The following is a 72,089-nucleotide window of genomic DNA, read 5'->3' on the forward strand; positions in this document are numbered from 1 at the left end:
AATTATTTCGTTCTCCTTTAAACGTGCGCACTGGAAATGACACTAAACACTGTTGAATCTTGAATTTTGACTGTGTGCATTCGGTTTTGCAAAGCCCCTGGCGATCTTGTACAGTTGCACACCCGCTTCTATAAGGTGGCTCCCTCAGTCATGATGCAATGTTTCAATTCGAAATGTCACGATTCCTCTCCGCACCCTCTCCCCCCCCCCCCCACCTCCTATAGACGCTGTTCGACCCGCAGATTTCCTCCCGCAGTGTTTGTTGTTTAAGGTCATTCCTCAGTCTCCTACGCTCCACGGCAAACCTGCCCAGCCTCTCCCTGTAACCGTGGAAACTTGTCCCTTCCGAATTAAATATCAACTTCTGCATCCTTCTTGTGTGGGAGGGCTTCGTCCATCCGCGACTCCGGAGAGGGCATTCGCTTTAATATTCAACCCAGCTTCCGGTTGAAGCTGTTAATATTCAACCCAGCTCGCTGTTCTTCCTTATTATTGGTCAAGGACTGTGAAAGGTGCGTGACCACGAACTTAAAGCCGAATAGCTAACTCAGTGCTGAACACAGAACAGCGGCGTGAGAGGAGAACACACCTCCCTCGATTCCCCGACTGTTGTCCGGCCTCCCGATGCCAGCCTTGGGCGGACTGCTGCTTCTTTCTGCCCTCCTGTCCACGGAGAGGGTCTACACAGCGGTGCCAGGTCATTCCGTTACTGGGAAGACGCGCAGGGTTCGATGTGTTAGCAGACCCCAAAGTGTGGCGAGTGGGAGAATCTGGAGGGGAGAGCGTAGTGGGGGGATGGTGTGGGGAAAATGTTATGGGGTTGGTGTAAATGGGTCAGCACTGATTTGGTGTGTCCTCCCACGTCCCACAGAGGAGCGGGAATTGACCCAGTGTACGGGTGAGGGGTAGAATTAACGGGATCGCAGGGAAATGGGGGCTATGGAATGGGACTGGCGGCAACGTTCTGAAACGTGACAGGAACCGGATGGGATGAGTGGCCTCTTTCCACGCTTTTGTGAAGAAGGCGGGGATTGGAGGCTGGACGTTCTGGGAGATGCACTGAAGTGTAGTTGGTAAGGCAGTGTCGGTGGGAATTAGCTCGCTCGCCAGCACTCCTTCCGGAGTTACTCCATGGGTGAGACTCTGTGTGAATCCCCCCCGTTACCTGTTCATATTCCCGGGCGTCGTCTCCTCGGTTATAACAAGTGTAGCTCCCTCAGAGTCGCCCTTCCCGCAATGTCGCTCCTTCAGTACCGTTGACAACATTATCCTATAATAACACTCCCTCAGCGCTGTCTCTCCCGCGGCACGGCGCTCCCTCATCGCCGTCGCTTACTCCTCATTCTTCCGCGTTTATGGGGATTCGGGGTAAGGATAGACTTTAGCAGGGGGAAAAGACGGTCACTAAGGAGGTGGAACGAGAGGATCCTCGGGGAGCCTCAGGGTACCGGACTGTGCGGAGCCGTGGAGGCTTGGGTAGTCTGGGGAGCTCCGCGCTGAGGTCGCCTGCGTTCAGAAGGCGCCGCATCTCCCAGCTGCGCACCAGGCCTTTGTCAGCTCCGTGCGCACCAGCGGCGTGAAATGCCTCGTTGCCGGTACAGTTGGCACAGCCGCGGGAACGATTGCAGCGTGAAACCGTCAGCATCTCTCGTTACGGATTCAGATAACTGATTCCAGCCGTTTTCTTGCAGAGAGACGATGGCTAAAGGATAACAACGTGGGCATCAGTTACGTCTGCCCGTACCGGGGTTCGATCTCCATGGTTGTCAGGTGATAATTTGTCTATCCGTTTATGGGAACTGGTAAAGTCCAACGCAGGACGGTGTTGCTGTCGGGATGAACTTGTCCATTACTCAGTCAGAAGGCGCTGCACGCCTGGTTACAGCGGTACAATGCACGAGTGAAACCATACTGGGGGTGTTGTGCGCAGTTCCGCTTGTCCACCTATAAAAATGATACAATGAAGCTGGAGAGGGAACAGAAAGATTCAGCATGTTGTGGGGTCTGGAGGAATTGAGTTATAAGGAGAGACTGGGCAGGCTGAGGGATGACCTTACATGGATTTCTACAATCGTAAAGGGGAGTAGATAAGGTGGATTGTCACAAACGTTTTCTCAGGGTTGGAGAGTCTAAAACTAGACTGCACCGATATGAGGTGAGATGGGAAGGATCTCCAGGTGAGGCAAAGCTTCAGGAGGAAGGTGAAGGGCAGGGATACAGACAGGGGGTTTGGACAGGAACAATTCCAGCAGCTAGAGGCTGAATCCTGAAGCTATTTATGAAGCCAGCCCAAACGAGAATCAGCTGTCTCAACAGAAACTGGGGAAAACCAGAAAACCTGGAATAAGGAACATGGACCGGACCACGAACTGGAATGCGGATTTCACGGACCGGACCATGACAGAGTTAAAGGGAAAGTTTGAATAGGTTAGGACTTCATTACCTAGAACGTAGAAAATTGAGGTGATAGTGAGACTAGAACCAGAGTTCATGGGTTAAGGGTGAAAAGTGAGAGCTTGATTGGGAACGTAAGGGGGAAATTCTTCACTCAGAGGGTGGCATGAGTGTGGAACGAGCTGCCAGCGCTTTGGATTCGGGGTTGTTTTCAACAATTAAGTGGAATTTGGATAGGTGCATGGATGGGTGAGTTATGGAGGGCCATGGTCCGTGTACAGGTCTATAAGACTAGGCTGATTAATGGTCCGGCATGGACTATATGGGCCGAACGGTCTTTTTTTTCTGTACTGTGGTGTTCTATGAGTCTATGACCTCGTTATGACCTTGCACTTTATCGTTTACTTGCATTGCGCTTTTTCTGCAGCTAATACACTTTATTCTGCATTATTATTTCTTTACCTTGCTGTAGTCCAATACACTGTGTAATGATTTTATCCGTATGAAGATAATGAGTGACAAGCGTTTCACTGTAACCCGTTACATGTGACAATGATAAACCAATTCCAATTCCGATTTGGACAGGTTCATGGATAGAAAAAGTTGAGAAGGATATGGACAGACCATTGGAAAAAGCTCAGGTTGGTACCTTGGTCAAACTACAGACACTGAAGATGCTGGAAATCTGGAGTAATACATCTTAGATGCTGGAGGAACTCAGCAGGTCAGGCAGTATCTATGGCGATGACATTTGTCTGCATGGTCCAGTTGTGCCGAAGTGGCAGTCTCCATAACGTTGACTCTAATAACAGGGTCAGTACTGTATTTCAAGTCCAGAATGAAAACAGAGACGGTTGAAAACACGAGGAAATCTGCAGATGATGGAAATTCAAACAACACACATAAAATGCTGGTGGAACACAGCAGGCCAGGCAGCATCTATTAGGAGAAGCACTGTCGAAGTTTTGGGCCGAGACGAAGGGTCTTGGCCCGAAACATCGACAGTGCTTCTCCTTATAGATGCTGTCTGCCCTGCTGTGTTCCACTAGCATTTTGTGACTGTTGAAAACTCTCAGCTGCTCAGACAGAGTGTAAAGGGAGCAATGGAATTAGGATTTCAGGTCAGTAACCCTTCCTCGAAAATGGAGATACTGCGTCTGCGCCCTCTTCCCTCAGGTTTAGAAACATAGATTTTCTTCCAGGAAAGGTGGAACCTGTACAGAAGGGACAGTTTGCACCTGACATGTCCTAGTAATGTCCTAGGAGGAAAGTTCGCTAGGTGTTGCGCGGGGGATAGGGTAGGGTTTAAATGAGAGTCATGGCGGATGAGAACCAGAGCGCCAGAACAGATAGAGGAGTGCTGGTGTAGAAAGATGTTATGCCTACGTACAAAGTCAGAAATCAAAAGGTCAGCCATGTTCTGAGCTGCGTATATATCAGAATCAGGATCAGGTTTAATATCACCAACATATGTTGTGAAATGTGTTAACATAGCGGCAGCAGTACAATACAAAACATGATAATACAAGAACAAAATAAATAAATAAGTAAATCAATTATGGTAAGTATATAAACTTACAGTAATTGATTTTGTTATTTTTATTTACACTATTTTCATTTAACTATTGAATTCGCCAATTCAACAGTTAAATGAAGATAGTGAAAAACAGAAATAATAAAAGTGAAGTAGTGTTTATGGGTTCAATGTCTATCTAGGAACTGGATGGTAAAGGGGAAGAAGCTGTTTCTGAATCGCTGAGTGTGTGGCTTCAGGGTTCTGTACCTTGGTCCTGATGGTAATAATGAGAAGAGGCTTGGGTGATAGGTTTCTTAATGATGGACACCACCCTTCTGAGACTCCGCTCCTTGAAGATGTCTTGGATTCTACGGAGGCTAGTACCCAAGATATAGCTGTGTGCATACATCTACTGATGCTTCTGGACACATCATCAGTGATGTTCCTGGAATCATCGGGTGTTTCGGGTCTTTCAACATCATACACCCTTCTCCAGGTGACCCAGCCGGGGCTGATCAGACCCCAGCTTGTGTCCAGATGGCTAGCTACACATGACTCCAAGGCTCCCCTCTCTTGAGCCACAGCCACCTTGAGAGCCTCTCTGCTGCATCGGTGGTACTGCGCATGGCTCTCCTCTTCCTCTCTCCCTCGATGCCCAAATTGCTGTAGGCTCTGGCTAAGGAACGGGCTGCGAATCCCCTACAACCAACTTCCACTGGGAGACACCTCGCTCTCCATCCAGCCTACTGGCAGTTGCTGACCAGTCCTGCATACTTAGATAGCTTCCTTTCAAAGGCCTCTTCCAAGTGATCTTCCCATGGGACTGTCAGCTCCAGCATCGCCACCTGCTTCGTAGACTCAGACACAAGGACAATGTCTGGCCGTAGGGTGGTGGCTGCGATATGGTCGGGGAACCTCAGCTGCCTCTTAAGGTCCACCAACAGCTGCCAGTCTCTCGCAGAGGTCAGGATACCTGCGGATGTTCTTTTGTCGGGTATTGACTGCTCCCCAGCTCTTACAAAGGCAATGGTCTGCTTGGAAGGTCGGGACCGCTTCGCCCACTCCACTCCTGCGCTGATGACTTCAGCGATGGTCTTCAGGACCTGACCATGCCTCCATCGGTACCGTCCCTCACCAAGTGCCCTTGTGCAGCCGCTGAGGATGTGCTCCAGGGTTCCTCACTTGTGACACAGTGGGCACGCTAATGACTCTGCTTTGCCCCGTGTGTGCAGGTTTGATGGACTTGGAAGCACATCGTACACTGCCTGGATGAGAAATTGGATGCGGTATGGCTCAGCTTTCCAAAGCTCAGCCCAGGTCACTTTCCTCTCCACCGCATTCTCCCATCTTGTCCAAGCTTCCTGTTGCTTCATTCCCACCGCCTTGCCGGTTCTCCTCTCCTCCGCTGCTGCTCTCACCTCCTCCTGAACTAGATGACGCCTTTCCTTCCCTCTGATGGTGTCCATTTGGGGAGTTGGAAAGGATCCTAGCCCAGCTCTGCTTCGTGTGACCACTCCCACCAGCCCCCTGTGACGCAGTCTTTCACCTGCTTCCTGAATAGCTTCCCCTGCCCTCCACTTCCTGCCAGTCCTCACTTGGATCCCTGCTCTAGCCACCTTCGGATCACTTGACTCCCTGTACTGTATCACTTCTCTGCCTCTTTTAACTTTGAATTCCTCCTCTAGGGATTTGAAGGGCAGTTGCAGTATGTTGTGGTGTCCATAAAGTGCGATGCTGCTCAGGCTCCTTGGCAGCCCCAGCCATCTTCTGAGGTGCTTACTGACCCTCCTCTCTAAGGATTCGACTGTCGAGATTGGAACTGCATAGACGAGGAGGGGCCACGGGATTCTGGGAAGAATGTTATGTTGATACACCCAGGCTTTGAACTTCCCAGGTAGGCCAGACTTGTCCACAGATTTCAGCCAGCCATCCAACTCGGTGCAGGTCGCCTGAATGGATGCCGTGTCCCTCAGAGAGCTGTCAAAAACCTTACCTAAACTCTTGACTGGCTTTTCTGTGATGGTTGGGATGGCTGTGCCTGCGATGCTGAACCGGAACTTGTTTTCCACCTTGCCTTTCCTCAGCACCATTGATCTTGACTTGGCTGGTTTGAAACGCATCCGGGCCCACTCCACCAGCTTTTCAAGCCCCTGCAGAATCCACCGGCAGCCGGGGACTGATTCTGTGGTGACCGAGAGGTCATCCATGAATGCCCTGATGGGTGGTTGCCATTGAGCGGAATTCATTCTGGGCCCTCTGCACTCTGGTTCAGCTGACTTAGTGAGCACGTTCATGGCTAGGGAGAACAGTGTCACTGAGATAGTGCACCCTGTGATGATGCCAATCTCCACCTTGTGCCAGCTTGATGTAATCGCTCCTGAAGATACCCTCATCCTGATGTTGCTGTAATAGTCAGCGATAAGGGCTCTGATTCTGCTGGGGACATGATACTTGGTCAATGTGAGCTGCACCAGCTTGTGCGGAATGGAGCCATATGCATTTGCCAGGTCGAGCCACAACACTCACAGGTTGCCCTTGTTCTCTCTGGCCTCCCTGATGAGCTGTGTCACCACACCGGTGTGCTCCAGACAGCCCGGCTTCCCTGAAATGCCACCCTTCTGGACTGATGTATCGATATAGGTGTTCTTTGCTAGGTAGGTGTGCAGCCTATTGGAAACGGCGCTGAAGATCTTTGCCTCAACACACAGCAGGGAGATGATACGGAATTGGTCTATCTGGGCGGCGACGAATTTTACAACTTTCTGTAATTTCTTTCCATCCCATGCAGTAGCCCACTCCCACTCCCATACCAGGCAGCGACGAAGCCTACCAGAACGGTCTTTACGGTATATCTGCGGAAATATTCGAGTGTAAGGTGACAAACCAAACCTCCGCAAATTCCTAATGAAATATAGCCGCGGTGTTGTCTTCTTTATAACTGCATCAATATGTTCCGGCCAGGTTACAGTGGTGCAATAAAATCTACGAATACTGCAGATTTTTCTTTATTTCTACATAAGTATGACCTAAAATCTGACCAAATCTTCATGTAAGTCCTAAAACTAGATAAAGAGAGCCCAATTAAATAACACAAAACATTATACTCGTTCATTTATTTATTGAGAGAAATGATCGAATATTACCTGTATTTGCAGGATAAAGTATGTGATCCTTTGCTTTCGTAACTGGTGTGACCCCATTGTACAGCAATAAGTTCAAACAAACATTTCCCATAACTGTTGATCAGTCTTGCACATCTGCTTAGGGGAATTTTAAGCCATTCCTTCTCACAAAACTGCCTCAACTCTTGGATGTTGGTGGGCAAGGAAGCATGAACTGCTTGCTTTAGGGCCTTCCACAACATTTTTAGAGGATTAAATTCAGGATTTTGACTTGGCCATTCGAAAACATGAATTTTCATTTTTTTTGAAAAAAACATTCTGTTGTTGATTTACTCTTGTCTTTTGGATCATTATTTTGCATTATCCAACTTCTATTAAGCTTCAGGTGACGGAATGCTACCCCGATATTCTCCTGTAAAATGTCTTGAAACAACTTTGAATTCATTGTTCCATCTACGACAGCAAGCTGTCCAGGCTTTGAGGCAGCAAATCAGCCCCAAACCATTATGCTCCTTTCACCTTGCTTCACAGTTGGGATGAGGTTTTGGTGTTGGTGTGCAGTGCCCATTTCCCTCCAAACACAGCAACGTGCATTTCTGACAAAAATTTCAACTTTTCTCCCATCTATCCACAACATTGTCATAGAAGCGTTGCAGAACATCCAGGTGCTTTTGCAAATTTGAGACAAGTTGTTTTTTTTTGAGAGCAGTGGTTTTCTCCGTGGTGTCCTTCTACGAATGCCATTCTTGCTCAGTGTTTTTCTTTATAGCTGACACATGAACAGAAACATTCTAGAGACTTCTGTAGGACTTTTGACGTCATCCTTGTGTTCTTTTGCACCTCCTTCAACATTGCACGCTGTGCTCTTGATGTGATTTTTGCAGCACGCCCACTCCTAGGGAGAGTAGCAACAGTACTGAATTTCCTCCATTTGTAGACAATTTTTCTTACTGTGGACTGATGAACACCCAGGTCTTTAGAAATGCCTTTGCAGACTTCTCCAACACCATGCATCTCTGCAATTCTTCTACGGTTCTCTGAAAGTTGGTTTGATTGAGGCTTGGTGCACATCAACAGATCTTTCTTGAGAAGACCAGGTAACCTGGCTTTGTGTGTCTTTTTTTTTTACGGCAGGGCACCTCCACAATCAACATCTCCAATCTCATCTCGTTGATTGTAACACCTGACTCCAAGCAGCTTTTGTCGAAGGCATTACCCCAGAGGTTCACATACTTTTTCCAACAAATGCATGTAATATTGGATCATTTTCTCAATAAATAAATGAACAAGTCTAATGTTTTTTTTTGTGTTGTTATTTAATTGAGTTCTCTTTATCTAGTTTTAGGACTTAAGTGAAGATCTGATCCGTTTAGGTCAAATTTATGCAGAAATAGAGAAAATTCGACAAGGTTCACAAAATTCCTAGCACCACTGTAGATCATCAGAGACCTTGACATCCAGGAACTTGAAATTGCCCACTTTCTCCACTTCTTATCCCTCTATGAGGATCGGTCATGATCCCGATTCCTACCCTTTCTAAAACCCACAATCAGCTTTGATCCTACGTTGAGTGCAAAGTTGTTGCTGCGACACCACTCAACAAGCTAGTATATATCGCTCCTGTACGCCCTCTCGTCTCCATCTAAGTATCTGCCAGAAGTGGTTGCATCATCAGCAAATTTATAGCTGACATTTCAGATATGCCTAACCACACAGTCATGGGTATAGAGAGGGTAGAGCAGTGAGCTAAACACACATACCTGAGATGCGCCAGTGTTGAGGTCTTCCGGTTGTGGTCTTTCGGTTAGGAAGTCGAGGATCTATTTGCAGAGGGAGGGACAGACACCCAGGTTCTGTAGCTTATCGACCAAGACTGTAGGAATGATGGCGTTAACCGCTGAGCTATAGTCAACGAACAGCGACCTGACATGGGTGTCTGTATTGTCCAGGTGATCTAAGGCCGTGTGAAGAGCATTGAGATTGCGTCCGCCGTAGATCTATTGTAGCGATAGGAAAATTGCAGTTTATTCAGGTCTTTGCTGAGGCAGAGTTGATTCTGACCATGAGCAATCTCTAAAAGCATTTTTTCCCACCCTAGACAAGAGTGCTACTGGATGATAGACTTGGGCACTGGCATAATTCTTGCCCATTTGAAGTAGGCGGGAACTTCCAACCGTAGCAATGAGAGGTTGAAAATGTCCTTGAATACTCCCTCCAGTTGGTTGGCACAGTTGGACTGGGACAGATTATTTTATGGTAAAGGTGTACCGGATAAGTGGCAGGCCTTCAAGAATGACATTTTTGAAAGTAGAATGTTTATATGTTCCTGTCTGAATAAAAGGCAAGGATACCAAAGATACCTTGGTATTCTGGAGATATTGAAGTCTTGTTTAATGAAAAGGAGGAGGTGCATAGCAGGTATGAACAAATGTGGTACTTAAGGAGTATACAGAATGCAGAGAACACCTAAGAAGGAAACCAGGAGGGCTAAAAGAAGACATGAGGTTGCTCTAGTAGACAAGGTGAAAGAACATCGTCAGGGTTTCTCCAGACATATTGAAAGCAAAAGGATATCATGGGCCAAAATTTGTCCTCTGGAAGATCAGTGATAGTCTATGCGTGGAGCCAAAAGAGATGGGGTAGATCTTAAAACGATGTTTTGTTTTGCATCTGTATTTACTCGGGAGACTGACACGGGAGAAAGGTGCGAGGCAAAGAAGCAGTGAGATAATGGACTCTATACAAATTACAGAGGAGGAGCTGCTTGTTGTCTTGTGGCAAATTAGGGTGGATAAATTCCCAGGTCCTGACTATGTGTTCCCTCGGACCCTGTGGAAGGTTAATGCAGAAAGTTTAGGGGACCTAGCCGAGATATTTTAAACACCCTTAGCCACGGGTGAAGTGCCCGAGGATTGGAGGATAGTTAATGTTGTTCCGTGGTTTAAGAATAAGCCTGGATATTAAAGGCCGGTGAGCCTGACGGAATAGTACCAGAGCTAATGACGTGGTTGCTTTAAAGCTGAAGGGACGTCCAACTGCTGATGTGCCTGGAAGTGAAAAGAAGGTCCGATGTTGTAAAGATCGATAAGCCAGTGGAACCTGAAATGTAAGATCCATGTATCAAGATAAACTAGATGTGGTCAAAAATGAGATGGCAAGATGAAACATTGACATATTGGGAACTAGCGAACTAAAGTGGACTGAAATGGGCCATTTTACATTAGACAATTATCAGATCTTCTATTGTGGGCAGGAAATCTGCAAACAGAATGGAGTAGCTTTAATTGTCAAAAAAAAGTATCAAACTCAGTGATGGGATACAACTCCAAAAGTGATAAAATGATCGGAATACGACTTCAAGGCAAGCCTTTCAACATCACAGTGATCCAAGTTTATGCTTCAACCACAGATGCCAAATAGGATGAACTTACCTACTTTTATGAAGAACTACAGCTCGTCCTGGATATGACACGAAAGAAGAATGTTACATTTATCACTGGGGACTGGAATGCCAAAGTTGGAAATCACAGAACACTGGAGTAACGGACATCTTTGGCCTTGGAGTACGGAATGAAGCAGGACATCGGCTGGCAGAATTTTGCCAAGTTAACTCTTTGGTTATTGCAAATACGCCCTTTCAATAGCCTAAGAGGCGGCTCTGTACATGGACATCACCAGACAGTCAACACCGAAACCAGACTGACTATATACTTTGCAATCAGAGACAGAAGAGCTCTATCTTGTCAGCTAAAACAAGACCAGGAGCAGGTTGTGGCTCAGACCATGAGCTGCTTGTTGCAAATTCAGAACAAAACTGAAGAGCATCAGGAAAAGCAACGTACCAGCAAAGTTTGACGTTGATAGCATCCCTCAATAATATACTGTGGAGGCGAAGAACAGATTCAATGGATTAAACCTGGTAGAGAGAAAACCGGAAGATCTATGGATAGAAGTAAGGAGCATTATACAAGAAATATTGCAAAAAAAAAAAATTGCAAACCAAAAGAAGACCAGGAAAGCAAACTGGCTGAGTGTGGAGGCTCTACAAGTGGCTGTACAGCGAAGAGAAGGCCAATGGAGACTGCAACAAATACCTCCAAATGAACGCAAAGTTCAAGAAGGTAGCAAGGAAAGATAAGGAAACTTACTTAAAGGAGCGATAGAAAAAAGCTGAAGAAGCCACAGAACTGGAAAAACAAGAAATCTATTCAAGAAGATGAGAGAAATCAAAGGAACATTTCACGCAAAAATGAGTATAGTAAAATACAAAGAAGGGAGGATCTTACAGAGGCAGAAAGCATTAAAAAGAAATAGCAGAAATACATAAAAGAACTGTACAGGAAAGATCCCAACAGCGAAGATACCTGCAATGACTCCCATGTCAATCTAAAGTCGGACATTCTGGAAAGTGAAGTCAAATGGACAGTAGAAAACATTGCCAATAATAAGGTTGCAGGATGTGACGGGATTCCAGTTGCATTGTCTAAAACTATAAGAGGTGTTGCTGTAAAAGAGTTGTCTGGAATTAGCCAGCTGATCTGGAAAATACAACAATGGCCTTTAGACTGGAAAAGATCAGTTTATATCCTCAAGGAGAATCTTTAATTCTCAAGAAGGAAAATATAAAGGAATGTTCAAATTACCAAACAATTTCACTAACTTCGCATGCTAACAAGATAATGCTAAAGATCATGCAAGCAAGACTCCATCAATATATGGAACGAGATCTGCCAGATGTACAAGCTGGTTTTAGAAGAGGCAGAGGCACCAGAGACCAAATTGCTAACCTTTGCCGGATAATGGAGAAATCAAGGAAATTCCAGGAAAGTATTTATCTGTGTTTTATTGACTACTCTAAAGCCTTTGACAGCGTGGACCATAATAAACTATGGCAAATCCTTAAAGACATGTGGTCAACTAGACATCTGATCTGCCTTATGAGAAACTTGCATGAAGAGCAAGAAGCAACAGAACTGAACACGGAACAACAAACTGGTTCAAGATTGGGAAAGGAGTACAACAAAGTGCATACTGTCACCCTACTTATTTAATCTATATGCTGAGCACGTCATGAGGAATCCTGGTCTAGAGGACTCAAACGTTGGAATTAAAATTGCCAGATGAAATATTAACAACCTCAGACATACAGATGATATTACTCTAATGGCTGAAAGTGAGGAGGATCTGAGGAAACTTTTACTCAAAGTGAAAGAAGGAATTGCAAAGGCTGGTTTGTTGCTCAATATTAAGAAAACCAAGCTTATGTCTACCGGCCCTATTAACTCAGTGGTAATATTTGGAAAGGAAATGGAAGGAGTGACGGATTTTGTCTTCCTGGGTTCAAAGATTTCTACAGATGGTAACTGCAGCCACGAAATTAAACGGCGGTTACTTCTGGGGAGAGCAGCAATGGAAAATTTACATAAAATATTGAAGAGCAGAGACGTAACGTTGTCTATGGAGATCCATATAGTCCATTCTAGGCTATTTCCAATTGTGCTGTATGACTGTGAGAGCTGGACTATTAGAAAGGCTGAATACAAAATAATCGACGCCTTTGAACTTGGATGCTGGAGGAAAGAGTTAAGAGTTCGTTGGACGGCAAGAAGATCCAACAAGTCAATACTTGAAGAAATACGGCCAGACTGCTCACTAGGAGGCTTGATTATGAGACAAAATCTGAAATATTTTGGCCACATCATGAGAAGACAGGATTCCTTGGAGAAGACTCTCATGTTAGGTAAAGAAGGTAAAAGAAGGAGAGGATGACAGAGGCTACGATGGATAGATGATATTACTCAGACAATGCGCATGACCTTGGGGGATTTTAGAGAAGCTGTTCCCAACAAGAAGGCTTGGTGTGCAGGAGCCAATGGGGTCACCAAGTCGGACTGAACAATAACAACAAATCAATGTATTGAGCAGAGGAGTTGGGATGTTATGTGGGTGAGGCTTAATTTGGAGTATTCTGCCCAGTTTTGGTCAGCTATCTACAGGAGAGATGTAAATAAGATTGAAATGGTGCAGAGAAAACTTACAAGGATGTTGCTGGGACTTAACGTTCGGAGTTGTAGGGAAAGGTTGAATAGGTTAGGACTTTATTCCATACAACGTATGAGATTGATAGAGTTATACAAAATTATGAACAGCATAGATAGGGTAAATGGAAGCAGGCCTTTTCCACCAAGGTTGAGTGAGACTAGAACTGGAGGTCACGGATTAAGGGTGAAAGGTGAAATGTTTAAGAGGAACGTGAGGGGTAGCTTCTTCACGCAGAGTACGGCGAGTACGTGGAACGAGCTGCCAGCACAAGTGCTGGATGCGGGACGATTACAACATTTTAGAGAAATTGGAATAAGCACATGCTTGGGCGGGGATGGAGGGCTATGGTCTGGGTACAGGTCAATAGGGCTAGGCAGGTTAATAGTTCGGTACGGATTAGATGGGCCGAAGGGCCTATTTCTGTATTGTCATGTTCTAAGAACCCTATAACGACACGACTTTTTAAATCTTCCAGGCGAGGAAATTCCTCTTCCAGGGATGAAGTCTTCGGAGTTTTGTTTTTTTTTATAATCGAGGTGAGGTTGCCAGCCTCATGCCCAACCCTCCGTTCGCGGCTGGGCTTGGGACTGTGCATAGTGGAGTTAAGTCATCGACCTGAGAAACTGTTTCTCCGTCTGCAGATCCTACCTGACCTGTGACGGGGGCCTGGGTGAGTGTAGATCTGAGCAGATCAGGAAGAGAGACATAGGGGGCGGAATGAATGCCGGTTACCTGAAGCTCAAAGTCTATATCGAGTTTATAGTAATGTGTACAAGTGCACGTATGCACAGGTGTAATGAAAAACCTACTTGAAGCAGCATTCAGGGCACATTGCATCTGTTACACACATTCACACTAAACAGTTAAACATCTTTTACAGCTTTTCCAAAAGCACATTTACAGCAATGGACATTTTTTTTGCAAAATGATCAAAGTAGTCATCGTGTTGCTAAACTGTAGTGATTAGGGTCCTGCCAGTTGGTGTAAGAACGGCATGGATCAAAAGAAAATGCTGTTGCTAAACCTGGTAGCGTGGAACTTCAGGCTTCTGTACCTGATGGTCGCTGCGAGAAGGTGGCTTGGCACGGATGGTGTGTGTCTTTGATAAAGGGTGTTGCCCTACTATACGTACTAGAGATGGTAGGGAATCAATGTTTCTAAGGAAGCCAATTTAGCATATAGATACAGCACTGAGAGGGTCTCAAAGTGGAGACGAATCACTTGAACTGTGATCTTTTTATTTAATTTTCAGCCAGTACAATAACAAGACGGAGGAAAGAGTTTGGGATTTTGCCTGTAAATCAACTTTCCAGAGTCACGTTAGTTGTTCCTGGACAGACTACGTCAACAGATTCGACGAGGGAATACATTTCTCCTGCCCGTCCGAGGCTCTGATCTGCGGGGTGGAGAACCTCCGAGACGCCATCCAGAAGGATCGGAAGTACAGTAATCCCCTTTCCCCGAGTGTGGGGCCTTCCGCTGGTCGGGCTTCCTGGTTAGGGCTCTATGCCCCACTTACAGTGCACACTTCCGCCACTCACCTGCACTCGACCTGCGCAAATTCTGTCTCGGTCCCCGTCACTTCACACTAGCACGGGAAGAGGCCACTCAGCCCAACGCACCTCTGTCTCTTTTCAGAACATTGGCAATCCCATTCCATAGCCGCCTTTCCCTTCGTTACCATCAATTTTACCCCTCACCTACACACCTGGGAAAAGACCCGCACGTCTATGGGACGTAGGAGGGCACCTGAGCATCCGGGAGATAACAGGGCGAACTCACGAACTCCACACAGATAGCACCCTCATCCCTCCCTCCTAGCGACTGTCAGGTGTCAGGTACAGGTTTAATTCGCAGCAGCATCACAGGCACATACACACATAGCTATAGACTATATGACATTGTACATGAATTATGCATTAATTATACAAGGCAGCGTAGAAAAGAGATTGTACAGAACAGGCCAATTATATATAACAACACAGTAGTGCTGAGGTGCTCTGGAAACTTCCATTGCAGAAGTAGAGTTAGCATTCTGCAGGTCGGTTCAAGCACTGGGTGTTTGTAGGTACGTAGGGAAGTCTTATTTCTCCCCTCCCGATCCACAGCCTCCTCCTCTTTATTCTTAACATCTTCCTTCCTTGCGCAATTTCTTCCTCCTTCCTCCCCCTCCCTCTCTCTTTCTCTTCAGCCTTATTTCGCTTTCTCTTCGTTCCCTATCTCTGTCTGCCTCTCTTTTTATCCCCCTTTCCTCCCCTCCATGTCCCATATTTTTTCCTTTCCTTCTGCTCTCTCTTCCCCTTCTCCTATTTCTTGCACGCGCTCCTCTCTCTCCATCTCCCTCCCTCTCTCCCTCGCCTTCTCTCATTCTTTCCACCTCTCCGTTGTCTCTCCCTTTCTTCACCCGGCTCTCTCGTTCTCATTCTCTCTCCTTTTCTCTTTCCTTCCTCCCCTCTCTCCTCTTCCTGCCCCTACCTCTGTATCTCCTCGTTCTCTGCCCCCTCCTTCATCGTCTGTCTCTCTCATCTCTCTTCACTCCTTCTCTCCTTTTTCCTCTCCCTCTCCCTCGCTATCCCCCTGTTTCTCCACTTCTCTTAACCATATATATATATAACCAAATAACCATATAACAATTACAGCACGGAAACAGGCCATCTCAGCCCTTCTAGTCCGTGCCAAACGCTTACTCTCACCTAGTCCCACTGACCCACACTCAGCCCATAACCCTCCTTTTCTGTCCATATACCTATACAATTTTACTTTAAATGACAATATCGAACCTGCCTCTACCACTTCTACTGGATGCTCGTTCACACAGCTACCACTCTCTGAGTAAAGAAATTCCCCCGCGTGTTACCGCTAAACTTTTGCCCCCTAACGCTCAACTCATGTCCTCTTGTTTGAATCTCCCCTACTCTCAATGAAAATGCCTATCCACGTCAACTCTATCTATCCCCCTCATAGTTTTAAGTACCTCTATCAAGTCCCCTCTCAACCTTCTACGCTCCAAAGAATAAAGGCCTAACTCGTTCAACCTTTCCCTGTAACTTGGGTGCTGAAACCCAGGTAACATTCTCGAAAATCTTCTCTGTACTCTCTCCTAGACTTCTGCAAAAATGCTATCCCTTTCTCACAATTCCTCCACCTCCGCCACATCTGCTCTCAGGTTGAGGCCTTTCATTCTAGGACAAAGAAGATGTCTTCCTTTTTTAAAGAAAGGGGCTTCCCTTCGTCCACTATTAACTCTGCCCTCAATCGCATTTCCCATATTTCACGCATCTCTGCCCTCACCCCATCCCCCCGCCAGCCCACCAGGGATAGAGTCCCCCTGGTCCTCACCTGTCACCCTACCAGCCTACAGATCCAACGTATAATCCTCCGTAACTTCCGCCACCTCCTACGGGATCCCACCACCAGCCACATCTTCCCCTCCCCCCCACTCTCGGCTTTCCACAGGGATCGCTCCCTACTCGACTCCCTTGTCCATTCATATCCCCCTTCCCTCCCCACCGACCTCCCTCCAGGCACTCATCCCTGCAAACGGAAGAAGTGCTACATCTGCCCCCACACTTCTTCCCTCACCACCATCCTAGGCCCCAGAAAGTCCTTTCAGGTGAGGCACCACTTCACCTGTGAGGCAACTGGGGTGATATACTGTATCCAGTGCTCCCGATGTGGCCATTTATACATTGGGAAGACCCGCCACAGACTGGGAGACCGTTTCGCCGAACATCGGCGCTCAGTCCTCCAGCAGTGTCGGGATCTCCCTGTGGCCACACACTTCAATTCCACAGACCACTCCCACTCCGATATGTCTGTCCATGGCCTCCTCTACCATCAAGATGAAGCCACACGCAGGTTGATGGAGCAATACCTTATCTCCCGCCCAGGTAGCCTCCTACCTGCCGGCATGAACATTCAACTCACAGACCTCAGTTGATAACCCTGCCCCCCTTACCCCATCCCTATCTATAATTTTAGTCTGGTTCTCTTTCTCTCTCTTTCCCCCCCCTCACTATAGTCTCCCCCCAGCCCTACCTTTCTTTCTCTTTTAATCCCATAATTCTCCACCTTCCCCCTAGCCCATTTCCCTTCAGCCTATCACTTCCCAGCTCTCTCCTTCATCCCTCCCCCCACTTCTTATCCCCCCTCGACCATCCCATGTTACTTCACTCCTGATGAAGGGGTTCGGCCCGAAACGTCGTCACTACCTCCTCCCATAGATGCTGTCTGGTCTGCTGAGTTCTGCCAGTATTGTGTGTTTTTATTTTTTTCCGTACTCTCTCTATTTTGTTGACATCTTTCCTATAATTCGGTGACCAGAACTGTACACAATACTCCAAATTCGGCCTTACTAATGCCTTGTACAATTTTAACGTTACATCCCAACTCCCATACTCACTGTTCTGATTTATAAAGGCTAACATACCAAAAGCTTTCTTCACCACCCTATCCACATAAGATTCCACTTTCAGGGATCTATGTACCATTATTCCTAGATCACTCTGTTCTACTGCATTCTTCAATGCCCTACCATTTACCATGTGTGTCCTATTTGGATTATTCCTACCAAAATGTAGCACCTCACACTTATCAGCATTAAACTCTATCTGCCATCATTCAGCCCACTCTTCTAACTGGCCTAAATCTCTCTGCAAGCTTTGAAAACCGACTTCATTATCCACAACGCCACCTACCTTAGTATCATCTGCATACTTACTAATCCAATTTACCACCCCATCATCCAGATCATTAATGTATATGACAAACAACATTGGACCCAGTACAGATCCCTGAGGCACACCACTAGTCACCGGCCTCCAACCTGACAAACAGTTATCCACCACCACTCTCTGGTATCTCCCATCCAGCCACTGTTGAATGCATTTTACTACTTCGATATTAATACCTAACTATTGAACCTTCCTAACTAACCATCCGTGCGGAGCCTTGTCAAAGGCCTTACTGAAGTCCATATAGACAACATCCACTGCTTTACCCTCGTCAACTTTCCTCGTAACCTCTTCAAAAAATTCTATAAGACTTGTCAAACATGACATTTCACACACAAATCCATGCTGACTGTTCCTAATCAGACCCTGTCTATCCAGATAATTATATATACCATCTCTAAGAATACTTTCCATTAATTTACCCACCACTGACATCAAACTGACAGGCCTATAATTGCTAGGTTTACTCTTAGAACCCTTTTTAAACAATGGGTAATACACCAATCCTCCGGCACCATCCCCGTTTCTAATGACATTTGAAATATTTCTGTCACTGCCCCTGCTATTTCTACACTAACTTCCCCCAAGGTCCTAGGGAATATCCTGTCAGGACCCGGAGATATATCCACTTTTATATTCCTTAAAAGCGCCAGTAATTCCTCCTCTTTAATCGTCAGTTTCAATGAGTTCCCTACTTGTTTCCCTTACCTTACACAATTCAATATCCTTCTCCTTAGTGAATACCGAAGAAAAGAAATTGTTCAAAATCTCCCCCATCTCTTTCGGCTTCACACATAGCTGTCCACTCTGATTCTCTAAGGGACCAATTTTATCCCTCACTATGCTTTTGCTATTAATATAACTGCAGAAACCCTTCGGATTTATTTTCACCTTACTTGCCAAAGCAACCTCGTATCTTCCTTTAGCTTTTCTAATTTCTTTCTTAAGATTCTTCTTACATTCTTTATATTCCTCGAGCACCTCATTTACTCCATGCTGCCTATATTTATTGTAGATCTCTCTCTCTCTTTCCTAACCAAGTTTCCAAAAATGCTTGAAAACCATGGCTCTCTGAAACTTTAACCTTTCCTTTCAACCTAACAGGAACATAAAGATTCTGTACCCTCAAAATTTCACCTTTAAATGACTTCCATTTCTCTATTACTTCCTTCCCATAAAACAAATTGTCCCAATCCTCTCCTTCTAAATCCTTTCGCATCTCCTCAAAGTTAGCCTTTCTCCAATCAAAAATCTCAATCCTGGGTCCAGTTCTATCTTTCTCCATAATTATATTGAAACTAATGGCATTCGATACCATTGGACCCAAAGTGCTCCCCAACACATACCTCCGTCACCTGACATATTTCATTCCCTAACACTGCCCCTTCTCTAATCGGTACCTCTATGTATTGCTGCAAAAAACTATCCTGCACACATTTTACAAACTCGAAACCATCCATCCCTTCTACAGTATGGGCTTCCCAGTCTACGTGTGGAAAATTAAAATCTCCCACAATCACAACCCTGTGCTTACTACAAATATCTGCTATCTTCTTACAAATTTGCTTCTCCAATGCTCGCTCACCATTAGGTGGTCTATAATACACCCCTATAAGTGTTACTACACCTTTCCCAATCCTCAATTCCATCCAAATAGTCTCCCTAGACGAGCCCTCTAATCTGTCCTGCCAGAGCACCGCTGTAATATTTTCTCTGACAAGCAACGCAACACCTCCCCCTCTTGTCCCTCCGATTCTATCACACCTGAAGCAAAGAAATCCAGGAATATTTAGTTGCCAATCACACCCCTCCTGCAACCATGTTTCACTAATACCTACAACATCATATTTCCAGGTATCAATCCATGCTCTAAGCTCATCCACCTTTCTTACAATGCTCCTAGCATTAAAATAAATGCATTTAAGAAATTATCTACCTCTTCCTCTCTGTTTATCTCTAACAGTACAAAGAAATTTACTGTGTTCTTTCTCTTCCTTCTCCCATACACCTGTTCCTACACTCTGGTTTCCCTTCCCCCTCGTATCTAGTTTAAATTCACTGGAGCCTCTCTAGCAAACCTACCTGCAAGAATATTTGTCCCCCTCCAGTTCAGATGTAAACTGTCCCGCCGGAACAGGTCCCACCTTCCCAGGAAAACTGCCCAATGATCTATAAATATGAAGCCCTCCCTCCTGCTCCGTGTCTTCAGCCACGTGTTGATCTGCACTATTTTACTATTTCTAAACCCACCTGCACATGGCACTGGTAGCAATCCTGAGATTGCTATCCTGGAGGTCCTGTCCTTTAACTTGGCACCTAGCTCCCTAAACTCACCTTTCAGGACCACCTCACTCTTCCTACCCACGTCATTGGTCCCTACATGGACCACGACATCCGGCTGCTTGAGAATACTGAGAACTCGATCCAAGATATCTCGGACCCTGGCACCAGGGAGGCAACAGACCATCTGGGATTCTCGATCTCTTCTACAGAACCTCCTATCTGTCCCCCTAACTATCGAATCCCCTATCACTACTGCTCGCCTCTTTTCCCTCCTTCCCTTCTGAGCTGAGGGTCCAGTCTCGGTGTCAGAGATGCAAACACTGCAACTTGTCCCTGGTTTGTCGTCCCCACCAACAGTATCCAAAACGGTATACTTATTGTTGATGGGAACGGCCACAGGGGTGCTCTGCTCTTCCTGTCTATTCCCCTTCCCGCTCCTGACAGCCACCCAACTACCTGTCTCTTGACTCCTAGGGGTGACTATCTCTCTGAAACTCCTGTCTATTTCTGCCTCTGCCTCCCGAATGATCCGAAGTTCATCCAGCTCCAGCTCCAGTTCTCTAACACGGTTTGTCAGGAGCTGCAGCTGGATGCACCTTTTGCAGGTGTAGTCATCAGGGACAACAGTGCTCGCCCTGACTTCCCACATACTGCAAACGGAGCACTCAACTGCACTAACTGCTGCCCCCATTACCTACTCCTAAACTAATTAGATTAATTTAAAGGAGCTTACCCGGCCTTACCTCACCTGGAGTGAAGCTCGTACTCAGCCTCTGCTTGCTTTTTAAATTCCCCCGCTGATCACAGAGGCCGACTTTCACGTGCTTGCGCAGTCGTGCCCCGTTCAAACCTTGCCTCTGCCTGTTCTCGCCGAAGCCTGATTGAGCCAAAGCCGTCCCACTCTGCCTCAGTCCACTCCGACGATGGCCGCTGTATATGGCGGTCTTTCTTTTAAACCTTTGGCGCACTACGTCACGCGCCTGCGCAGTCTAGCCTCTTTGCCCCGCTCAGTTAAAAAAAAACAGCTTCTCTCCGAGCTTCTTTTACCTCTTCCCTCTCCGCCTCTTGCTTCGATTTAAATGACCGTTGAAAACTTCCTCTCCTTTTTAAACCTTTGGCGCGCTACGTCGCGCGCCTGCGCAGTCTAGCCTCTTTGCCCCGATCAGTTTAAAAAAACAGCTTCTCTCCGAGCTTCATTTACCTCTTTCCTCTCCGATTCTTGCATCTGTCTGTCTCACTCTGACCCCCCTCCCCTCTCTCTCCCTCTCTCTCTCTTTCTCCCTTCACACTCCTCTCTATTTCTCCCTCTTTCATACTGGACTTTTCCTCAGTTTCCAGGGACTTCAGCAGCATTCAAACAGGCCGCTTAGCCCAGCGGGTCCGTTCCATCGCTTGCACTCATCTACCCATATTTACCCGTGGTAGGTCTGTATCCCCACATGCCCCAACGATTTAATATCTGTCTCCGCAGCTTGGTCAGTGTGTCCAGCCTCCAGGCACACACAGATCTCCTCCAACCTTCCCCACCTCACTGTCCTTGTCTGAGGCTTCACATTTATCTACCTCAAATATCTACCTCATTTATTCCCCTCAGTTGTATATACCCTTCCTCCTCTGATCTAGGGAGAGGGTGTGGGTGGAGGAGTGAGGGAGAGGGTGGGGTGGGTGAGTGAGGGAGAGTGCATAGTGGTGGAAAGAGTGTGAGGGTTTTTGTGGGAGAAGGGGTGGGTGAGGGTGTAAGAGACAGGGAGGGGAAAGAGTGGGTAGGGCAGTGAGGGAAAGGGTGTGGAAGTGATAGGGATTGGGTGAGTATGGGGGAGTGCGGGAGAGGGTGTCGGAGGGCAGTGAGGGAGAGGGTGACGGAGTGAGGTTGAGGTTGTGGGTGGTGGAGTGAGGGAGAAGGTGGAGGTGGTGGAAACGTTGAGGGTTTGTGTGGGGAATTGAGAGAGGGAGGTGGGTGGGGGAGTGAGGGAGAGGTCGGTTTGGGGTGAGGGAGAGGGTATGGGTAGGCCTGTGAGGAATATGGAGAGTGTGGGGGGATTGAGGTAGAGTGAGGGTGGGGGAATGAGGGAGAAGGTGTTGGTGAGTGTGGGGAACCGAGAGGGTGTGGCTGGGGGAGAAAGAGAGGAAGAGGGTGTAGGTAGGGCAGTGAGGGCGAGTGTGGTGGGCAGTGAAGGAGAGTGTGGGGGTGGGGCAGTAGGGTGGGGGAGTAAGGGTGGGAGTGTGGGTGGCTGGTGCTGTGTCCTGCGTGCTGTCGAACTTCCCGAGTGTTTTGAATTCAGGATTATCGTCATCTGCACAGGACACGTGTTCGCAAGTTAAATGCGAAAAGTGCAGCAGCATCGTAGCATGTAGCACGAGCAGCTTTAACAAGAGCATAAACAATACAAAGTTTTTACAATTAGAAAAACAATGTCCAAATTGGTACGAAGTGGTCATAATGTTGTAGGGTTTTGGGCTTCTTCACGAACTGAATGATTCAGGAAACTAACTGTTCTTGAACATTGAACATAGCACATAGAACAGTACAGACACATCGAGCCACAATGCTGTGCTGATCTTTTAACTTATTTTAAGATCAAACTAATCCTTCCCTGCAACATTGCCCTCCATTTTTCTATCATCTCCGTGCCTGTTTAAGAGTCCCTCAGATGCCCCTAATGTATCTACCTCTATCACCACCCCTGGTAAAGCGTTCCACCCACCAATCACTCTCTGTAAAACATACCTACTTCGGGACACCCTTATACTTTCCTCCAATCACTTTAAATTCAAGTGGGGAGTTTATATTGCATCATTTCGCATTAATTTTCCACCCGCCAGTCTGCACGCTACTGATTGCTGTCCAGCTGCAGCCAGCGATAAAGCCTTCACCAGTTTTAGGTATCATGCCCTCCCCGCTGGGCCGGAGATTGCTGGTCAGATGAGCCGGTGTGTGACGCCGGCTTCTTGTCTTGTTCCCAGGTGGAAGTTCTACTGCTGTGAAGCTGGCCACGTTCATTTCCGGGGCTGTGCCTGGTCCCCCTACATCAACCAGCGCAACGAGTACTTCAGCTGGGAGGTACCGGCCGATCACTACCTGGCCGGAATCGTGCGTCACCATGGGAACCAGAGCAGGTACGTAAGGTGACCCCCTCAAACCATGGAGGAGGTTTGAAACCAGAGGCGAAGGGTGTAAAAGGAACATCAGGGGCAGCTTCTTCACGCAGAGGGTGGTGTATACTTGAAGTGAACAATTGAGGCGGGCACATTCGCAATGTTTAAAAACGATTTAGAGAAGTAGGAGGTTTAGACGGCTGTCGGCTAAACGCAGATTAAGGGGGCTAGCTCGTTGGACAACACAGTCAGCAAGAATGGTTTGGGCCTAAAGGCCCGCTTCCACCCTGTATAACTCTATGGACCAATGGCAAAAGGCCGTCTGACTGTGACAGGGCCTGTACTGAGGGATAGTCACACAATGGGAGGGGTGGTGAGAAGCAAGTGTCACACTGCGTGAGGCTGTGAGGAGGGCGCGCCTCACAACCCTCCCTATTTGCTCCACAGTCCGAGTGCCACTCCTGCGACCGGGACCCGGGGCTGATTACCGTTCCCTGTTGGGGTTCAGCTCTGGTTTAATCAGGGGCTGGTCGACGGGGTGAAGACACAAGAGTCACTGATAATGCACGGGAAGTCTCTCTTTCTTCCTCTCTCTGTCCGTCTGTCTGTCTGTCTCTCTCATCCCCCACCTCTCTTTGTCTCTCTGTCGATACAATGGCCCCTGAACTCCCCAGTCAACTGCCCCGCCCACCGACTGTCTTCTTTTCTCTTGCAGAGAACGTCGCTGGCAATTCCGCTACTGTGCAATGTTCTCTACGGACATACTTGCACCATGACGAGAAGGCAGGAGACCTCAATAAATAATTACATCATTTGCACTCTGTGCCTTCATGGTTTTATGCACCTCTCTTTCTCTCCCCTCTTTCCCTTCATTTCCCTGTCCCCTTCTCTCTTTCCATCTCAGCCCTGCTTTCTTTCCCCTCCCTCCCCCTCCCCTGTCTCTGTGTCCCTCTTCCTCTCCTCCCTCTACCCCCTTCATTGTACTCCCTCTCTCTTCTTTCTCTCTCTTTTCACCTTTCTAACTCTCTTTTCCTTCTTCCTCTGTATCCTACTCTCCATTTCTCTTGTTCTCTCTCTCCCCGTCCTCTCCCCCCGTCTCGCTGTACAGAGGGGCCCGCTCCAAGGAAACAAAAAGACCTTGCCTGCCTGCACAGACTGTCCTTGTACGATTAAAATACAGTAAAACGCGTCGTTTGCGTCAGATCAAATCAGTGATATTGTGCTGGGTTGCCCACAAGTGTGTCCAGGCTCCTAGCACCACTATAACATGCCACCGTTTACACATGTGCCGAACGCCTCCTTTACCGCCCTGTATTCCTGTGAGGAAATGCCTTCTTCAGCGCCTTGTCTACCCGTGTGGAAACGTCTAATCTGCCACCCGTTTCCATGAGTGAAAACGCCTTATCTACCGTCGTGTCTTCTTCAGAAGAAGCGGCGGCTCCACCACCCAGTCTACCTGCGTGGAAACACATTCTGTGCAGAACTGGTTCTCCATCGCCCTGGCAACCTGTCCCAAAAGCTTTCTCTACCACCCCGTGCACCTGTGCAGAACCGATTCTCCACCGTCCTGTCCACCTGTGCGGAAGTGCTTTCTCCATTACTCAGTGCACCCGTGCAGGACTGCCTTCTCCACCGCCCTACAAACCGCGGAAACGCCTTCTCCACTGTCCTTTCTACCTGGCCAAACCTCTTCTGCACCGCCCTATCTGTAATGAAACACCTTCACCGCCCTGTCCACTTGTGTGGAAACGCCTTCTCCACCGCCCTGTCCACTTGTGTGGAAACACCTTCTTCAGCGGCCTGTCTACCCGTGCGAAAACTCCCTCCCTGCCGAAGTGTATATCTGAGCGGCTACTTTCAGGACACCATGACTGGCTGCATCCTCAATCACAACGAGTACATTTGTTAAGCATGAGCGGGCGTGCCTCTCTCCGGGTTTGTTAATAATCGCCAGCTTACTCTATCTCCAGAACAGATGGCAGCATTTTATTCACTACTGATCAGTCATTCCTTTGAGATCCCTGTATTCCCCCCTCCCCCCCCCCCCCCCGCATACTTTCAATGCAGATCTCCTCAAGAACTGCTCCTAAGTCTGGAATGGTTTGGATAGTATCCACCAAAGGTCACAGGTTATACCATTACCTTGCAGTACTTGGTAGTGGTATATTAAACCCATACATCATAAGATACAGGGGGAGAATTAGACCGTTTAGTGTATCGAGTCTCTTCGCCATTTTAGCAAGGTTAAATTATTTTCTGTCGCAACCCCATTCTCTCTCTTCCTCCTCATAACCTTTGACACCCCTAACTAATCAATAACATATCAAAACCCGCTTAAACGTACTCAATGACTTGGCCTCCGCAGCCGTTTGTGGCAAAGAATTCCACAGATTTAGTACCCACTGGCTAAAGGAATTCTTCCTTATTTCTGTTCTAACGGGACGACCTTCTATTCTGAGGCCGTGTCCTCTGATTCGAGACTCTCTACAGAAGGAAACATCCTCTCTAAGACCATTCTATCGAGGCTTTTCAATATTCGATAGGTTTAAATGAGACCCCCTCATTCTCCTGAACTCTTGCGAGTACAGGCTTAGAGCCTTCAAACGCTCCTCATGTGTTAATCTTTTCATTTTCAGGATCATCCCCATGAACCTCCTCATCTTTTTTTACATAAGAGGCTCGAAATTGCTCCCAATGCTCCGAGTACGGTCTCACCAATGCCTTATTGCTTTTATATTCAAGTCCTCTCGAAATGAATGCCAACATTGTATTTGCCTTCCATACCACTGAGAACAACCTGTACCTCAGAGTGGGTTTACGTTCTGGGGAGTGGTTTCTATTTTGTACTGTAGGGCACAATTTCTGCACAGACTTCCCCCCTCCCACAGCAAATAGTTACACAGACCCTTCTTCCCATCTTGTCCATGCTGGCGAAGGTGTCTACCTGTTCACCTGTGTTTGGTCTTTTAGAACAGAAATGAGGTGTAACTTCTTTTAAGGGTATTGAATCTGTGGAATTCCATAGACAGCTGTGGAGGCGAGGTCAATGCGTATACTTAAAGTAGAGGCTATTAGTTTCTTGATGAGTAAGACTGCCAAAGCTTACGGGAAGAAGGCAGGAGAATGGGGTTGAGGAGGAAAATAATTCAGCCATGATGGAATGGCAGAGCAGACTCGATGGGCAGAGCGATATGCTTTGTCCCGCTAAACCTTTCCCAACTGCATACCTGGCCAAATGTATTTTAAACGTTGTTGTACTCACCATCTTTCTCATTGGTGTGCTCAAGGAATTAAATGTGGGAGGCCATTTGACATTGGTGCTAGTAACAAAAGCTCCCCAATCTAATCCCAACATAGACTAAAGCAGGTCACTCCATGTCTCCATCCTGTGATGGGGTGAATGGGGAGGGGTTTGTGCTCCACCAGCATTTCTGGCTGTGAGTTGTACCGTGCACTCTAGTGTTTTCACTGATTGCTTTTCACTTCACTACAAAGGGAAATAGATCAGTCTCATTTATTCGAGATCTGTCATCATTTTATACCCTTCCAATAAAATCTCTCAGCTCCCTCTTTTCAACGTAAAACAAGAAAAAAATTGCAGATGCTGGAAATACGAGCAACAATTTTTTTTTTACTGGTACTGGAGGAACTCAGCAGGCCAGACAGCATCTATGGAAAAAAACACATTTGACTTTTCGGGTCGAAACCCTTCGGCAGGACTGGGGAACAGAGTGTGTTGCTCTGTTCAATGTAAACCAGGTCTCAGGTAAAATGTTCCAGACCAGGAAAATCTGTAAATCCCTACACCCTCTCCGTTGTTATCACACCATGCACTGTGATTTAACCAGCCAGATTGTTACAGAAAAGCGCAAGTCAGTTATTTATATTGTTTGAGCCAAGCCGCACAGAAACCCTAGACTTAATACTAGCCGTGGGATAATTTATAATAACCTACTAACCGGACGTCTTTGGACTGTGGGAAGAAACTGGATCACCTGGAGAAAATCCACATATTCCACGGGGCAGAAGTTCAGATTCCTTACAGATGACGCTGGAATTGAGCTTCGAACTCCGACGCCCCGAGCTGTAAAAGGGTCGCGCCAAATGCTACACTGCCGAATCTCCCTTCTGCCCCCTCCGTTCGATGTAAAGCAGGTCCATACAGATTGCTACAGAGAAGCGTAACCTCGCTTGGTTACAACAGGCATGAGGGTCACTGTATACCATCTCACTCCATCGCAGTACGTGGCGATGGAGTCACTTCTCCAGCAGTACGGGCCTCCATCAGTGTCGATCTTCTGAGGAGCTGGGGCTCCCCCGGCAGAGAGACGTGTGAGGAAGACACCGAAGCTCTGGAGTTTGATACCCACAAATAGGCTATGGGGGCCGCCTCGCATTTCAGTTTCTGTTGGGACGTTGCTCCCTTTTAAGCTTAAAGAAAATTACTGATGCTCTGTCCCTCCCTCAACAATTGCTGTCTTTGTTTGCCTGTCATAGTCATATACGGCTCTACCAGACCCCGCCGCTCCACTATGAAACAGCTCGAGTTTGACCAACCTCATGCTATCTAATCCAGGCTGTACCTGGTGAACATCTTCTGCACTTTCTCAAAAGCCTCTACATCCCTCCTGAAATGGAGTGACCATAATTGAATGTAATATTCTAGAGTTTTATAAAGCTGCGTCATAATTTCTCGACACTTGGGCTCAGTGCCCTGATTATCACAGACATACGCTTTCTATACAATCTTACCAACTTTCGCAGTCATCTTCAGAGAATTGTACTCGCTGGAATTTAGAAGAATGAGGGGGTGAACTCATTGAAACCTATCAAATATTGAAAAGTCCAAATAGAGTAGACGTACAGAGGAAATTTCCTACAATGGAGAGTAGGGCCAGAGAGCACAGCCTCGCAATGGAATTTGGGATTGCTTGAGGTGGGGCTCGGGGAAGAGTCTATTTCGTGCTGGAACTAAGTAAATAATATAAATACATAACTGACGCTTTTCTTTAACAATCTGTTTGATTAAATCACAGTGCATGACGTGATTGCAATGGGGAGGGTGCAGATCACAAATTTGCCAAAGATGGGACATTTTAACCGAGAGCTAGTTTACATTGAACAGAGCGAGTCGAGGGAGATTTTCTTGGAAGGGCATAAAATGACGACAGATCTCGAATAAATGCATTGAGATGAGGGATTTCTTTAGTCAGAGAGCAGTGAATCTACGGAATTCATAGCTACGGGCATGTGTGGAGGCAAGGTAATCGGGAATGTTTAAAAACGAGGTTAATATGTCCTCGATGAGTAAGGGTATCAAAAGTTACGGGCAAAAGGTAGGAGAATAGGGTTGAAGGGAGATGTAATTCAGCCATGATGGAATGGCAGAACGGACTCGATGGGCCGAATAGCGCAAATCGGCCGGTATGTCACGATCTCAATGGAATTGGAACCCATGATCGCCCTGCGTATCAGCACTTAATCTATATCAACAATATTACCTAATAATACTTTCATATGAAAACATTAAATTCTTTCAGTGCACGGAGCTGCCTTCCGCAGTCTGTGTTCTCGGTAACTTACTGTATAAACGGCACACTATTATTCAGAGCAGACGCTTCGGTCCGGACGGGACCCGCTTTAGATAATCAGCAGAAATTTCAGAAGCGAATTTCATGCTTCCTGAAAGATGAAATGATCAAAAGACAGATGGTTGGATGGAGGCTATTTGGTCTTTGAGATGTTGCGTGTGGATGGACTGAGAGAAACCCGAGTTGGAAAAAAAAGGGTTAAGTCCCCCTCACAGTGTAACACTCCCTTTGGGGAAGTCAAGGCTGAGCATGTGGATCTAATTCCTAAAGGGGTCGGTTGAGGCGAAGAGCTGGGTGGGGGTGTTGGGGGTGATTTAAATTGGTAACAGGATGAACGGGAACAGCCTAAGGGCGGAAGGAGAGAAAATACACAGGAGCAGAATTAAGCCATTCAGTCAATTGAGTCTGCTGCGCCATTCGATCATGCCTCTTCTGCATCTTTTCCAACGTTTCCACGGGACACTTCTCAGAAGTTAGCCCTTTCATGGAACATAGAACATTAAATTACAGTACAGTACCCGTCCTCCGATATAATCCTCCGTTTTTCTATCATCCATGTTCCTATTTAAGAATTTGTGAAATGTCCCTAATGCATCTGTCCCTACCACTACCATTGGGAGGGCGTTCCATGCTCCGAACAGTTTCCGTAAACGACTAACCTCTTATATCACCCAATCACCTTAAAATAACGTTCCTTGTATAAGCTATTTCTGCCCTGGGAAAATGACACTGGCCATCCACTCTATTTACGCCTCTTGTCATCTTGTACACATCAATGAAGTCACTTCTTAGTCTCTTTCGCTCCAAAGAGAAAAGTCCTAGCTCGCTCAACCTCTCTTCATAAGACACGTGTCCTGGTAAATCTCCTCTGCACCTTCTGTAAAGTTTCCACATCCTTCCTCCAGTGAAGCGACCAGAGCTGAACACATTATTCTAGGAGTGGCCTTATCAGGGTTTTACAGTACTATAACATTACCTCGCGGCTCTCGAATTCAACCACCGACTAATGAGGCCAGCACAACATACACCTTCTTAAAGAGTTTATCCACTTGCGGGGCAACAATGGAGCATTAATGGACGTCGACCCCACTCTGTTCATCCACACTGCTAAGAATTCTGCCATTATTCTTTAAATTAAATTATTATTTAAATTAGCCCAGCTCTACATCCTGTCAAAGTTCCGTGGAAACCTACAATGACCTCCAAATTGCCCACAACTCTACCAATCTTCGTGTCATGTGCAAACTTACTAACCACCCTTCCACATCCTCATCCAAATCATTTATACAAATCATAAAGAACAGGAGTCGCAGAGCAGATCCCTGCGGAACATTACAGGTCATCGAACTCCAGGTAGAATATTCCTCAACTACTACCACCTTCTGTCTTCCCTGGGCAACCCAATTCTATCTCCACACAACCATGTTTCCTTGGATACCAGGCCTATTTGACTTTCTGAATGAGCCTACTACGGGAAACCTTTTCAAACGCCTTACTAAATTTCATATTCACCACATACACTGTTCTACCTTCATCAATGTGCTTTTTCACATCCTCAAATAATTCAGTTTGGCTCTTATGGCATGATCTGACCCTCACAAAGCCATTTGGACTATCCCTATTCAGACTATGCTTCTCCAAATAATCGTACATCCTGCCCCAATGAAGTATCTCAAATAATTTGCCCATTACCGAAGAAAGATTCGCTGAGCTATAAACTCCTTTTCTGGAACAACGCCCTCCAATCATCTGATATTACTCCTGTCGCCAGTGAGGACGCAAAGATGATCGCAAAGGGCGCAGTATTCTTTCCCTTTCTTCCCAAAGTAAGCTGGGGTATATCCCGTCCAGCTCCGGGGATCTATCCATACAAGGCCGCACACATATAAATGCTGGAGGAGCTCAGCAGACCAGGCAGCATCTATGGAAAACAGTAAACAGTCGACGTCTTGGCCGCGATCCTTCATCAGGACTGGAAAGGAAGGGAAGAAGTCAGAATCTATCTATGTATGCTAATGTTTTTCAGAAGTTCTGGCACTTCTCTTTCTTAACGTCATGTTATAGACAATAGACAATAGACAAAAGGTGCAGGAGTAGGCCATTCGGCCCTTCTAGCCAGAACCGCCATTCACTGTGATCATGGCTGATCATACACAATCAGTACCCTGTTCCTGCCCTCACCCCATATCCCTTGACCCCGCTATCTATAAGAGCTCTATCTAACTCTCTCTTGAATGCATCCAGAGACTTGGCCTCCACTGCCTTCTGGGGCAGAGCATTCCACATATCCACCACTCTCTGGGTGAAAAAGTTTTTCCGCATCTCTGTTCTAAATGGCCTACCCCTTATTCTTAAACTGTGGCCTCTAGTTCTGGACTCACCCATCAGCGGGAACATGCTTCCTGCCTCCAGTGTGTCCAATCCCTTAATAATCATAAGTTTCAATCAGCATATTCTAGCATATCGGCCTGTTTTACGCTGTCATCACAAATGTCAAGCTCCCTATCACCCCCTACCTTTTCGGAATCCAGGCACATATTACCTTTAATATCTCTGATTGGTCCAGTTATCCTCCTATTCTTCACATGAAGGCAGAACGCCTTGGAGTTTTCTTAATCTTATTCACCAAACTTCAAAGTTTAAATTAAAAATTATTATCAAAGTACATAGAGTATATGTCACCAAATTATTAGTGGTCACCTCTTCACTGAGCAATATTAACGTTTTATACCCAGTATCATCTGTAATCTAGTTGCCCATAACTTCTAATTCCAACGATCAAAGCACATTCATGTTCAAAGTATGCGTACATTATACAACTTTGATATTTGTTCCCTTGTAAGCAGCCACAAAACAAAGAAACCGTAAAGAATTCATTAAAAAGTAATCCGTCAATCACCCAATGGGTAGATAACAAAAATTATGCTAACATTCGGAACTAAAGTTTTCGAAAGATAGTCCGTCAACAGACACGAAACCACAGCCTCATTTCAGCACAGAGCCAAGTAACGCCGTGGAGAAGCGACACCCTGACCTTTTCAACCTGGTCTGGCGCTTAACTCGATCAAACCTCGGGTCGTTCCTCGCTCTTGGAGACCGGCCCAGGCTTTGTCTCAACTCTGCCTTGTCTCCTATCGCCTCGACTCAATTTAGCAGAATCGGACCGCATCCAAGTCCGCTCTAGCAATGGACGTACACCGAGTCACTCCCCGCTCTCCGTGCATGCCACGAGAGTTTGGTTATTGCCATGCAGGGGCAGTGGTGATGTGGAAAATAAATTTAGCTCTGGACATCCACGAAAGGGGCCAGGATGGCGTGTTTTGATATATGGAGTGTTTAGCATTGTATTTTTACACTGAAAACCTGGAATGGCTTACAAGACATTGGATACAACATACATGGAAAGTGCTCACACGATGGTGCTCTCAGTCTCTTTTGGAATACATTGTGACTGATCAGAACAAGAACGTGCTTGCATTGAAACGAAATCTTATATATGTCATGGGATTTCTATCAGGCACTGCATTGCCTAGTTGTACAGACAGATATTACTCTGGTGTATGCTGGTGTAAGGATGTCCAATCCGGCAGAGTTCGCCATCAAAGCTCTCTATAACTGAAATGAAGTTAGGGATTTCTTTGTGTACGTAAGGAACTACCTGCCCAACTAGTCTATCACGGCAATCGTTTCATTCCAAGAACCAACAATGCAAAACATCGCAACTCTGCCTCCAATGCTAGTGTATCCTTCCATAAATACGGAGACCAAAGCCGTAAACTGTGTTCTCAGCAACTTCTTCCAAATTTGCAACAAATCTTCTTTACGTGTGGATTTCATACGCTCTTCAATAAAGGATAACATTCCATGAAAGTTTCCAATTACTGTACAAACAGAACCGGAATGCCAGTTATAAAGTTTAATATGCAGTTCCCTCCGGACGCCCCGGTTCCCTTGCACAATCCAAGGGCGTACCGATTAGAGTTGCTAACTTGCAGCTGTGCTACGTTGCTGCCGGAAGTGTTGCGACCTTTGCAGGTTGCTCAGCACAATCCTCGCTAATTTGATTTGATGCAAACGACTCATTGTATATTTCAACGTTGGATGTGATAAATAAAGTTAATCTCCAATCATTAAGGTATATGTTGATGCTCACTATTTTGATGTGTTTTTAATGATGTGAAACACGCTCCAGTATCTTCTAAGAAGTTTGATACTGTTGTAAATTATAATTTGTCCAACTAACCAGGCAAGGGCGTCACATATCCGATTGTTCATTTGATTCCTATGGATTTTTTTCCCTAATGCTACGCACGTTGCTGTATACACTGGAGAAACAGCGTGATTAATATGGTAATTACTGCTCAGTGAAAGCCCAGCCTAAGGTTGATTCCGCCTAACCAATTTAGAAACCTCATTAACGACGAAATCAACAGGTCAAGAAGCATCTACAGAACGAAATAAAGAGTCGAAGTTTCGGCCCGAGACACTTCACCAGTCCTGATGAAGGAGCTTGACATGAAATGTCAATTTTCTACTCCCTTCCATTACTTCTTGACTTGCCGAGTTCCAGAATTGTATGTGTATTGCTTTGGATTTCAAACATCTGCAGAATCTCTTGCGTTGATGAGGTCTCTACGTTGGCCGGGCGGTGCCAATTCTGTGCCATGATTGCTACTATAGAAAGCCGGACTCAATCTTATCGCACAGCGAAACACAGTTGTCAAACACCAGCCAGCTCACAAAACCCTGCGTCTCTGGTTGGAACACCCTCCTTCTTCTAAATCAAGCCGTTAAAAATTTATTTGCTTCTAAACTTCGATTTACACCCCTATTCCTTCCCCACGGTATCGGTGAAATGAGCAGCGTAGAGATATCTGGGGAGCTGCCCTTTCTCTTGTACTTTTGTTTGGACAGTGTGAAGATTTTTGGGGAGCACCACTCTCTACCTATCCTGCCGTTCCTTCTTTCCCCCTCTCCAGCTTCCACCTTTCAAACAACCCTAATGAGTTCCCCCATTCGCACGTACCAATATGATTTGTGGGCAGTCTGTCTTATTAGTCACACTCTCTATAATCTCCACAATATTAATCATATAGGACCCAACTTCAGCATACTTTATCTATGTCTGTGTCTGTAGACGTTCCTAGTGGTTCACACTTCAGTATCTCTATCTGTGATACCAACACAGAAGCTTTAAGTGGCACAGCACCATATACAGGAGCCTTTCAACCATCAGAGTCCTTGACCGGCGTGGATGACTTCACTCACCACAAGTCTGAACTAATTCTATAACCGATGGACTTAATTTCAAAGACTCTGCAACTTATGTTTTCAGCATTATTTACGAATTTATCAATCAATCTATCTATCGATCTGTTTATTTCTCCATTCCTCCATCTATCATTTTATTTGCAATTTTTTCCTTCTTTTGGACATTGGTTGTTTATCAATCTTTATATGTGTGGAACTTTCAGAAACACAGAAAACCTACAGCACAATATAGGCCCTTTGGCTCACAATGCTGTGCCAAACATGTACTTACTTTAGAAATGACCTAGTGTTACCCATAGCCCTCTATTTTTCTAAGCTCCAGGTATCTATCCAGGAGTATCTTGAAAGACTCTATTGTATCCGCCTCCACCATAGTCGCCGGCAGCCCATTCCACGCACTCACCACTCTCTGCTTAAAAAAAACTTAACCCTGACAATCTCACTGTACCTACTTCGAAACACCTTAAAACTGCCCTCTCGTGTTAGCCGTTGCAGCCCTGGGAAAAAGCCTCTGACTATCCACACGATCAATGCCTCTCACCATCTTATACACCTCTATCAGGTCACCTCTCATCTTCCGTCGCTCCAAGGAGAAAAGGGGAAGTTCACTTAACCTATTCTCGTACGGCATGCTCCCCAATTCAGGCAATATACTTGTAAATCTCCTCTGCACCCTTTCTATAGTTTCCACAACCTTCCTGTAGTGAAATGACCAGAACTGAGCACAGTACTCCAAGTAGATCAGTACACCAGGGTCCTATATAGCTGCAGCATTACCTCTCGGCTCTTAAAGTCAGTCCCACGATTGATGAAGGCCAATGAACCGCATGCCTTCTTAACCACACAGTCAACCTGCGCAGCAGGTTTGAGTGTCCTATGGACATAGACCACAAGATCCCTCTGATCCTCCATACTGCCAAGAGCCTTAGCATTAATACTATATTATGCCATCATATTTGACCTACCAAAATAAACCACCTCACACTTATCTGGTTGAACTCCATCTTCCACTTCTCAGCCAGTTGTGCATCCGATCGATGTCCCGCTGTAATCTCTGACAGCCCTCCGCACTATCCACAACACTCCCAACCTTTGTGTCATCAGCAAATTTACTAACCCATCCCTCCACTTCCTCATCCAGGTCATTTATAAAAATCACAAAGAGTAGGGGTCCCAGAGATCCTTGAGGCACACCACTGGTCACCAACCTCTATGCAGAATATGATCCGTCTACAATCACTCTTTGCCCACTGTGGACAAGCCGATTCTGGATCCACAAAGCAAGGCCCCCTTGGATCCAATGCCTCCTTACTTTCTCAATAAGCCTGGCATGGGGTACCTTATCAAATGCCTTGCTGAAATCCATATACACTACATCTACTGCTCTACCTTCATCAATATGTTTTAATTGATTCTCTGCTATTTCATTGTTCTACTGTGATGAAAATTAATTTTAATATATGGAGACATATACGTACTCTAATGACAAATTTACTTGGGAATTGAAAGGTAACGTTAGACTGACTGACGGGCAGTGCCCAGAGAGCGAGAGAAAGAATTCGTAAATCAAGGGTTATTGCAGAAAGTCGGAACCAAGATGAAAGGTACACCGTGATCACATTGCCTGACGGAGAGGACGGAATAGCCGAATGGTCTATTTCAGTCTCGGTGTGTTATGTTGTTATGTTCCCCTGTCCAGATTTTTAAAGCGCTCCTGTGCCGGGCTTTAGTTCACGAAAATGGATAATGTGCATCACGGTTCAGACCGTAAAAGGAGGAGATATTTCATCTGGATAGGTCTTGTTGTCCACTTTAGAACTTCAGAAGTTACAGAAGCTAATGTACGGCGTTCACCGGAAGCTGATATGTTTGCGTATGTGTTAGTGGGGGTGGTGTGGTGTGGCATAGTGGCGTGTGGGCGAAGGAAAAGAGGCCGTTTTGTCTGTGTGGAGGAACTAAGAGAATCGATAAACTGAGGTGGAGAGAATGATCAAGTCACGGGGGAAACATCCTACATCCTTACAGTCTAACACTACCAATGGTGGTCGGAATTTGGCCAAAAGGGAGTGAGAATATTAGTGTGCCAGCGCAGGGAAGGATGGAAAGAAGAGCAGAAGTGAGGGCGGCGAGGAATAGAAGGTCGGGATGATGGTGAGAGGTGAGCGAAGACAGAGGAGGCCTGCCTAGCACACAGAGGTGGGAAGGGCGGTATAAAATATCTTAGTGGATTTGAGTAAATTTGTGTGAGCTCCACGTTATTCGCTCTAACCGATCAACATACACTGTGAGCAGCCCAGTACAGACCGACCTCGATAAAACCGAAGCTGAGTTTCCTCTTTATTAAGAGCGCTGTTACACAAGATCCAATCACACACGGTCACCATCTACAGGGGAATCTCTTCCCATTCTACACAGAGCAGAGTGGGGATAATTCTTAAAAAGAATTATGCGTCACAAAAGCCGAATAATCATCGCGATCATCTGTGAAATTATTGAACATTCTGTTTGTTCCCAGAAGCGGACATTAGTACATAATTATATTGCACAAGGTGGCTGCACAGCTCCAGTGCAGATGTTTCTGCAATGGCAAGAGCAAACAAACCGCATGCACCGTCGAAAGCCGCGGCCTCACTGTGCACAGGAGGACGAAGAGATGGTGTTGTGCAGAGGCAAATTTAGCGAGCTGTGGCTCACGCTGCAGGTATAGCTCGAGCCCTTATTCCAGGCAGCGGCCGATACCTTCAGGTAACTGCTCAGTCTGTAGGTCTGATCGGTGTCGGGGGACACGTCGCCTGTCGTTACTCCGCTCTCCGTCTCGACGCCATCCACTTTCCAGCGCAGCGCGACCAAACCCGGCTTAAAGCCGCTCACCAGACAGGATAGAGTGGCCGATCCCGAGCCAATTTCGTTCTGAGGTGGAGGGAGAAGGAGAATCGAGGGTTTCTGAGATTCGCTACCTGATAGAGAGAGAGAGAATAGGCGGAGGGAGGAGAAAAACAAATTTAGCTTACGGATTCCCTCAGTAGAGCCACGAGTTGACCCCAAATCTGCGTTAGAAAACCCATTACTACTGCTTGATTAACACATTGCTTCATCGACGAAAATAAATTAAATACGCGGTAAAGGGACACTCGGCCAATTGTTTACCTGCTAGCAGGAAGGTTTCCATTTTCCAACCCCCCCCCCCCCCATATCATGCCCTAATTTGTTCCTCATGTCGGGTAGGTTTTACTGTTACTCGACTTTAGGGAAGAGTTGCAGCAACCTATGATCTATTGGATAATTCTCTTCTCTATCCTTCTACAGTTTCCTCTCAGCAGTTAATCGTCTCTTAAGGAGATTCTAGTAACTGCCAGGAAATAATCTGTGGTGACATCAATAGCACTTATTGCAGTAATGATTGGTGAGAAGTTTAGGACTTCCCGAGGTTTGAAAAGCCCTCTCAACATTCAAGTGCCCCTACCCATTGATGGAACTCGAAATGGTGACAAATCAGAGCGGGTCTGTGCGCCTTGCGAGTTTGAATGACCAGGACATGTTCGGTCCGGGCCGAGACTACATTTATAGCTCAGCTTCCGTTTCACGCCCGCCCTCCACCCGGCATTTTCCAAGTTTCTTTGTCGGAAACTGCCACGTGCTAAATTAAAGAGCCGATTCCCTGGATTTATGCACTATCTTTTAACATGGCAGGGGTTATTCTCCTCTGTAATATTTTGGGGTGCGTGGGCTCCAAGATGGGACCTGGACTGAATGGATTAATGCAAGATTGTTTTCACAATATCTCTCTGGCGTCCCGAGTGAGGACGACTGAGAAACTGCAGGTGCTGGGATCTGATGCAAAGAACAATGAGTGGAAGAACTCGGTGAGTCAAGTCGGACGTGTGAGGGTAAATGAACTGTCAACGGTCAGGTCAAAACTCTGAACTCATCAAAATCTGGGACAGGAAACGCGAAAATAGTTGCTGAAATGGAATTGTTAAACTTTATTTTCGAAGGTTCGAATTGCCTCCATTGCTAATTATGCGGAGATTGGGACATGAGAGACGCAGATCGAACCCTCTGATAATCTACATTTAGTGTTCCCAGCACCGGGACATTAGAGCGACTGTAAAGTGAATTGTTTTAAACAGAGTGAGGGAGTCACTTACTCTTTATATCCAGGAGCGTTCCCGGTCCGTAGAAATAGCCCACATTGTATACCCACGTCTTGCAGTAATAGACGGCCGAGTCGCCGGGCTCCAGGCTGATGACGTCCAGGATGAAACTATTGGCGGAGGTGTCTCTGGACGGTCGGAAACGGTCAGTAATGCCGGTTCCCCTATGAATATTATCATTCGCGTAATGTGAAATAACCCACTCTGGTCTCTGCCCTGGACACTGACGGTCCCAATAAGCATTGCTACTTGCGACCTCTCCGTTCTCCAGCCGACACTCCAAGCGAGCGTTCCGTCCCGCTGAGAAAGGCCCGGAAACTGGGGTCTGATGAAGGACTGGGATCGCCAGGACACCTGCAATAAAGCAAAGTAAAGCTGTTATGTTAATAAGAAAGCTTATTAATCGCTGAATACGCGCAAAAACCGGCGTTATCGGATAATCCACGCGTGAAACATCCTGACTCTGACCTGGTAAATGGACCAGCAGACCCCACAGGAGAAGAAGCACTGGGGACATTCCTCCGGACAGATGCAGGCAGCGAACGCCTGAATCTACGACCAAACGGCGCAATGTTCTGCAAATTCCGCCGCCTGTTCCCAGTATAACTTGCAAACCGCAGCCGCCGGGTCTGTTTATTAACGATGCCAATGAGTAGGAGGCGCCCCCAGGAAAGGATAGGGGCGGAGACGGAACTCCTGTCCTTTGGCGAATTAATTGACCATTAAAACCTTAAACTCTCATTTTTAAAAAAAGATTCATTTTTAGTCGTATCACGGATCCAGGCTTGTGGATATTTGTTTAACATTCAGGCCGAAGTGATCTAGGACAACTGATTAACAGCTAGCTTCGGAACACAGAGGGTTGTTAAGAACCTCGTCCATGGGCTCAGCTGTTCTCGAGATCAAACCAAAAAGCTTATACAATACCCACTGTTCGTCTCTGCAGTCACCGAACTTGCCTCATCAATACATTGGTTCAGATCGTTTTGGAAAACGCAGAGAACATGCTAGTGGGTTACTTGTTTAAAATAGGGTTTAAAATAAAGTGTACGTTGAAACTATCCCTAAAATCAGTTGATTATGAAGCGGCAAGAGCGCAGGGCTGGATGGGAGACCGGACATTGGCGTTTGTTCTTGAAAATTAATCATTGTAACCTCAGTACAGCATCTGCGGGGATTCCTCGTGACAGTGTGCGGATCAAATATTTTTCAACTAATTGCATTCTTCCAGTTATTCGATCAGAATTATGGATGTGGACGTGGAAATACGCCGAATTCTCTACGTTTTCCAATGGCAAAATAGTGAAATGTGGGACAAGATCTGGAAAGTACTCGGGCTTTGCTCGTAGGAAGCAAATATCATTCATACGAAATATGTGCTCGGTAATACCACTTTTAGCAAGGAGTACGGCCATCTGCCTGTGTCCTATCCAATGACACCTCAGTTCCTGACTCCTCCGTCATCACCATCGATCGGTGACCATTGTCCAGAAGTCACATCCAAAATCTGTTACAAGCTTTCAAGAATATTCTCCGCAACTGAGCCCTGGGGTTTAAGTTGAAGTTCAAATTGATTGTGATTCAACCATTCACATGCATCAGGAAACAGAAATATCGTTCCTTTGGGGCCAAGGTGAAAAGGACAGTCGCATACAGAACATAAAGTTAAAATTCAAAACACAGTCACTAAGTAATATTGACACAGGCCCCTAAGTGGTATGGCCTTAAGAATGACAGGTTGACATAAAGTGTGAGGTGAATATTTATTAAAAGCAGTATAATGTCACTGCCATATTTATAAAACCGGCAGTGTTATAAATATGTGAAGAAACAGCAATAAAATATTTAAAGTAACCAGTGCAGGATCAGAGTGTGTCTGTGAGTTGGCGAGCGAAGGGATGTGGCAAGGGATTTAGACAGGGTGTACATATGTGCTGAGTGGTTGCAAGCTGTTAAGAAGTCCAACGGCCTGGGGAAAGAAGCCGTTACCCAACCCGACAGTTCTGACAGTATCTTCTGCCTACCGGAAGTGGTTAAAAGAGGTCGTGATAAGGATGGCAGGGGTCTTCCACAATGCCGGCTTCACTGCGTATGCAGTGATTCTGATATATGTACCGAATGGGAGGAAAGAGAGAGTCCCTGATGATGTTTTCGGCAATCCTTACAATCTTTTGCAGCTCTGCAGCCCCCTTAGCAGATGGTGCTGCAGCTGGTCAGGACACACTGGGTTGAAGAATGCTGCTGTAGATTGTGGAAGATTCGAAGATTCACTGTCCTCTTTGAGTGAAGTTCTTCTCATTCCACCTGCAGTTGTAGACTTTTACTTTAGGGCTTTGACCTCTGTTGTTTTTTGACACTGTGGCCACTGAAATCATCACCTCTGCTTCTCTGGCGTCAAACGTATGCTTGAGGGAAATTACAACATATTTGTCAGAGCCCTGGAGTCTATAGGCCCAGACAGCTTCATCTCTCCTCAGAAAGGAAACCTGTACATGGAAGTTAATTGTTTAGTCTTTCTCGCATTCCCTTCTTCACCTGCAAGCATATCTATTTATAACTATGAAGATCAAACCTATGCACGGCATTCCTAAAGAATAGCGGTATCTATAGGTGAAAGTTGTCTGATGTGTGCACCGGGACACATTGGCCCCTTCCTTTTCCGGCACTCTTCAGGTTTCGTCACTAAATATTGCTCCAATTGTATTTTTCCCCTTCAAAATAGATCATTGGTTATTTTTCTTTTTCTTTCATTCGACTCATCCGAGCAGTTTACCTAATCTACCTATACATATGACTTTGCTGTCTTCAGATTCTTCTCACATTTCGGAGATTCATCAGAAAAACTGGAGATATTATCCTTCCAGAAAATAAACATGTGCGGCATACACTGGTTTCCAGCTTTTCTTTTGGCAACCCTAACTATTCAGTCAAACAAAATGTCAACTCCTACTTCCTAACGGCTCTGTTTATACTTCCCCAGATTCCAAATTTGTTACGTAACTGATGTGAAAATAATTGGTCTGTAGCTCACCCTCTCGCTCGGATCCCCTCTCTCTGTCTGCCTGTTTTCCTCCCTCTATCTCTCTCTGTCATTTTGTCACTCTGCCGTTCTCTCTATATCTATATTTCCCTCTCTCCCTCTCTCTGTCTTTTTTCTACCCCCCCCCCCGCTTTCTCTCTCCCCCGCCCTGTTATCCCTTTCTCTGTCTCTCTGTCTCTGTCCCTTTCTCTCTCCATTGACATCTCTTTCTGTCTGCTTGGCTGGTGTGTGTGTGTGTGTGTGTGTGTGTGTGTGTGTGTGTGTGTGTGTGTGTGTGTGTGTGTGTGTGTGTGTGTGTGTGTGTGTGTGTGTGTGTGTGTGTGTGTGTGTGTTTTCCTCTGTCTCTCTGACTCTCCATTCCCCTTCTCTCTCTGTCTTTCTCTGTTTTTTTCTTTCTGTCCATCTGACTCTTTCTCCATGTCTACCCCACTGTCTTTCACATTCTCTATGCGTCTTTTCTCTCTCTCTCTCTCTCTCTCTCTCTTTCTCGCTCTGTCCGTGTCCCTGTACTCGTTTTGTCTCGTCCATCTCTGCCTCGCCGTTTTTCTTTTTCAGTCTTTCTCTGTGTCTTTGTATCTTGCTGTCTCTGTGCCTGTGCCTGTCTGCTTCTCTCTCTCTCTCTCTCTCACTCTCTCTCTCTCTCTCTCTCTCTCTCTCTCTCTCTCTCTCTCTCTCTCTCTCTCTCTCTCTCTCTCTCGCTCTCTCGCACACGTGATGTGTACCATTTACAGCCTCTACGGGACAAAGTCTGCCCGGTGCATCCATTATCTAAACATTTTGTGGCCGGTCACCGCTTCGCTATTTTTATATGCTTTCGGTTCTATTAACTCTCCTAGAACTAAATTTGTAGCAATTCAGTTATTCGGGCGCCTGGTTGGTGTATGGTTTTCTATATTTTCTAGGAGAATTTCTTTTTCTTCTGATTTATCTCTAACTTTTATCCCTTTTCCCTAAAGCCTCCATTCTCAGTCCCAAATCGACCCATACGATATTTTTATGTTTTTTTTTGTTTTTGTTTCACATATTTATAGAATTTTTTTTTAACTGTTACCGGCTATGTTACGCTAGCGCTCTATTTTCCCTCATCAAATCCCTGAATCACTTTTGCAAATTTCTACTTACTATTTTCCTGTTTTGCAAAATTACTATCATTCCCTTTCATAATTCATCCGTTAATGTCTGGGCCACGGCCGGGTAACCTTTTATCGATTATTATACATTAAATTGAAAGACATTTATTATATGAAACAATGTTCAAGTTAATTTACATGTGCCTAGGAAATGTAAGATTTCTCGTCCGTCTTCTCCATGCCGTGTACCACCGGTATGATTTCCGCCCTCTCTTAACTTTGCCTTTATAGAGCAGATAGCATGCCAGTAAGTAACAATGTACGTTCTCCAAGGCCAGTGTGCGGTACTCCACCACTGCAAACATGGCTTATCATTAGACGAGCGCTGTTCTGTATACTTTAGGTCTAAGCTGGATGGCCTGACGTTTGGCTGCGTTGAGGGCAACGTAATCCGTACTGTAAACACTTCCCATTTGAATCTTAATGTAGATATACAATTGAAACAATATAACTTTCAAAAATCAATGTTGCTTATTGGCATTCTTCAGTACACAAGTGTAAATGAGAACGACCTGATTGTTACTCCAGATCCATCTCCACACAAACAAGTAATAAATATAAATATAAAGGCAATCTATGTTACACACCATATATAGGTAAGTGTTATATACATAGAGTGACAGTATATACATGAAGTGACATTCGGTGATTTGTATTTGGTGGTACTGAGATGGGTTACTGGGTGGACGTATTCATCAGCCTGACTGTTTGGGGAAAGTAGCTGCTTTTGTCAACGTCTTTCATTGGCATCTATCTCTATCCTACTTTATAGAATTTAAAAATTGCTAAATGGCGATACCAGAATCGAGTCCTTTATGAAAAGTAGCATCATATCCTCGAGGAGACCCGAATTAGAACACTTGGCTTCAAAGTGACCCAGCTGGTTGGTGTGGTTACTGCATTTACCTCCATCCATTGTGGATGATCCACAGCGATGGTGATGGACTAGTCCACCTCCACGCCCACTTCCCAGCCCAGTACGACAGGAAAAATGAGCTGATTATGGATGCCACCGTCAGTGCGCCGAGTGTGAAATCCTCGTTTGATAATTTACTTCACCACCACCACCCTCACCTTACCATAGGCAGACAAGTGTGAGGGGTTGCACTTTAACAGGAAAAACCAGAGTAGGTCTTACACGGTGAGAGGTAAGGCACTGAGGAGTGCGATGTAACAGAGGGATCTGGGAGTATAGATCATTGAGAACAGGAGTTGGGACATCATGTTGAAATTGTATAAGACATTGGTGAAGCATAATTTGGAATATTGTTTGGAGTTCTTGTCATCTACATAAAGGAAGTATATGAATAGATTGAAAGATTGCAGAAAAAATTACAAGGATATTGCTGGAACTGACGAATAGATTTATGGGGAAAGGTTGAATAGGTTAGGACTTCATTCTCTAGAGCGCAGAAGAATGACGGACAACTTGATAGAGATTACAAATTAGTGAGGGGTATAGATGGGGTAAATTGAAGCAGGGTATTCCACTCATATTGGGTGAGATTAGAACTAGAGATAATTGATTATGGTTGGAAGATTTAATGTTTAGGGTGAATCTGAGGGCGAACTTCATTCACTCAGAGGGTGATAGGAGTGTGGAACGAGCTGCCAGTAGAAATGGTGGATGCGGGTTCGATTTCAACATTAAAGAAAAGCTTGGATAGATAAATAGATGGGAAGGGCATGGAGGGCTATCATCAGAGTATAAGTTAATGGCACATAGCGGAGTAAATATTCAGCATGGAATAGATAGGCCGAAGAGCCTGATTGGGAGATATAGTACTCCGTAACTCTACTTCTGTGCTGATGGTTGGACATTGCACACCACTTTCTTCCAAATAGGTAAATGTTTGGAGTGCCAAAACTTCCAACGAAGTGCTTTATCATCTCTCCGAATGGGTCCAATCCGTTTCAGGGTCAGTGTTTGCTTGACAGAACCACCATGATGCAACTTATTTTGGTTTGCTAACTAAGTTCTCATCATTGCTAATATATATCTTTCATTTAGAGATACGTCCGTTAACAGACCCTTCTGATCCATTGAGCTCCCATACACCCACGTGACCAATTAACTCTCCAACTCGATCGTCATTGTAATGTGGGAGGAAACCCGAGTAGCCAAATAAACCCAGGCGGTCACGGGGAGAATGTACAAACTCCGTACAGACAGCAGCGGGAATTGAACCCGGTCACTGAGACTGAAATAGTATAACGCTGTCGCTAGACTAACGTGCCGCACCGTCTGGGTATGTTGCATAGGTCAGGTCTCATTCAACTGAAGTCCAATAAGTATATGCTTCCCCTCCTAAACCACTCTTCAAAAGATGACACTCACATGGAACGCAAATGCGATGGTAGCACTTTCGAGAGGATTAGAATATAAGAGAGAATATGTAATGCTGAAGCTTTATAAGGCATTGGTCAGACTGCATTTGAGTATTTCGAGAAATTTTGGGCTCCTTATCTAAGAAAGAACATATAACATATAAGAGTACAGCACAGGAACAGACATTTTGACCCACAGCATTTTATCTAACTAGCTAAAAAGTAAACAAAGAACCCCAAAAACGAATCCCTCCTATAACACCATGTCCATAAACCTCCACCCTCCTCACATTAATGCACTTACCTACACGTCACTTAACCTCTAATGCATTTGCCTCTACCACCATGCCAGGCAGCACTTCCTAAGCATCCACCACTCTCTGAGTAAAACAGTTACCCCACACACCCCTTTGAAATGATCTCCTCTCACTTCAATGAAAGCCCTCTGGTGGTAGACATTTCTACATGGGAAAAAGATATTCCCTGCCTACTCTATCTATGACTCTTAGAAACCTCCGTCAGACCTCTGGTCAACCTCCGCCGCTCCAATGAAAACAACCCAGTTTATCTAGCCTCTCATGATAGCACATGCCCTCTTAACCAGGCATCATCCACAAACTTACTAACCCACCCATGATGGGCTTGGAGAGGATCCAGATGAGATTCATGAGAGTTATCCTTGAATGAAAGAGTTAACGTGAGACGAGTGTTGAAGGCCATGGGCCTGCATTCGCCTGAGTTTAGAAGAATGGAGTGAGGGGCGTGGAGGGAGGCTCATTGAAACCTATCGAAGATTGAAAGGCATAGTCTGAATGGAGCTAGAGAGGATGTTTCTCACGGTGGAATAGTCTAAGACCAGAGGGTGCAGCCTCAGAATATAAGGACGTCCAATCAGAACAGCGCTGAGAATGATTTTTTTAGCCAGATAGTAGTGAATCGGTGGAATTCATTGCTACAGATATCTGTGCAGGCTAAGTCATTCGGTAAGTTAAAAGGTCTTGATTGGTGCTTTATTAGTAAGGGCGTTAAAGGTTACGTAAACAAGGGTGGAAAGTTATAATAAACCAGCTATTATGTAATGGCGAGCAGTCTCGAAAGCCAATGGCCTAACGTTGCTCCTATGTCTTCTGTTCTTGTGGTCGAAAGCATCGGCTGCAGCTCCATTAAGCAGTGGCTGACGCATTGACTTGTTTGCACACGCGACGATACCCTGGCGGAGCGGCCATTCCCAATCAGCATATCCTCGAGTTCAGATTGAGAAATCACCACAATAATGTCGTGAAAACATAACGAGAAGCCCAAACGGCCCAGACGGTGTCTCTCTGTTGCTGACTCCAGCAAGGCGACTGGTCGGACATTTGATACAATGTAGAGAAATCTCTTCACGGGGTGTGGGTGCCGCTGTGAATGGGTAAATCATCTTACCCTGCGAGTAGACGCTCTGAGGCTAATTTAAAGACAGACTGGTGCTTAGTTTAGACACTGAGCACTTTGGAGAAGTGGGGAACCCATGGAAAGGAAGAGTTGCAGTATAGAGCATGAAAACTGATGATTGCGTTGTGGTGCTCGTGAGAGGGCCAGAATGGTATCTTCCTGCTCTCCCATATCTCTCCAAGAGTGAAGCCGGGCACGGGGTAATGGTTGTTGTGAGGTTGAGGGAGATGCAGCTTGGGATCCCTGAGACAATTAGTTGATGAATTGGAACATTTTACTCTTGCTTCAAACCCACACCGACCAGTCAGTCCAGATAACTCCTCTCTGATCATTGTCCACAGGGTTGAGCATTCAGGTGCCAGCCTGTGTCTGTGTGTGGCACTATTGCAGGTGCAGATCTCGTCAGCACCCCGAGGGGACCACAGCGGTGTTGCTACAGTCTTTATTTAGACATAGTTACCCAACTGAATGCTGTTTCTGTCGTGAGTGTGAAGCTGTGCAGGTGGTGTGGTCACTGGATCCTGGGGAGGGGGAGGAGGGTGGTAGAGATACGGGTGACGATTTTAAAAATACTCTAAAATAAAACTGAGAAGCTGCAATAATTGGAAGACACCAATTCGGAAACTAAGTCTTCAAAAATAAAATCTTTTGCACAAACTGCAATTTGTCGTTGCATGCGATTAAATTGGTTATTATAAGATAGCGTAAAATTACAATTGTGAAGGGAATGGAGAGAGAGAGAGAGAGAGAGAGAGAGAGAGAGAGAGAGAGAGAGAGAGAGAGAGAGAGAGAGAGAGAGAGAGAGAGAGAGAGAGAGAGAGAGAGAGAGAGAGAGAGAGAGAGAGAGAGTAAACTGAGGAGAAGGAAGAGCCAGTCGAATAAGTCAATGGAGAGAAGAGAGAGAGAGAGGGTGAGAAGGAGAGATCGAAGGTGGGGTAGAGGAAAGAATGAACCGTGATCAGTGGGAATTGAGGTAGAATAAGCGGAGAATGCGAGCGGAAAGAGAGGGGGTGATGGGGGTCAGAGAAAGTGAGAGAGAGGGAGGGAGAGAGAGAGAGAGAAAGAGACGGAAGGAGAGAAAGTGAATGAGAGGAATGCAGGGCGGGAGGGAGAAAGAGAGAAGAGGTGCTAACTTGCTTAGCTCTGTCTCCGATAAATGTATAACATTGGCAGCTGGGAACAGAAAAATCAGTTGAGGGACATACAAGTTTAAGAACAGCCCGGAGAGTCATCATGGACTCGGTGTCTCTCTCTTTTTCTGAACCAGCCTGCAGCACACTGTGACTTTAGACGTGAATAAGGAGATATCTGAACAGCCCGTATAATTGCTTCTATTACTGAAGACACACGGAATAAATAAACTTATTATTGGGCCTCTCGAAGCCTTAATTCTGTTGTCCAAGCTCATAGCTGATTATTTCCCCTGCACGGCCTTGACTGATCCCCACAGCTCTAAATCAAGTTCTGTCCCAACAACCATTCGCCCCAAACGAGATTCTGCTCAGTGACCGGGAGAGAAAAAAAAACATGTAAATTGACAGCACCTAGCGGAATTCGGTCGCTGCATCTTTTCTCTCATAGCCCATCCAGAGGTTAGAGACTTTGCGACCTCTTTGTCGTTGATCCGGCATCTTCTCTGTCAGTCTGACCACCTCAAATCTCCCTGAACTTGTTTGGTGTCACTCCCCTAGCCTGTCCTGTAGGTCATTTCTCTCCTACAAGAAAGCAAAGGCCATAAAGTCATCAAGGGTAATTAGTTTTGAAGACGAAACTTGTTTCATGTATGGTGAAGTTGTATCCCAACTTCACGTGGCGAAACAAATATCCTGTCCTGAAAAGAAAACTACTTGGAAAAAGTCAATATTGGCCTCCCTCTCAGTGGCTGTGTTTGGGTATCAAGGATATCTGTGTCATGAAGCAGCGAAGGATATAATTGGCTGCTACCCATTTAAAGCATACTTTGTACTTATGCTTCAGTCTCAATAATAAACGTTACTCATCAGATAGCTGTATCTCACTGACAACTGACTATCATACTAATAACTTGTCCATTTAAATACTATTCTCGGCATTTTGAGTTCCAGCAAGGCAAATGGACTTCGGTGCAACGCGTCTAATCTGACCAAGTGGTCAAGCTGTACTAATCCCATTTGCTTGCGTTTGATCAACGTCACTATAATTTAAAAAAATATATATCTACGCACTTGCCATGAAATCTATTAAACTGGGCGGTTTTATCTGCTTCTACTGCTGCCCTGGAAGCTCGCTAAACATACCAACCATTGGTCTTCGTGTGCCTCCATTCCTCCATGCTAATCGTGTGGCCATTGAATTATTGGAGAAGAGATTTTGACCCATAAGAACATGAACCAGTCCTCATCAGGTGATCACAGGAGGAGAGGGCCAACAGCATTAAATTTCTTGACATTATTATTTCAGAGGTTCTGTCATGGATCCAGCACTTATCTACCATTACAGAGAAACACGCAGCCCCTATGATTTCTCAGACGTTGGTGAAGCTTTGGAATGTCATCCAAAACTTTATAAACTTCTATAGCGACCAGTGCAGAGTATGATGACGGATTGCCACACAGACCGGTATGGACATACCAATGTTCTTGAATGGAAAAGCCCACAAAAGGTATCGGATACAACCCAGTGCAGCGCGGTAAAGTACTCCCCACCACTGAGCTCACCTACAAGGGGGAGTATCGCAGGAAAGCTGCATCTATTATCAAAGTTCCCACCCCGCACCAAAATCCAGTCTATGCTCTTGTCACGCTGCTGCAGTTAGGAAGGAGGTAAAAGAGCCCCAGGTTCCATACTACAAGGTTCAAGAACATCTATTACCCCTCACATATCAGGCCTTTAGGCCAGGGTGGATAACTCCACTCAACTTCACTCATCCCAACACAAAACAGATTCCACAACTTATACACGCACTTTCAAGGGCACTACAACATATGTTTGTGATATTTACTGGTTAATTGTTTTATTATTATTATTATTATTTTTTTTTGTGTGCGCGTGTGTGTGTTTTGTATTTTTACAGATTGTTGTGATTGGTTATTTGTCCATATTCTTTGTGAACTGGTTTTCGTTGACTCCATAGTGTTTTGCGGAAGAAGATGAATCACGGGGTAGGATATAGCGACATACCTGTACTCCAGGGAGACGCCAAACTTTTTGGAGTTTAAGGGAATCAGATGTGATCACATTGAGAGAGATGATATGGAATTGGGAATAAGGGGACGTAAAGTTGATTGCATTTGTGTATGTGTGTTCTGGGTGGGGTTGATGATGAGCGGAATGTCAATTTATGAAATGATGTCTCACTCTCCCATTGCTCGTGAATTCTTAGTGATTGTCCCGATTCCAGGCTGGGATAGATAGATATTTGCATTCAAAGTGATTCAGCACCATTCCTTACACAAATTATGTCCCTTAGTCTTTCTGTTCCAACGCACTCCCCAGATTTCTGCCATTTGCCACAGAGGTTATGGTCTGGTTTAACTTACCTGCGTTCAACGTTCCGATCAGGTCAACTAATTTCTCATCCAAATGATTAATTTAACCAAAAACTGGTGGAGCCGTTACTAGTCCCTGCTGTACAGCACTGGTCACAGGCATTGAGTCTACAAAAGGACTCTTCACCAGCGCTTTCAGTCCCATGCCACCCCGACATTTTTTTTTTACTGAGCTGGCTCACGCATCCTGGACCACAAGTTTTCCACACGTCGAAATTGTCAACCAACCTCCCATGTGGAACCTTTGGTAAAGTCTTCGTAGACATCATGTAGTTCATCTGCTCAATCCAGGGTTACCAAAAAGTACCATGCTCTGAACTGGTACCCTCTTTCACCTTGATACATTTCTTTAGCCATTCAGAGAAATTGCTTTCTTTAACATACTTTGACGTTTTCGGTTAATTCTGGCATGCTCAGAATCAGAGTCGGAATTATTATTAATATCACTGGCATATATTGTGAACTCGTATTGTTTTGCAGCAGCAGTACATTCCAATACACAGTATAATAAAAATGCACATTGCAATAAGAAGTATACATAAAAACAAATAATAGTAATTCGGGGTTGTGAGAGGTGGGGCGGATTCAGAAAAATTGTCGATTCAGAAAATTTGAGTGTGTCTTCAGGCTCCTCTACCACCTTCTTGATGGTTGTATTGGGAAGCGGGCATGCTGTAGTATGATGGAGGTCCTTAATGATGAATGCCATCACGATTACAAGGGAGACTGATGCATTTTACGTATGTGGCTGAATTTCCAACATTCTTCAGCTTATTGTGACTTGATGCTTTGGCTGTTCCACACCAGGTGATGAGCACTTTGGGACGTGAGGAACCCATGGAAAGCGAGAGGTGTAGTCTAGAGCCGGAAAACTGATGATTGCATTGCAGTGCCCGTTGGAAGAGCAGAATGGCATCTTCTTGCTCTCCCATAACTCTCCTAGAGTGAAGCTGGGCACGGGGTAATGGTTGTTGTTAGGTTGAGGGAGATGGAGCTTGGGATCCCTGAGACAATTAGTTGGAACATCTTATTCTTGCCTCAAACCCACACCGACCATCACAATCTCGTCAGTGCAGATAACCCCTCTCTGATAATTGTTTACAGGGTTGAGCATGCAGGTGCCAGCCTATGTCCGGGAGCGGTACTATTGCAGCTGCGGACCTCGTCATCACCCCGTGGGGACTGGAGCGGTATTGGCGCAGTCTTTATTTAGCCACAGTTACACAAATCAATGCTGCTTCTGTCGCGAGTGTGAAGCTGTGCAGGTGGTGTGGTCACTGGTTCCCGGGGAGGAGGAGGAGGAGTGGTAGAGGTACGGTTGATGATTTTAAAAATACTCTAAAACTTTGAAGATGCAATAACTGGAAGACATTAATTCAGAAACTAAGTCATCGAAGTTAGAGGTGGGAGGGGGAGGATGTAGAGAGAGAGAGAGAGAGAGAGAGAGAGAGAGAGAGAGAGAGAGAGAGAGGGGGGGGGGAAGGCAGGACGGCAGGGAGAAAGAGTGTTGAGTTGCTGACCTGCTTAGCTCTGTCTCCGATAGATATACAGTATATCATTGACAGCTGCAAACAGAAAAATCAGTTGAGGAACATCACCGAGGATCTCACGTGGTCAGTACACACCAACCTTTTTCACCACAACATCGCCTCTTTCATATCAGACGGTTGAGAAAGTTTGGTATGGGCCCCCAAATCCTGAGAACTTCCTACAGGGGCACAATTGAGAGCACCCTGACTGGCTGCATGACTGCCTGGTATGGGGATTGTACCTCAATTAATCGCAGGATTCTGCAGAGTGTGGTGCGGAGAGCCCAGCGCATCTGTAGTGGTGAACTTCCCATGATTCGGAACATTTACAAGGAAGGTGTGTAAAAAAGGCCCATAGGATCACTGGGGACCCAAATCAGTCGAACCATAATCTATTCCAGCTGCTAGCTTCCCGGGAAGCGGTACCACAGCATAAAAGCCAGGATCAACAGGTTCCGAGACAGCTTCTTCCACCAGGCCATCAGACTGATAAATCATGCCGATTTGAGTGTACTCTATGCTACATTGACGGTTCTATTTATTATAAATTACTATGATTGCACGTTGCACATTTAGATGGAGACGTAAAGTAAAGATTTTTACCCGTCATGTATGTTAAGGATGTAAGAAATAAAGTCAATTCAATTTAAAAAGTTTTAAGAACATCCCGGAGAGTCATCAAGGACTCGGTGTTTCTCTCCTTCCTGCAGCACACTGCGTCTTTACACATGAACAAAGAAGCATCTGGACAGCCTCTATAAATGCTTCTATTACTGGACACGCAGAGAATAAATAAACTTATTACCGGGCGTATTGAACCCGCTCCTCTGTTGGCCAATCTCATAGTTGATTATTTTCCCAGTACGGCCGCCTGATCCCCACAGCGCTGAATCACGTTCTGTCCCAACAACTATCCACTCCAAACGAGATTCTGCTCAGTGACCTGGAGAAAAAAGCATATAAATTGACAGCACCTGGCAGAATTAGGTCTGTCGCGGTTGTGCATTTTGTCTCTCATCGCCCGTCCAGAGGTTAGAGACTTTGGGACCACGTTGTCGTCGATCCAGTATCTTCTCTATCAGTCTGATCACCTCAGATTTCCCTAGACTTGTTTGGTGTCGCTCCCCATCCTGTCCTATAGGTCATTTCTCTCCCCCAAGGAAGCAAAGGCCGTACTGTCAGCATGGGAATTACGTTGGACGGTGAAGTCGTATCCCAACGTCACGTCCTGAGTGAAAAAATCCACTTGGAAAAAGCCAATATTGGTCTCCCTCTCAGCTGCTGTGTTTGGATATCAAGGATACCTGCGTCATGAAGCAGCGAAGGGTATAATTGATCATCGGTTTTATTGGCTGCCACCCATTTAAAACATACTTTGTTCTTACACTTCAGTCTCAATAATAAACTTCACTTATCAGAGAGCCGTATCTCACTGAAAACTGACCATCATACTAATACCTTTTCCATTTTAATACCATTCTCGGCATTTAGAGTTCCAGGAGAGAAAGTGGACTTCAGCCAAATTCGTCCAAGCTGACCAAGTGGTCAAGCTGTGCTAACCCCATTTGTCTGCGTTTGATCAATGCCTCTCTCTCTCTTTCTCTCTCCCTCTCTCTCTACGTATATGTATGCACTTGTCCTGAAATCTGTTAAACTGCGCGGTTTTATCTGCTTCTACCACTCCCTCTGGAAGCTCGTTAACCATACCCACCACTGGTCTTGGGATCTTATTCCTCCATGTGATCGTGTGGCCTTTGCTCCCTTAGAGGACAGGACAAAACTGAACCATAAGGACATGAACCTGTCATGGTCCGCTCAGTGAAATCCGCATTCCGGTTGTTTCTGTTTTCCCTTGTTCCGTTGGGCGCCTTAATTGAGGCAGCTGATCCTCATTTCGGGCGTGCAACATAAATAGCTCAGGGTCCAGCTATTCCTTTGCTGGACCGACCCAGTCAGAAACCCACAGCAAGCAGCTCGTGACCAGAAACACGTGACCTCAGCCAATGCGGTAAGTCTGGACCATTATCGGAGCTACTGAGTATCGTGGACATCTAGGTTGGCTCTGTGTCTTGTGTCCAAGAAGGGTCCCGGCTCTCTGTCCAAGCAGGGTCCCGCTCTGTGTCGTGTCCACGACGAGTCCCGGCTCTGTGTACTGTGTCGACGCAGGGTGCCGGCTCTGTGTCCTGTGTCAAGGAAGGGTCCCGGCTCTCTGTCCTCTGTCCAGGATGGGTCCCGGCTCTCTCTCCTCTGTCCAGGATGGGTCCCGGCTTTGCGTCGAAGAAGGATCCCGTCCCTGTGTCCAAGAAGAGTTCAAGTCAAGCCCGAGTTCCAAGTCAAGAGCCAAGCCAAGACCCAGCTACCTAGATCTGAATTCTCAATCAAGTCCAAGTCCCAAGTCCTAGTCCAGGTTTTCTGGTTTGTTATTTTACATTCACGTCCAGGTTGATATTTTGCCCTTGCTCCTTGGCTTCCCTAGAATTTTTAATGAACATAGTCCGGTTCATACTACTTCAGTGTCTCTGTCTTGCACTTGGGTTCGCTTCCAACGCCCCCTTGTGACAGAACCAGTCCTCATCAGGAGAAGGTCATGAATACAAACGAAACTAGTGGCTCTGTCCTATATGGCTGAGTTTCCAACTTTCATCAGCTTATTATGATTTTGCTCTTTGGCTGTCTCATACCAGATGGTGATACAGCCATCTGTAATACATTTCACTGTATATCTGCAGAAGTTTGGGAGAGTCTTTGGAGACTTAACAATTCTTTTCAAATTCTAAATAAGTTAAGGTCATTTACATGCCTGCTCTGTAATTGCATCAACATGTTAGGGCCCTTGGGTTCGTCTTACTCTTCCTGAAGTCCACAGTCAATTCTTTGGTTTCATTGACATGGGGTGCAGGGTTGTTTGTTTGGCACCACCCAACCAGCTGATCCATTTCGTTCATATGCACCTCCTCATCACCATCTGAAATTCTGCCAATTGTGTCGTCTAAAAATTTATAACTGGCATTTGAGCTGTGCCTAGCCACACAGTTGTGAATGTATAGGGAGTAGAGCTTTGGGCTAAACAATCATCCTTGAGGTGCGCCAGAGTTGATAGTCAGAGAGGAGAAGATGTTATCTCCAATCTCTCAATGAGGAAGTCAAGGACCCAGATGCGTGGAGAGGTACAGAAGTCCTGGCTTCGGAGCTTCCTCATTTGAAATGAAGGCATGTTCGCGTTGAACGCTGAGCCGTCGTCAAGAAAAAGCAGCCTGCCGCAACTATTAGTATTGTCCAGGTGATCGAAGGCCGAGCGGAGAGCCAGTGAGATTGCATACGCTGTAAGCATATTGTGCGGAGAGGCAAATTGCAACGGGTCCAGGTCGTTGGTTAATCTGGAATTGATTCTAGCCAAGACTAACCTCTGAAAGTACTTCAACACAGTAGACGCGAGTGCTACTGGATTATAGTTGTTGAGACAGCTCATCCAGCTCGCTCTGGGCAATGGTCTGATTGTCTCCCTTAACTTGATGACTGGGAAAGATGTCACCAAGATTGTGTGTGTGTGTGTGTGTGTGTGTGTGTGTGTGTGTGTGTGTGTGTGTGTGTGTGTGTGTGTGTGTGTGTGTGTGTGTGTGTGTGTGTGTGTGTGTGTGTGTGTGTGTGTGTGTGTGTGTGTGTGTAAGTTTCTCTCAAACAAGTAAAAGGAACAGGTTAATCTTAGACCAAAAGACATAAGAACAGGATTACAGAGTGTGTTCCACAATAAAATGATGAGATGCATTGATCGTGTGGATAGTCAGAGGCATTTTCCCAGGGATGAAATAGTTAGCATGAGAGGGCACAGCTTTAAGGTACCTGGAAGTAGGTACAGAGGAGATGCCAGTAGTAAATTTTTTTACGCAGAGAGTGGTGAGTGCGTGGAATGGGCTGCCGGCGACGGTGGCGGAGCCGGATACAATAGGGTCTTTTAAGAGACTCTTGGATAGGTGCACGGAGCTTAGAAAAATAGATAGATAGATAGATAGATAGATACTTTATTCATCCCCATGGGGAAATTCAACTTTTTTCCAATGTCCCATACACTTGTTGTAGCAAAGCTAATTACATACAATACTTAACTCAGTAAAAAAATATGATATGCATCTAAATCACTATCTCAAAAAGCATTAATAACAGCTTTTTAAAAAGTTCTTAAGTCCTGGCGGTTGAATTGTAAAGCCTAATGGCATTGGGGAGTATTGACCTCTTCATCCTGTCTGAGGAGCATTGCATCGATAGTAACCTGTCGCTGAAACTGCTTCTCTGTCTCTGGATGGTGCTATGTAGAGGATGTTCAGAGTTTTCCATAATTGACCGTAGCCTACTCAGCGCCCTTCGCTCAGCTACCGATGTTAAACTCTCCAGTACTTTGCCCACGACAGAGCCCGCCTTCCTTACCAGCTTATTAAGACGTGAGGCGTCCCTCTTCTTAATGCTTCCTCCCCAACACGCCACCACAAAGAAGAGGGCGCTCTCCACAACTGACCTATAGAACATCTTCAGCATCTCACTACAGACATTGAATGACGCCAACCTTCTAAGGAGGTACAGTCGACTCTGTGCCTTCCTGCACAAGGCATCTGTGTTGGCAGTCCAGTCTAGCTTCTCGTCTAACTGTACTCCCAGATACTTGTAGGTCTTAACCTGCTCCACACATTCTCCATTAATGATCACTGGCTCCATATGAGGCCTAGATCTCCTAAAGTCCACCACCATCTCCTTGGTCTTGGTGATATTGAGACGCAGGTAGTTTGAGTTGCACCATATCACAAAGTCCTGTATCAGTTTCCTATACTCCTCCTCCTGTCCATTCCTGACACACCCCACTATGGCCGTGTCATCAGCGAACTTCTGCACATGGCAGGACTCCGAGTTATATTGGAAGTCTGATGTGTACAGGGTGAACAGGACCGGAGAGAGTACGGTTCCCTGCGGCGCTCCTGTGCTGCTGACCACCGTGTCAGACCTACAGTCTCCCAACCGCACATATTGAGGTCTATCTGTCAAGTAGTCCACTATCCAATCCACCATGTGAGAGTCTACTCCCATCTCCGTTAGTTTGTGCCTTAAGATCTTGGGCTGGATGGTGTTAAAGGCACTAGAGAAGTCAAGGAATGTAATCCTCACAGCACAACTGACCCCATCTAGGTGAGAGAGTGATTTGTGCAGCAAATACGTGATAGCATCCTCCACTCCCACCTTCTCCTTATACGCAAACTGAAGAGGATCCTGGGCGTGCCTGGTTTGTGGCCTCAGATTCTGTATTATCAGCCTATATATAGAGGACTATGGGTAACCCTAGGTCATTTCTAAAGTAAGTACATGCGCGGCACAGCTTTGTGGACCGAGGGGCCTGTATTGTGCTGTAGGTTTTCTACGTTCTACGTTTCTATTCCATTATGGCTGGTTTATGATCCCTTTCAGTCCTGCCTTTCCGCCTCCCCGGCCCGTAACATTTGACGCACTTACTAACCAAGAACCTAACAAACTCATTTAAAACATTCCCACTGACGTGGCTTCCATAGCCGTCCGCAGCAATTAATTTCACGGACCGAAATAGAACAAAGACCAGGACAGCACAAGACAGGTCCTTCATCCCGCAAGGTTGTGCCGAACCAGCCAAAAAGTAAACTAAAACACACAAAAATTTCTCCGTCTTCCTTACGTTCATGTGTCCATCTAAACGTTTCTTAAACGCCACTCCAAAGAAATTAACCGTAGTCTGTCCAGCCGCTCATGATAGCACATATCTTCTAAACCAGTCAGCGTCCTTGTAAACCCTTTCTGCTCTTAAACCACTCAAAAGCCTTAACATCCTTCCCATAATAAGGCGATCAGAACTCTATGCAATCCTCCAGATGTTGCAAAGTTGCAACATAACTTCTTGACTTTGAACTCAATGCCTCGACTATTAAAATCAAGCATTCCATTAACCCTCTAAACTACCCTATGGACCTGTGTAACCACTTACAAGGAGCCATGAACTTTCATCCCAAGATTTCTCTGCTCAGCAACTCTATTAAGGATCTTGCCCTTAACAGTGTACTGTCTCCTTGCATCTGCCCTACCAATGTGCAACACTTCATATTCTTCTGGGTTGAATTCCACCTGCCATTTATCTCCCAAAATCTGCAACTGATCTACTATATATCGCGCTCCATTGTTTTTTAGTCTTCTACACTGTCCACAACTCCACCAATCTTGGTATCATCCCCAAACTTACAAACACACCCATTTGCATTTTCATCCAAGCTATTTATATCCATCAGAAACTGCCGAATTCCGAGCACATATCCCTGAGGAGCACCATTAATTACAGACCTCCAGCTCGAATGTCCCTTCAACCACTACTCTCTGTCTTCTATGCGCGAGCAAGTTCAATCAGGCAATTCGCTGTGGAGTCCATGCTTCTTAATCATTTGGATTCGACTCCCATGAGGGACACTGATAAACACCTTACTGAAATCCATGCAGGCAAAATACAGCGCCCCAGCTTCATCAATCTCTATAGTTAAATTGTCAAAAAATTCATTCATATTGGTAACTCACGACCTGCCACGCACAAAGCCATGCTGCCCCTCTCCCGCCCTACCCCAGTAAGGCATGACTCCAAACGTTCGTACATCCTATCCCTAATATTTACCTGCAATTTCTCCAGAAGCGACGCGAGTCTTACTGGTTTATATTTCCCGGGGTTTTCCCTTGTTCACTTCTTCAATTTATGTACAACATTAGCCACTCCTCAGTCCTCCGGGACCTCGCCTGTGCCTAGTAAGGGAACAAAGACAGTGGTCAAGGCTCCAGCAGTCTCGTCTCTTGCCTCTTTGAATAACCTGTGTTGAATCCCATCAGGGCCCTCCCTGATTAGAAAGCTTAGGTTAAGTGGGTTATTTATAATATGATAGAATTTACCCTGCAATTTGAGAAGGAAAAGCTAAAGCTAGAGGTATCCTATTACAGTAGAGTATAGGGAATTACAGACGCATGGGAGAGGAACTGGCCAAATTTCATTGAAAAAGAACACTGACAGGGATGACGGCAGAGTAGTAATGGCTGGAATTTCTGGAAGCAGTTCAGAAGGCGCAGGGTATATATATCCGAACGAGGAAGAAGCATTCTAAAAGCAAGAGGACACAACCGTGGCTAATAAGAGAAGTAAAAAAAAACATAAAACCTAACAAGAGATCATATAATAATGCAAAAAATAAAGGAAAGTTGGAGCATTAGGAAAATTTTAAAGTCCAACAGAAGCCAACTAAAACATCATCCAGAATGAAAACGTAAATAGGAAAATAAGCAGGCCAATAATATCAAAGACGATACCAAAGGTTTCTTCAGATCTGTTAACTGTAAAAGAGAGGCGAGAATTGGTATCGGACTTGTGGAATAACAAGCTTGAGAGATACTAATGGAGACAACGAAATGGCGGGAGAACTGAATAAGTATTTTGCATCAGCCTTCAATATGGAAGAAACTAGCAGTACGCCGGAAATTCGAGAGTGTCAGCGGGCAAAAGTGTGTGCAGTTGCCGTTACTAGGGAGAAGATGCTTGGGAAACTGAAAGGCTTGAAATTAGGTAAGTCACCTGGACCAGATGATATACACCCCAGGATTATGAATCAGGTGGATGAAGAGATTGTGGAGCCATTAGTAATGATCTTTTAAGAATCAATTATTCTGCCATGGTGCCGGAGGCCCGGAAAATGGCAAATGTCACTCCATCTTAAGTTTGATATGCTCTAACCCAGGAAACACTGCAGGTGCTGGAAATGCGAAGCAACGCACAAAAATGCTGAAGGAACTCAGCAGATATGACCCCTACCTCAGCTCGAAAGGTGGACTATTTATTCATTTCAATGGATGCTGCCTGACCTCCAGCAGTTTGGGAGTATAGCTTTTTATATCCAGTATGATTTATAACTCAGTAGCAATAATTTTCAGATTGCAACTTGCCTTTGCAGCTGACATATACAGTCAGTGCGAATGTAGAAAATAAAAATCACTGGACATCCAGGAAATGGGTCAGTGTTGCGAGTTTTCTTCATGTCGTGCATTTAACCAGCTGCTTTACAATGTTCTCACTGAAAACCTGGAATAGGGGAAGTATGCACTGAAAGTACCCTCCAGGGTGCTATCGCTCTCTTTCAGGAAAACATCGTGAGTGATAGCAACAATAACATACGTGCATTCATAAGGACCCTTCCATTAGTCACGGGATTTCTATCACGCAATGCAGGCCCGAGTTTCACACAGAGATATTAGTCCGGGAAGTGCTAGCGTAAAGAATGTATGAAACCGAGAGAATTCGTTACCACACCTCACTTTAACCAAGTGTAAATTCTGGATTTCATTGTGTGAGTAGGTGATGCCCAACCTCTCTGTGACGGTCAGTAGCTTCTTTCCAGGAATCAACAACGTTACCCATCGCTACTCTGCTTCCAATTGAGTCTCATCTCTTCTCTCATCGGTTGTCCATCGAAATCCGATGACGACGTCCACTCTTTACCGGTGAGATCTTTGATGACTATACAGTCCTATCCTGGACCCACAAGCTCTATTGCAGGTGGGACATGTATATGTGGTAGTGGTGGTGATAGTAGTGGTAGTGATGGCAACCATGGCTGCATTTCTCCTGGCTCTCTTCTGCTGTCTTCTGGTTGTTCTTTCCATCTCCAGAATACGAACCCCATCCCTACACAGCTGTCGCCAAGTGTTATGGTCAGCAGCAACATCCTCCAGGTTCTCGGGTCTGATCTTGCACTTCCTTAAAGCATTCTTCATCTGATCCTTATAGCGCTTCTTCGGCCCTCCAGCTGAGCGACCATCATGATGTAGCTGGCCGTATAACACTCTGCGAAGGTAGCCGACATGGGGGTATCCTTATCACGTGCCCCAGCCACTGCAGCTGACGCTGGGTGATCATGACCTCAATACTTCTGCAGTTGGTCTTTACAAGTATTTCAGTGTGAGGCACCCGTTTACGCCAAGTAATCCGCAGGATGTGCTGAAGGCAGCTTATGTGGAAGCGCTTCAAGGACCTTATGTGACGGCTGTAGGTTACCCAAGCTTCACAGCTATAAAGGAGGGTGGTGACACAGACCGCTTGGTATACAGCGACTTTTGTGGAGGGACGAAGGCTCCTGTTCTGAAAGAGTCTACGCCGAAGTCTCCCAAAGGCAGCTGATGCCTGTTTAATGGGCTATCGTTGTCAATGCCGCTATTCTCCATTGGGACTACATCCTTTCATAAAAACAGAGACCAAAACGACAGACTATTCTCGGCAGCCTCTTCCAAATTTGTAATAAATCTTCCTTGCACGTGTATTTCATACGCTTTTCAATAAAGACCAACATTTATGAAATTCCAAAATTACACACAACACCTCCATTTCAGTTATAGAATTTAAGGTGCGGCTTCCTCCGGGTGCTCTGCTTTCCTCCCATATTCCAAAGATGTATGTGTTAAATTTAGTAAGTTGCGGGCATCCCATGTTGGAGCAGGAAGGGTGGCGACCCACCACAGCCCTCGCTGAATTCATTTGACACAAACGAAGTATTTTACTTGATTTTTTTCATGTACATGCGAAATAAATCTATTTGTTCATCATTGAGGTATATTAGCTATCTTAATTGACTTTTATGATTAATATTACTTGAAATGCGATTGACTAAGATGTATAAACTGTTAACAATACGCACCGTTCCAACTCGGCAAGCGAGGGCGCATACACCCTAATCTTCATTTAATTGCTGTCTTACTGACAGTCTTTGTTTACTAATGCTACGCACGTTGCTCTATAGTTCCTACGGAAAGAGAGAGACTAATATGGCAATTAATGGTCATTGAAATTCCAGGCACAACTGGGCACCAGCCAACCAACGTATAAATATAATTAATGACGAGATAAAGTTTCCACACAAATCGCTGGAGAAACTCCGCAAGTCAGGCAGCATCTAAACTTTTGAGTTCCTCCAGCATTTTGTGTGAGTTACTCTGGTTTTCCTGCATCTGCAGAATCTCTTGTATTTATGAGGTTTCTATTTTGGCCGGGCGGAGTCAAATCTGTGGCAGGATCGCGACTGCAGAAGCGGGACTGGATCTTGCCGGAATTACTGCAGTCTTCTGTTCTGCTACACACTTGTCCAACATCAGCCAGCTCAACTTCACTGCATCTTTGACTACAAACTCCTTCTTCCTCAAAACAGGTTCATTAACCATTTATCTGTTAATAAACGTGGATTTGCAACTCTCTGTTCCTTCCAGTCGGGTATTGGTGAGATATACAGCGTAGAGCTTCCTGGGGAGGAACTCTTCTTCTTGCGCTTTCTTTGGACATTATAAAGATCTTCGTTGAGCACCATTTTACCTACCCCAACGTTCCTTCTTTCCCTCTGTCCGGCTCCCAGCTTCCAACGAACAATATTGAGTCCCTACACGTCGTCATCATAGTCCCTGGGAAATCTTAGTGAATTCTTTGAGTGCATGGAGCTGACACTCACACTCCGCCGTATCATTCATATCCTCTATAAATCCCACCCAATAAATCAGGCAGGATCCAACTTCATCACATCCATACGGGGTTATGTAGTTATCTTGCACTTGTTTTACGGTTCAAACTTGATCTGATTCTGCACCCAATGGACTTACTTTCAACAATGATCTTATTCCACAACCCATGGGCTCCACAACTGAAGTTATTAGTATTATTTAATCATTTATTCACTTAAATATGTATCTATCTGTTTATCTATCTATGTATCTAGCTAGCTAGCTCTTCATTCAGACAAATTGTGTCCTTTTGTACAATGTTTTTGTTTGTGGCACGGAAAAGCACCCTCACGGTGTAACATTCCCAACTGTCGTCAGAATTTGGCCAAATAACAGTGGAAATGTTGAGCAGAGGTGAAAGATGACGAGGATTAGAAAGTTCTGGTGATGGCATGGGGATCAAGGCTGTGGTTGGTTTGAGGGAAAACGGAGGAGGCCTGCCTAGGACACAGAGATCAATATGTTGGAAAAGGATGTATGAGTGAATTAACTGGAACTTAACGGGTTAAATGGGGCAAAATCCCGATTGAACTCAGTATCTGCCACCTCAGACTGAGATGATCGAATAAGGGAATGTACCTTGTGTATAAAGTTCGTGTAATTGAATGATGGTTCACTTGAGGGGCTGTATAGTGCACTGTCCTGACCCGAGACTGACCGCACTCTCACACAGCGTAAAGTCAGCACCAGCATTCCCTGCATAGATATTTCCTCACTGATGGGGAATGATAGCGAGTCTGATGGTAATTGTAACGGAAAGAGGGGGCCACTTTTTATATTCATGATCGTCCATTGGTCGAAGATCATACCCACTTAAATATTTAAGTATTTACTGTCTTAAATACTAATAGACAGTAATAGCAGTCCGGGGCACCAAGCGAACGATGGACAAGATATGACTGTTGAAGGAGGTGTCTTTAGACGGTAGGAAGCGGTCTGAGAACCCAGTCCTTCGATAGAGATCATTGTCTTTCTGATGTTCTAACGGCCACCCCGTCACTACCCGGGGTACTGTCGGTACCAATACATGTAGTCACTTCCAACCTTCCCGTTTTGCATCCGACACTCTAAGCGGGCGGTCTGTATCGCAGAGGATTGACCGGACATTGCGGTATGATCGAGGGCCGGAAACGCCAGCGTTCCTACTATAAAACACAATAAATCAACTTGGTGACTTTTGGCAAACAGGACATCCATTTACTTGTAAACACGCGCAAAAAAATCTCGACAGTAGTGATTTTAGTTTCATGGTCTTTGCGTGAACTAACCCTACTCTCAACTGGTGAATGTACCAACTGAGACCACAGGAGATCCAGCCGCTGGGGACATTCTTCCAGACAGGTGGAAACAGCAAGCGCCCACATTTCCCACCGAAAACACCGGGAACAACTCTGGTTCTAGAATCTGCAAACGAGAGTCTCCAGGTCTGTTTATTAACCGTTATGTTAAAGAGGAGGATACCCCAGGAAAAAGGATGTGGACAGAGACTGACCATTCGTCCTTTGGAGTCCATGAATGAGGACCTTACTGATTCTTAAAACTTCAGCCTCTAATTTCAAAAATGTTTCATCTTCAGTTGTGTTACATATGCAGGCATAAAAAGATTTCAAAATACTCAGGCTAAACTGGTTTTAGACATCGGCATCTGCAACTGCTCTCTGAAACAACAAAAGTGGGCCATTCGGCTCTCTTCTCTGTCCTAATGGCTAATTAGTTTAAATGGTTAGATGGGCCGAATGGCCTGTTTATGTGCTGTACATCTCCATGGCTCATACGACTCTATGAGATCCAGACTGTTTTGCTTGTTAAGTATACGTTTTGGATTAAAGATCGTCACTAAAATGGGTAAATCCGAATCGGCTGCTAGTTTCTCTCTAAAGCCTCATGCTCGTGGGCCTTTGTAGAATTTCAAGTGGCTGCAGAGATTGGAGTCAAACCATCCACAAAGCATGATTACAATTGGAGGTCAACCAACGAAGACGTGGGAGATTGTGAGTGTTCCACTAAGTAGATACGCGGATCATTAGATCGGAATTTGGAGTTAATAAATAATTACACTGTTGGCACAATCTCCTCAGAACCTCTTCATACCTCCACCCCTACCACACTACCTGCCACATCACCACAAGCCAGGGAAACACACCATTACCTAATCTTCCAAAGATTTGAGAAAGCATCCGATAAAAGGTCCGAGTTTATCTGCTTCCACCACTTTGCCAGACAGTGAGATCCACATGATCTCTGTTACCAAATATTAAATTTCACACTAAATTAAGTAGAACAGTAATAACATTTTCCATCATTTTTATATAAAAAGCGTGGGGAATCATAGAGTACTACAGGATAGAAATAGGCTAACCCAACCCTACTTGTTCTTTTCCCTAATGCCATTTACCTGCTCTCTCCAAAGCCATCCCATCCATTTACATATGCACACGTTTCTTAATTGTTAAAATTGAATCCGCTCTGTTACTTCCACTAGCAGCTTTTCCCCATTTTCACACCATCCTCTGAGTAAAGAAGTTTCCGCTCAGTTTCACCTTACATAGTTCACATTTCATCCTGAGCCCCGAGGGAAAAGCGTGCATGCATTCACCCTTTCTATACCCTGCATTATCCTCGTTCTTCTGCGCTGCAGGAAGTAAAACCCTAATCTATTCAACCGTTCCCAGGTCTTCATATGTTCAAATTTTAAAGTAAATTGTATATATGTCACCATATACTCTCTGAGATTCCCATACCATTATTGTAAATTCTCAATGCACTCTTTCAAACTTATTGATACCTTACTTGTAGCTAGGTGAACGGAACTGCATACAGTAGCGTAAATATGGCCATTCTAACTTCTTGTATAACTTAAGCATAATATGATGAGCCCTGATTTATTAAGGACAATGTGCCAAAAACTCTCTTTACGACAATATACAACTGTGGTGACATTTTTAGGAAATGGTGACGTATGTTCCCAGGTGCCATTGTTCTATCGGACTCCTCAGAGCCCTGCCGGTCAGTTTGTAACTCTTAACCTGCTTTATCTTCCCAAAGTGAAATACCTCACACTAGTCTGCATTGGATTCCATCTAGCATTTTCATCCCATTTCTTTTTCATTTGGTCCAGACCGCGCTTCAGGCTTTCTTCACTGTCCACAGCATTCCTAATCTTGGAGTCTTCCGCAAAATTGCTCATCGAATTTCCAACATTGCCACATAACTGATTAATATAGATGAAAAACAACAACGGTCTCAGCACCGATCACAGCTTTCACGACGCGTCACAGACTTCCAGTCAGAAAGACAACGATCAACTGCCGCTTTCTTTTTGCTGTTATCCTGTCTTCTCCCTTTTCCTATCATTTGAAACTTTCTCTGCGGTATTAGAATACGAGCACAATTTGGCTCGCTGGAATAAGCAGCTAATATTACAGATTAATAAGAAAGTAGTTCACACCATTTCACAACCCAAGGGTAAATTCTCAAAGTTCACCATTGTGTCCGAAGAATCTTGAAACCTAAAAGGATTTTTGCCACAATTGACTGTCCTTCAAGTAAACAACATGAATCAAACCCATCCTCTCGCTAGTCCTTCCCCTGTTCGCTGGGGACCTGTGGTGGAATGCGTTGCATTGCGAAGTGACCTTCGAATAATTTCTGAGCCAGTTCACTGACCAGTCTACCTGTTTCTTTTCTGAGGCTGGGAGGAGTCTGTATCACGTTTATTTGAGGTCTCAGAGATTTCAGTCCTTGCTTGATTAATTGAAGGGATGCTCCTCAAGTTCTTTTTGTGCTTCAGCCCTGCACTTCTGACATAAATACGGAACAGGGCTCGGGGGTTTGCTCCTGTGCCGAACCAAGATGGCCATTCATGGATAATCGATGGCTCTACTCAAGTCGACTGCTGGCTCTCTTCTAAGGTTACGTTCGTGTCTGAGTATCCTTGCACAGGGATCATTTGGTCACTATGGGCACAGGATGGAATTTCCACGAATGGCGTGACGCCAATGGAATTGAGTGCTTAATGGATATTTTCAACCGAAATTATAAATAAGTTGTAAATCCTGGATCATTATGTGTAATTAGTGAGTGAATAAACTTTCATAGTTCTGTAAAATGAAATTTTTCAACATCCCCTCAGCGTTGGCATTCGTTAGGAAAGTTTGTAGAACAAAAAATATTGAGACTTAAATAAGGCTAATTACTGGTTTTCCGCGGCTTTAAGGGCAGCGGTACAAAGTTGGCAAATCGTGGGAGCCATTGACATGAAGGCGACTGTGCCTTTAAGAGGTATTCATTCAGTCAATCATACGAAATGTCTAACAATCTTCTGGCTAAGGAGCGAAACAGAATTCGGACAAATGGGAAAGAGAGTGGCACCACCGGTGTGATCTGAATATCTGCAGACAACGAGATCATTCTAATTTTAATGGTAATATATTGGAAAGTTAAAAAAATACTTCACCTGTCCCTTCCCGTAGAGAGAACAGGAAAGATCCGCCTTCAGAGACCATGTACGGGAGAAAGTCTACAATATCTACGGTCAATTTGTACTCTGTATATTAGTTTTGACTGTAATCAAAGGTCAAATAATCTAACAAGTTTTTTGCATGACCGGTAGTCCACGCACTCCGTAGGGGTAGGAAGAGCAGCTAGAAATTCATCAAGACAACATGTGGTGGCAGTAGAGTGCAACCAGTGACCGGGATGGACTTGACCTGAGAAAATAGATTTACAGCAGAAAGGAAAGGAAGTCTTACGTCAGACATATGAGCAGCTCTCTGAGTTGCAGGAGTCATTATACCAGGCATAGTAGCAGAATTGGGTCATTCAGCCCATCGAGTCTGCTCTGTGGCTCATCTCCGATCCCACTGAACCCCATACACCTCGCCATATACTTTGATGCCTTGACAAATCAGAAACTTCAGCCATCTCTAATCTGACATCAACCCCGCCAGTATCATCCTCAAATCCACATGGGCAAGATTTTCTCCCATACCTCTGTAATTCCTTTTATGCCATTGCGATACTGAGAATGTGAGATATGGTTCTCCCTCTCAAACTGCAGTATATATTCAATCATATTATGATAACTGCCTCGAAAGGGTTCTTTACATTAAGCTCCCTAATAAATTCTGGATTATTACACAACACCCAATCCAAGATAGTCTTTCCCCGTGTTGGCTGAAGCACAAGCTACTCTAAAAAGCCATCTCGTAGGCATTCAACAAATACCCTCTCTTGCGATCTGACACTGACCTGATTTTCTCAACCCCCTGGAACATACAAGTCCCCCATTACAATTGTGCCTTTACCCTTATTAAATGCCTTTTCCAGCGCCCTTTGCAATCTCAACCCCACATCTCGGCTACTATTTGGAGGCTTATATGTGATTCCTATAATGTTGTTTTTATCCTTGCAATCTCACCCAAAGATTCAACATTTTCTGCCCCTAAGTCACCTCTTTATATTTATGTAATTCTATGTCTTAACCACAGAGACACCCCGCCACCTCTGCCTTCTTGTCTGCCCTTTCGATACAACGTTCATCCTTTGTTGTTAAGCTCCCAACTATGGCCTCCTTTCAGCCAAGACTCAGTGATGTCCACAACGTCTAACCGAGCAATTTCTAATTGCGCGACTAGTTGGGTCACCTAATTCCGAATGCTACGCGCATCTAAGTACAGCACCTGCAGTCCTGCATTCTTCGTCCCTTTGAATTTTGGCTCTGTGGTACAATCCTTACACTGGGGAGGGAAATCAGCCCCTTGCGTCTTTTAAACACGGACAGAACGATACTTGATTAATCAAACGAGGACAACAGGAAGAAGAGGAGCCTAATCAACTTCCCATTGTAAGGGAATACGAATTATTTTTTCCTTCAGTCACAACAAAATTCCTTTTAGTTACCTACGGCCCATTCTCACTCACAATCTTCACGACCCCGATGTACCAATGTGTTCAGCAATTAATCAAATATGACAAAATGTTACAAAACTGCCAGGCAAAATAAGAACTGTTGAAGTTCAAAGTAAATCTATTATCACAATATGTCACGATGCTCTGAGATAAGTTTATTGCAGAGATTTAGAGGAACCAATAAGTGCAATAGAACCAATGAAAAACTACAATCTCCACCCAACCCTCCAAATTGTGCTCCGACGCAGCCATAGTGAAGAACTCCCCTTCTATCCCATTCCATGAACCCCCATCTTTAAGTCAGCTAAAGATGTGGACCTGTTAGGGATTCGGCTGAATACTTAGATCTTCTTGCGGACTTCAATAACAGGAAGGATACCTCCCTGCCCTCACACTGGCCGTACGACTGTGCCATAGTCCTCCTACCAGGCACAAGTCCTCCTCGAGGTGGTATCTTTACCCTCTCTTGTAATGAAACGGAGGGAATGGTGGAATGCATCAACAAGGTAGTAGCAATGAGGCATTGACAATGGAGTTCATCCGTCCGTCAACATCGCCGGCAGGAGCAGGATTCTTTTTGTCAGCAAGACAGATGGCAATCTCCATTCCTGAACCGATTATCGGCCCAGCATGAATCGAACAGCATCACTGTGAAGAACCGCTACTCCCTTCACCTGCTGGCGGATGCATTTCAACATCTCCAGGAACGTCATTATTTTCCAAAATTGATCTGCGCAGCGCGTACAATATGGTTCGCGCGAGAGAAAGGGATGAAGCAAGACAGCTTTCAACACCTCAAATGATTATTATGAGAACCTGGCGATGACTTCTGGTCTGGGTAATATCCCTGCTGTACTTCAGGTCGAAGTTAACGACGTACCCAGGGTCACTTTGAACCAGTTCGTGTTTATACATTTATATGCCATACTTATCTGTTCCTGCTCTCATCAGGAACACCTTCAGCATGTCCGAAGAGCTCACCCGCGTCTCCTCGAAAATAACCTGTACACCAAGCCCGAATAATGTGAGTCCTATAAAGACCAGGTGTCGTTTTTGGGCTTTACACGTACCCTAACCAGAGATCCAGTGGACCCTAGTCAAGTTCAGGCAGTTACAGAGTGGCCCAAATCATCTACAGTTAAGCTGGCACGGTGCACCCTGGAGCTTGCGAACCTTTATTGCCACTTCTTTCGGCTCCCATAATTGCACTCACCAGAGAAACCTTGGCAGGATTGAACCTCGGATGATGCCGAAAAAGCATTTTCGGATTTAAAGCGACGTTCCACCAATACCCAGACCCATCGCAGCCGTTCTTAGCAGAGTTGGATGCATCTGATGGCGACATTGCAGCCGCCCTCTCTCAGCGCTGTTCTGCGGATAGCCGGCTGCACCCTTGTACCTTTCTTTCTAGTCGCTTGACTCCAGTCGATAGGAACCGGGAGACCCGGGAGGAATGGTAACACTGGCTGGAGGAGGTAGAGCCTCCTTTCTTGTTCTGGACAGATGTGAAAAACCTCTCCTCCTGTCAGAATGCAAAGGGACCCAACTCTCATCAAGCCAGATGGGCTCTCTTCCTCACGCGGATTGATTTAATCGTCACAGCGTCCCGGCAAGAAGAAAAAAAGGCCGACACTCTATGCCGACAGTTCGACGGATCCGAGGACAATGCCGACCCAGAACCCATTGTCCCTCACTCGTGTATTGCTGCTTCGGTGATCTGGGGATTAGTGACGCCGAACAGTCGAACCCAGGCTCGGGTGGGAGACATCCCAACCGGATGATTGCCGCTGCCGCTGTGCGTACCAGAGTTTTGGAATTGGGTCACTCTTCCCGTCTGGCTGAACATCCGGGAATTCGACGGATCCAGGAGTTTATAAAGAGACAATTGTGGTGGCCATCTATGCTTTAGGATGTCCACGAATTTGCATCTGTCTGTCCCACCTGCGCTCGGAACAAGACTGTTATGTCCACTGCCTGTGCCCCATCAATCTTGGTCCAACCTCTCAGTAGATTTCATCACTATCCTGCCCTCAACAAAGGAACTACCACCATTCTGGTCACTGTGGATCGATTTTCCAAGGTTGTCCAATTGATTGCCCTCCACGAGCGTCCATCAGATCGTAAGACTGCCACACTCATGGTTCAACATTTGTTCAGGATCCACGACTTCCGTCAACACATAGCGTCTGATCATGTACCATCGTTCACTTCCCGCTTTTGGAAAGCTTTTGTTTTGCTCTCTTGAGGGAGACACGGCAGGCTTCTTATCTGGTTTCCAACCCCAATCCAGTAGCCAGACTGAGAGAGTGAACCAGCAGTTGAAGACGACCCTGCACTTCCTTGCCTCTTCCAACCCCATGTCCTGGAGCTCCCAGATGGTCTAGGACGAGATCGCCCACAATAACCTGCAGTCGTCCTCCATGGGATCTATCTATCGTAGAATAGGTGTTGTGCTATAACCACATTTTATTAGGGAGCTTAATGTAAAGAAAACCTAAGGAGGTAGTGATTGAATAATGATTGAATTCATACTGCAGTTTGAAAGGGAGAAGCATAACTCACATGTATCTGTATCGCAAAGGAATAAAGATAATTACAGAAGCACGAGAGAGGAGCTTATCCAGGTGGATTGGAGCAGGATTGGCGGGGACGACGGCAGAGCAGAGATGACTGAAGTTTCTGGGAATAGTTCACAAGATGCGGCATCCATGGGTCCTACAGAGGAATAAGTCCTCAAATGGCAGGAGGAAGCAACCTTGGCTGCAGAGTAAGTTTAGTACTACATAAAAGCCAAGGAAAGGGCATATAACTTAGCAAGAGTGAGTGGGAAGTTGGACGATTAGGAGCTTTTACAGTCCAACAAAAGGCAATTAAAAAGCTTTAAGAAGGAAAACATGACGGCAGGCTAGCTAATAATATAAAACAGGATAACAAAAGTTTTTTTTCAGAAATATGAAGAGTAAAAGGGAGGTGAGAGTTGATGCTGGACCACTGGACAATATTCCTGCTGAGATAGTAATGGGGGCAAAGAAAGAGCAGATAAATGTAACGGGTACTTTGCATCAGTCTTCACAAGAATGATATCAAGAATGAAAGAGGTAACATATGAGGAGCGTTTGATAGCTCTAGATTTTTACTTGCTGGAATTTAGAACAATCGCGGGGATGGTGGAAATCTCATTGCAACTCATCGAATCGTGAAAGATCTGGATAAAGAGGATGTTTCCTCTAGAGGGGTGTCTAGGACTAGAAGGCACAGCATCAAATTTGAAAGGCGTCCATTTAAAGCAGAGATGGACAAAAATTCTTCAGCCAGAAAGTGGTGAATCTGTGCAATTCATTGGCACAGAGGGCTGTGCAGGCCTATTCGTTTGGTATGTTTTAAGGCTGAAGTTGATAAGTTGCTGATTGATCAAGGAGTCACAGTAGAATGGGGTTGAGAGGGATAATATATCAACCATGTTGGAATGGCGGAACAGTCTCGATGTGTCGAATGGCATATTTCGCTCCTATGTTTTATGGTCACATAGATTTGCGATCTTATAGAAAACGTAGAGGACGAGTAAGCACGCCTTTGATTGAACCTGGAGTGGCCACTGTTAGAACAACGCCGCCATCTTACCATTGACTCTCCAACCTAGTCCTATTTGCCTTCATTTCTCCACTATCACGTTGAACCTTTCCTTAAGTGTCTTTTGGATTAAATTCCATCTGCCTTTTTTCAGGGTATTTTTCCAGCTGCTCAACTTCATGCTGCAAGCTTTAATAGCCTTCTTCACCATCCACTACGTCCCCAATCTTGAACAGAACTAATACAACTTACGGCATTACCATCTGATTTATTAAAATAAATAATCAATAACTACGGACACAGCACCAATCCCGGTGTAACCCCACTAGTCACAGGTTGCCAGTCTGCAGGACAACCACCTTCTACCACTCACTAGCTTCTCCCACCAAGGCAATGTTGGATACAATTGGCGACTTCAACAGCAATGTCAAGCGACTGAATCACTTGGACCAGCTTCCATCTAGAACTTCATCAAATAATTTATCGAACTCCCTTTTAAACAGAATAGTTGGATTCATATGCAGCACACACAGAAGCAATGGATACAACGTGTTCTGTGAGGAATATGAAAATCAGTTACTCTTATTCTGCCTTTCTCTTTTCTCGATCATTTTGAAATTCTCTCCCGGGTCTTTGAATGCAAGCACCTACTATTTGTCCCAGATGGAAAAAAGCAGGATTTATCGGCCTCAATCAATTTTTCTCTCTATTTTCGCTTCACCAGAAAGATCGAGTTCTGGTTCATCCCCAGGTATGATGTAAACACTCAAGCGCGTGGAATAAGAAGGTAACATCGCGGATTAATACGTTTGTTCTCACCATCTTGTTGCCTATGGACGACTATTCA

The 72,089-nt window shown here is 45.4% G+C and overlaps 2 protein-coding genes across 2 annotated transcripts; one reads left to right on the top strand and one right to left on the bottom strand.

Annotated features, from left to right (window-relative positions):
• The first annotated feature begins 563 nt into the window (after window positions 1-563).
• On the top strand, window positions 564-24,004 carry LOC140735156 (hemagglutinin/amebocyte aggregation factor-like). The gene is made up of 5 exons (XM_073059945.1): window positions 564-697; window positions 1,692-1,770; window positions 14,327-14,515; window positions 23,055-23,207; window positions 23,902-24,004. The coding sequence occupies exons 1-5, from the start codon at window positions 625-627 to the stop codon at window positions 23,960-23,962; spliced, it is 555 nt and encodes a 184-aa protein (XP_072916046.1). The 5' UTR covers window positions 564-624; the 3' UTR covers window positions 23,963-24,004.
• Window positions 24,005-36,429: 12,425 nt separating this feature from the next.
• On the bottom strand, window positions 36,430-38,788 carry LOC140735157 (immunoglobulin lambda-1 light chain-like). The gene is made up of 3 exons (XM_073059946.1): window positions 38,671-38,788; window positions 38,197-38,556; window positions 36,430-37,005 (listed from the first exon to the last, which is right to left on the bottom strand). The coding sequence occupies exons 1-3, from the start codon at window positions 38,717-38,719 to the stop codon at window positions 36,677-36,679; spliced, it is 738 nt and encodes a 245-aa protein (XP_072916047.1). The 5' UTR covers window positions 38,720-38,788; the 3' UTR covers window positions 36,430-36,676.
• Between the last annotated feature and the right edge of the window lie 33,301 nt (window positions 38,789-72,089).

The sequence above is a fragment of the Hemitrygon akajei genome, chromosome 11 (genome assembly GCF_048418815.1).
Source record: "Hemitrygon akajei chromosome 11, sHemAka1.3, whole genome shotgun sequence".
Classification (NCBI taxonomy): domain Eukaryota; kingdom Metazoa; phylum Chordata; class Chondrichthyes; order Myliobatiformes; family Dasyatidae; genus Hemitrygon; species Hemitrygon akajei.

Coding starts and splice junctions, on each gene's coding strand:
- LOC140735156 (XM_073059945.1), top strand. CDS start 625: ATGCCAGCCTTGGGCGGACTGCTGCTTCTTTCTGCCCTCCTGTCCACG. Junction 14,516..23,054: donor GCCATCCAGAAGGATCGGAA/GTACAGTAATCC, acceptor TCTTGTTCCCAG/GTGGAAGTTCTACTGCTGTG. Junction 23,208..23,901: donor CACCATGGGAACCAGAGCAG/GTACGTAAGGTG, acceptor TTTCTCTTGCAG/AGAACGTCGCTGGCAATTCC.
- LOC140735157 (XM_073059946.1), bottom strand. CDS start 38,719: ATGTCCCCAGTGCTTCTTCTCCTGTGGGGTCTGCTGGTCCATTTACCA. Junction 38,557..38,670: donor TCTGCTGGTCCATTTACCAG/GTCAGAGTCAGG, acceptor GCTTTATTGCAG/GTGTCCTGGCGATCCCAGTC. Junction 37,006..38,196: donor AACGCTCCTGGATATAAAGA/GTAAGTGACTCC, acceptor TCTCTCTATCAG/GTAGCGAATCTCAGAAACCC.